This window comes from Monodelphis domestica, chromosome 2, assembly GCF_027887165.1.
Source record: "Monodelphis domestica isolate mMonDom1 chromosome 2, mMonDom1.pri, whole genome shotgun sequence".
Taxonomy (NCBI): Eukaryota; Metazoa; Chordata; class Mammalia; order Didelphimorphia; family Didelphidae; genus Monodelphis; species Monodelphis domestica.
Genome location: NC_077228.1, coordinates 481,280,199 through 481,350,399, shown reverse-complemented (window position 1 = coordinate 481,350,399; position 70,201 = coordinate 481,280,199). Strand labels below are relative to the sequence as shown.

The 70,201-nt window shown below is 40.9% G+C and overlaps 4 protein-coding genes and 1 long non-coding RNA gene across 7 annotated transcripts; 2 read left to right on the top strand and 3 right to left on the bottom strand.

Annotated features, from left to right (window-relative positions):
* Positions 1–457: 457 nt before the first annotated feature.
* Positions 458–11,847, top strand: LOC100033119 (acidic mammalian chitinase-like). Its single transcript, XM_001381962.4, has 11 exons — positions 458–482; positions 1,359–1,388; positions 2,693–2,894; positions 3,842–3,898; positions 4,651–4,816; positions 5,442–5,566; positions 6,820–6,943; positions 7,037–7,219; positions 8,457–8,573; positions 9,287–9,428; positions 11,657–11,847. The coding sequence occupies exons 1-11, from the start codon at positions 458–460 to the stop codon at positions 11,845–11,847; spliced, it is 1,362 nt and encodes a 453-aa protein (XP_001381999.2).
* On the bottom strand, positions 8,568–14,672 carry LOC130457507 (uncharacterized). Its single transcript, XR_008916768.1, has 3 exons — positions 14,606–14,672; positions 11,700–11,913; positions 8,568–9,077 (listed from the first exon to the last, which is right to left on the bottom strand). It is a non-coding gene; the product is annotated as an uncharacterized LOC130457507 (long non-coding RNA).
* Positions 14,673–25,331: 10,659 nt separating this feature from the next.
* On the top strand, positions 25,332–38,960 carry LOC100033117 (acidic mammalian chitinase-like). The gene is made up of 11 exons (XM_056814750.1): positions 25,332–25,338; positions 26,210–26,347; positions 27,965–28,169; positions 29,374–29,430; positions 30,373–30,538; positions 30,691–30,815; positions 33,122–33,245; positions 33,594–33,776; positions 35,639–35,755; positions 36,567–36,705; positions 38,635–38,960. Exons 1-11 carry the CDS (start codon positions 25,332–25,334, stop codon positions 38,958–38,960), a joined length of 1,587 nt encoding a protein of 528 aa, XP_056670728.1.
* Positions 38,961–41,485: 2,525 nt separating this feature from the next.
* On the bottom strand, positions 41,486–46,597 carry CIMAP3 (ciliary microtubule associated protein 3). 2 transcript variants are annotated; one of them, XM_007485130.3, is made up of 6 exons: positions 46,523–46,597; positions 46,121–46,263; positions 44,598–44,696; positions 43,719–43,855; positions 42,224–42,341; positions 41,486–41,724 (listed from the first exon to the last, which is right to left on the bottom strand). In XM_007485130.3, exons 1-6 carry the CDS (start codon positions 46,545–46,547, stop codon positions 41,656–41,658), a joined length of 591 nt encoding a protein of 196 aa, XP_007485192.1. In that variant the 5' UTR covers positions 46,548–46,597; the 3' UTR covers positions 41,486–41,655. The 2 variants fall into 2 exon arrangements, with proteins under 2 accessions (XP_007485192.1, XP_007485193.1); XM_007485131.3 differs by lacking the exon at positions 46,523–46,597 and adding an exon at positions 46,408–46,510.
* Positions 46,598–51,505: 4,908 nt separating this feature from the next.
* On the bottom strand, positions 51,506–66,235 carry LOC100030417 (acidic mammalian chitinase). 2 transcript variants are annotated; one of them, XM_001372844.3, is made up of 11 exons: positions 66,181–66,235; positions 63,222–63,251; positions 61,837–62,038; positions 61,142–61,198; positions 58,841–59,006; positions 57,228–57,352; positions 54,841–54,964; positions 53,728–53,913; positions 52,630–52,749; positions 52,378–52,519; positions 51,506–51,878 (listed from the first exon to the last, which is right to left on the bottom strand). In XM_001372844.3, the coding sequence occupies exons 1-11, from the start codon at positions 66,203–66,205 to the stop codon at positions 51,604–51,606; spliced, it is 1,452 nt and encodes a 483-aa protein (XP_001372881.2). In that variant the 5' UTR covers positions 66,206–66,235; the 3' UTR covers positions 51,506–51,603. The 2 variants fall into 2 exon arrangements, with proteins under 2 accessions (XP_001372881.2, XP_056675180.1); XM_056819202.1 differs by lacking the exons at positions 61,142–61,198; positions 61,837–62,038; positions 63,222–63,251; positions 66,181–66,235 and adding an exon at positions 60,169–60,272.
* Positions 66,236–70,201: the final 3,966 nt, after the last annotated feature.

Sequence of the window (70,201 nt, the reverse complement as noted above, 5' to 3'; positions counted from 1 at the left end):
CATAGGAGAATGGGAGCTTGTGGGGCATCTTGAATGGAATTACAACTATAGAACAGGCTGTGGGCAACTAAGTGGCTGGACCCAAAGGTGGGAAGACTTGAGTTTAAATCTGGTCTCAGACACTATTTAGCTTAGTGACCCAAAGCAAGTCACTTAACCCTGTTTGCCGCAGTTTCCTCCTCTGTAAAATGAGTCGGAGAGGGAAATATCACGCCATTCTAGTGTCTCTGCCAAGAAAACCCCAAATGAGATCACGAAGACTTGGACATGACTGAAACAACAGAATAACCACCCCCAAGAACAGGCTGAGTCCTAGCCTCTTGGGAACAGAACAAATGTGCGTTGTAGTTCCTGGGTGTCCACAGCTGTTGGCCTTCCACCGTGATAAGGTCCCCTTTCTCCACCTATATAGAAGGCTCCAGGAAACGTGGGACTATGGGCTGGGGCCAAAGAGCAAATGGGAAAGATGCTGCTCTGGTCTGGTAAGTCACTCAAGTCCCTAAATGATTCCTTTCCTCCCCTTTGACTGGAGCAAATAGAAGATGGCCCATTCTGCTGTTCTGCTCCATCGGTAAAGGAGAGTGGACTGCATTGGGCTGGAGACGAGTCTTCCACCCTTAGCTCCTGGCTCATGAGCTTTGGGGCTCCGTCTCTCACGCACGGCTTCAAGGCCAAGAAAGGGTTTGCTGTACCAACAGCAGTGTGTTAAGATCTGGCAGCGCCTTAACCTAAAAGCTTAAGGTGTTGATTCGAAGACTTAGGCTAGCTTGTTAATTAGCTAGTTAGAAGTGAGTAGAAGAGTTGGGCTAGTTGGGCTCCATGACTCTGGATGAGTTTTTTCATGCCTGGAGCCTTCAGATCTGTAAAAGGGAGGCAATTGTGGAGGGTCCTGCCTATAAGGGAAGTGCTTCGTAAACTGGGGAGCTCTCTCTAGTACTCCGTAAACCAAATCTAGGAGAGAGCTTGCCTACAAAGACTTATGGGTGCCCAGGATAGACAAACGTGAGAATAAATGGAAAATGTGGGGACACAGGCTGCCTCTGTGGCAGGGTATTTGAGGGTGGGAAAGGATTCCTAGTAACAAGTAGAGAGTCCAGAATGAGCATCATTTATGCAGGAGGAACTGACAGATGGACTTTTACACTGGGCTGAGTTGAAATGGAAAGAGAGTGGGTCTATTCCATGTATGAGGGGAAGCCCATGGCCACCCCAGACAGGACAGGTAGAAGACAATTTGGATCACATCACTTTGGAAAACTTATGTGGAAATTTTTTTTATGTGTAATTAGTAAAATAAAATATCTTCATAATAAAAAAGAAAGCAAGCAGACTGTCACGGTTTTCCCTTTATTCAGCAGGTCTGGTCTTGCTGCTGCAGCTGCAGCTTGGTAAGTAGGGTAACTTCCTTCCCACCTCCCATAGTCACCAGTCAGCTTGTGGGGGGATGGGCAAACCATGGGTGCTGGGCTCCCTGAGTTCCTGCTGGGGCTGCAGGAAGGGATAGTCTACATATTCCCGTTAATGCTCACCCAAGTCATTATGAACAACTCATCCATAATCCTGTCTCTGATGAGGGATGGATGGATGGGTTAGACGATCTCTATAAGGTCTTTTATAATTCCAATTTGTATGAGCTTCTTTCTTTGTCCCCTCCCCCCAGTCCCTATGGAGGGTAGTTTGGACGGTTAGAGGGGTTTCTTTAAGAAGGTACCCATTAAAAAAAGAAACCCCTTCTTGGTTACCACTTGTACCCTTAAGCCTGAATCGCCTTCTAATAAACATAGACTGTATCCTTAAAAAATAAAAAAAAGAAGGTACCCATTGGGAGAGATGCACCTGAGTGACTTATTCTGTCTCCATGGACTTAGTATATCTTCTTGAGGAAGGGGTAGATAATGAGAAGAATGCTAGTGAGGTTGGGGGTGGGGTCAGTCTCTTTAAAAATAAAACAACAAAAAAACCTTACCCTCTGTCTTAGAGTTCCAGGACAGAAGAGCATCAAAGGTTAGGCAATGGGGGTTAAGTGACTTGCCCAGGGTCACATAGCCAGGAAGTGTCTCTGAGGCCAGATTTAGGGGGGTCTGTCTTTATGATGACATGATAGTTGGATGTAGGGAGCAAAGGATCCAAGAAGGCAATGGCTATATCCTATACCTGTCACCCAATCCCACCCCACTCTTGGTCAACAGGAGATCAGGTCCAGGTCAAATCTCAGCTGTTACTCATTTGACTTGAGGAGGAGGACAATGTAAAGAGTTCTTGACTTAGACACCTAGGTCACGAACTCCACTCCCATCTCTGCCACCTGTGTGACTTTGGACAAGTTACTTAAACTCTGAACCTCAGTTTCCTCATCTGTAAAGTGAGAGGATTGGATTAAATAGCCTCCGAAGATCACCACAAAAGAGACCACTGAAAATTTCAGCAAGCTGTTGATTTTGGAGCTATACTTCACTAAATGTTGTTCTCTTGAGAGATGAACATTTCTGGACTAATGCCCAAAGCCTAAATCTGTGATTCTGTGTGTGATTGGGGAGAGATTAGGTGATTCCCAAATTTCCTTCCCATTCTAATTCCTATGTGCCTAAATCGGAGCCCTTCTTAAGCTGGGAATCTGGGGGTCTGCTTTCTAGAAAGTACTCCCTGAGAAGGAGGCCCTGGAGTCATGCTTTCTGCTCTTCCTCTTCACCAGGTGCAACCTTCAAGCTCGTGTGTTATTTTACTAACTGGTCCCAGTACCGACCAGACCCTGCCAAGTATATGCCCGAGAATGTGGACCCATGTATGTGCACCCACCTCATCTACGCCTTTGCCACCATGAGCAACAACAAGATTGCCCCCTATGAGTGGAATGATGACGTTCTCTACCCAAGATTCCAGGCCTTGAAACAGCAGTCAGTAGCCAGCTTCTAGATCAGATGGGGAAAGGACTGAGGAGTGGAGGAGGGTGGAGAGGGCACGCTGTGGGAAGTCTGAACCCCCAATCTGTTCTTTGAGGCTGTATCCTGGGTCGGTGTGGATGAAATGAAGAAGATTAATGTCAGAGAATGGGAGGCTGAAAGCATCAGGTCAGGGAACTCCAAAACCTGGGTGATGTGGGCTAAACAATCGTCTTTTTCTTCAATAACAGGTTGACCTTATCTGAATTATCTGAATCTTTTCTTCAGGCCACCATTTTGCTTATGTAGCCACACAGCACTGAAACCCCAGCTATGGATCATTGCAAATGTTGCTTCTCACCTAGGTCACCTCCAAGGCTGCTGGAGATTGTAATGACAGCAAAGTCCAACAAAACAGACAGGATAGAAGAGTCAATGACTCCTAATCTAGCCCTGTGGCTGGGCATTATCTTGAGAAGCCATCTGTATTGGTGGGCATAGAGAAGGAGGAGTCAAATCCATGTGGGAAGCCCCTTCCTCCTTTTCCTGATTTAAAAAAGGAACTAAATCCTGTTATAATTTGGATCCCCCCCAAAAAGAAAAAAAAGTGTTTCTGAGACATCTACTGATGTCTGATTGAGTCCCCCGAGTTTGTTCCTGGACTAGAAGAGTGTAAATGCTTTTATTAAGGTAGATGCACATTTGTGGTGGCAGAATCAGAAATATTCTCTCTCTACCCCCCAAATCCTTTCCCCACTCACTTTGGTAGTGTGATTTAGTGGGCTAAGAACTCCAGGAATGGATGTTCCAATCTGAGGTTTAGCCATTGATAGGGAAGGCTGGACATCTCTCTTGGATCCTTTCTCTTCCCACCAGAAGTCTGAGATGTGCTAGTAGGCAGCTTCCAGGACAATTTTCTGGGGATGACTGACTTCTGCTACCTCTCTGTTCTTTTTCCTCAGCAACGAGAACCTGGTCACGCTCCTGGCTATTGGTGGGTGGAACTTTGGCACTCAGAAGTGAGAACCTTTCCTGTTTCAGAATGGGAAAATGGGGAATGGGGAGGGAGGCAGGCTCAGCTTTGATGTTTCAAGATGATGAACCCAAGGATAATGAGGATCCAAAGAGGACAGTGAATGAGATAGAACAGAAGAGGGGAAATCAGGATGTTATTCCTGGAATGGCAAAAACAGTGGACTTATAAAAGGGATGGATAGCCATTATATTGGATGTTTTACTTGCTTAATTCCAAGGAACTCTATTGGTCCTTTCCATCTCTCTAAAAGGCAGTGTGGTGTAGTGGCAGGAGTCCTGGAGCTGGGATCAGGAGATGAGTTGAACTAGAGCTCAAATACTTACTAGCTGTGTGACTGTAGGCAACTTGCTTAACTTCTCTGATGAAATCTCTCAGTTTTCCAATGAGAAAAATATTGGGGAGTTATAATACTTGTGTTACCCCACAGGGCTTTGGGGAGGAAAGAACTTTGCTTATAGAAATGTGAATTAGTAGTATGATTTATGGTGCCTATTTAAGTAGTCTTCCCCTGAGCTTGGTCCAGATGAGAAAAAGAAGCATAATGACCATATCCTGGACTGAGAATTCTGGGAGATCTAGGTCCTGGTCTCAGCTTTGCCATTAACCATTAACCCCTGAGAAAATCTCTTTTCCTCCTGGACCTCAGGTTTCTCAGTCATATAAGAAGGGGGTTGGATGAGATGGTTTCTAAGATCCCTTCGAGCTCCATGATTCGATGACTCTCTTTCTTTCTAGGTTCACCACCATGGTGGCCACAGCTGGCAACCGTAAGATCTTCATTGACTCTGTGATTGAATATCTCCGGCAGTATGGTTTTGATGGAATTGACCTGGACTTTGAGTACCCAGGATCCCGGGGCAGTCCTCCTGAGGATAAGCAGCGCTTCACTATTCTGATTGAGGTAACAATTGTATGACCCCTTGCACGATTTGAGCCCCTTACATCCCCCTTTGCCCCTGAGCCCTATGGCCAAATGAAAGCAGAAACCTGGAGGCAATTATCCAGAAAATTCAGATCCTAAAGCTGAGCTTACATCATCAGGTCAAGAAGAGAACAAACATCCTGACCACCTAAATGTGTACATGAACCATCCATGCGCCCATGAATTACCCAGAAAGACATCACGTATGGAAAGTGTGTGTGAATCTTAAAATGCTATAAAAATATTGGCTCTTATTGTCATTGCCAAAGAGATGGACTTAAAAGTCAGGATAAAAACCCAGGTTTTAATCCAGTTACTGGTACTTAGTAGCTGTGTGTTCTTGGGCAAATTATTTATCCTCCCTGAGCTGTAGTTACCTCATGTAAAATGGAGTCCCTATTTTATCAAGTCGTTGTAAGGACCCAATGAGCTAATATGTATATTTTGAAATTTGAAAACCTTAGAATGCTTTGTAAATGTCAACTATTATTATTACCTAGAAGGCTGTTTTCTATAAAATAACACTCTACTTCAAATCCAACTTGGGGAAATCTCCATTTGTACAAGAATATCAATCATCACAATCATCATGTTTTCTCTCCAGGAAATGTTAGCAGCTTTTGAGGCTGAAGCCCAAGCCACAAACAGACCCCGACTGCTTATCTCAGCAGCTGTGTCTGCTGGCAAAGGGACCATTGATGCTGGCTACGAGATTGCCAAGATTGGAGCGTGAGTTGGGCATAGAAGAACAAATGGGGCATGAATTTGATCTCCTTGGCCTGTCCATCACAGGGCACTGACAAACTCAACCACACTAGTGCAATGAACATATCAACAACTAGGTCCTGATTTGTATAAACAATGCATCCTGTTTATTGGCCCCGTTATTTGAATTCACATTGCATATTTCAACTGGGCTAGAACCAGTGACCATATTTTACATTTATAGTTTTGACTAGCATTATTTTAAATACAAGTGATCACTTTCCAGGATTCATTAATTGCACTAATTAGTGCCTAGTTATACTTGTTTACTATGTGTAAGGCTTGGGGCCAAATATTTAGGACAAAAATTCTAGTTCTGTGTAAATCTTCCTTCCTTCCTTCCTTCCTTCCTTCCTTCCTTCCTTCCTTCCTTCCTTCCTTCCTTCCTTCCTTCCTTCCTTCCTTCCTTCCTTCCTTCCTTCCTTCCTTCCTTCCTTCCTTCCTTCCTTCCTTCTTCCTTCCTTCCTTCCTTCCTTCCTTCTTCCTTCCTTCCTTCCTTCCTTCCTTCCTTCCTTCCTTCCTTCCTTCCTTCCTTCCTTCCTTCCTTCCTTCCTTCCTTCCTTCCTTCCTTCCTTCCTTCCTTCCTTCCTTCCTTCCTTCCTTCCTTCCTTCCTTCCTTCCTTCCTTCCCTTCCTCCTTTTTAGATGTGGAGGCCTAGTGTTTTTCGTCACGCTCCATTTTAAACCCACCTTTAAAACATGCTTGAGCCTCGCTCCCCACTTTTACTATGTTGTTGAACTAGCTGAGAGGTATGACTTTCCAGCTGTTAATAGCTGTTCCCAATTCCATCAGCATCTGTGTTTCAATGACTACTTGAAAACACAAGAATTAGCTTGGACTCTCTCTAGACCATTCAGTCCAGAGGGTTAATAATGTAACAGAGGTATATGCTGTTATAAAAGGCAAATTTACACTAAATTTAGAAAGTGATTTCTAATGATTACAACTATCTTAGAATGGAATGGGCGTCTTCCTCTTCACTAAAGGTCTTCAGGGAAAGACTGAATGATCGTGTGTTAAGTGTTAGACTGGTTGATACCCATTATATTCATGTTTGGAAAAAGCAGAAACTGGGCATCTATGTGTCCTATATAGCCATGAGGAAACTTACATGGGAAGGGACAGAGAACTAGATAATCATTAAGGTCCTTTTTAGTGCCAAGATTTGATGCAATTATACAACCACAAGTAATATTTTCAGTACTCATGTTTGCCAGACTCCTGGACTTCATCAGTGTGATGACCTATGACTTCCATGGCGGCTGGGACACAGTCACAGGACATAACAGCCCCCTGTATCAGGGCTCTACTGACCACGGTGACTTTATCTACTTCAACAGTGTAAGACTTGAAGTTGACCATGTTTCTCCTTCCGGGAGGGAGGGGAAAGGTGAGGTAACTTATTCCTGAGCCTTAAACTGGATGTTCTTACAGGCATTTGCCATGAAATACTGGAGAGACAATGGGGTCCCTGCAGAAAAACTCATCATGGGGTTCCCCACCTATGGACGTACCATGAGGCTCACTTCCTCTGATGTGTCTGTGGGGGCCCCAGCCTCAGGAGCAGGCTCTGTGGGGCCCTATACCCGGGAAGCTGGATTCTGGGCCTATTATGAGGTAATTTCCCAAGGGAAAGTCTAGGTTAGATAATATAATGGATTCAAGTGACACAGATCTTATTTCCCTATATTCCTTCTGGTTCTACTGTCTTGACTCCCCAAAAATGGGAAGGGGAAGGTTCTAGATCATCTTTGGAAATGGAGGGATTGCACCAACCTGACTTGCCTTTAACAGGAGCTTGAGTTGAAATTCTAAGCCCTTATGGGAAAATAACTGAAAAATCTTCCAATAATTCTCTTTCTTTTTGTTAGTCACATCATCAAAGGGCCTCCAGGCAGAAGAACTCCCTCCTTTCCTCAGCTTCCCTTTGCTAAAACGATGAGGGAAAAATTATGTTCATTCAAGAACTGGTCAGAGTAGCAAAGTTAGTCTGGAATTTTTCTGTGTGAGAGGTGTAAAGGGGTAGATGATCACTGGCTGAACATATTTTTTAAAATTTAATTTTACTGATTAATTAAGAAAAATGTTCCATGGTTACATGATTGATGTTCTTTCCCTCCCCTCCTCACACCCCTGTCCCATAGCCAATGAGCAATTCCACTGGGTTTTACATATGTCATTGATCAAGACCTATTTTCATATTATTAATATTTGCGCTAGGGTGATCATTAGAATCTACATCCCCAATCATATCCCCATTAACTCATAGGATCAAGCAGTTGTTTTTCTTCTGTGTTTCTGCTCCCACAGTTCTTCCTCTGGATGTACACACATTTAAAAAAAATCTTTATCTTCTGTAGAATCAATACTCAGTATTGATTCCAAAACAGAAGAGCAGTAAGAACTAAGCAGTGGGCATTAAGTGTAACATAGGGTAACACAGCTGGTAAGTGTCTGAAAGTCACATTCAAACCCAGGATTTCCCATCTTCAGGCATAGCTGCACACATTTGGGGGGGGGGGAGAGAAAGAGAGAGAGAGTGAGAGAGACAGAGACAGAGACAGAGAGATATTGAGAGATGGAGAGAGAGATTGAGAGAGAGATTAGTGGGTTAGAGGTTAGTATTTTTTACTAACAGCTGCCCTTTAGCTGTTGATTTATAAATTGAGAGAATGTAAATTTGCCATTCTCTTACTTGGGTGCTTCATGTATCCATCTAGAATGACCTTTATCCTCTCATGGTGGTAAGAGAATCCAAAATAGCCACTGATTGCCCATGCGTTTCCCCTGGATTCAAGGGACTCCATGGCTCTAGGCTAACTGCAGGAATTGCTAACTTGGACTCTCTGGTTAGATCTGCACCTTCTTACCTGAAGCGACCACAGCATGGATTGAAGACCAGAAGGTTCCTTATGCTTACAAGGGAAATGAGTGGGTTGGATATGACAACATTGAGAGCTATAAGCACAAGGTAAGTCATCAAGTTATGAAATTGAGTGGGGGCACTATGGGACTTAAATAATAAGGAAAAGATACAGATATAGAATCTTAGAAATGGAAAGGACACAAAAGACCATCTAGTCAAGTCTACTGTCTAGTTCATGGAATACTTGGAAAGATTTCCAGTGCAAGCAGGGATCAAAGTTAGCAGAATAATAGCACTGATTTCTTCTCTTCATTGCTTGTCCAAGTCATGTTGGTGCTAGGAATGACTTATCCTTGAATGAGTTCATTTTAAGAGAGAAAGCAGGAGCAGGAGAACGTTTCTAATAAATACACAAGTACCTGCATTGGTCATTGGTGGCTACTGTTCACAGGTGTTGTGGAAGCTTATATGGCGGTGAAAGTCAGCATATTTACTCATGCAATCACTTGCCTCAAGTCTTCCTAGGTATGCATCACAGGTTGACAGTCATTGTAGTAGTAAGCCATCAAAAGCTAGTTCTGCTTAAATAGGGAATAATTCCTGGGAGATCTGGTAGAAATAAAAAATATAGCATGGATAGTTCTATCTTTTAATATTCCCTTATTAAGTCAAGATCCTCTTGAATAGACTGTATTTATTCCCCTGAATTGACATTAAGGAGTCTCTCTTCTTGTACACCAAGATAGTTCTGGCTACATAAAGTAGTAGGTACCTTTTAAATATTGTGTTAATGGATTGATTATATGCTTGTCTTATAGGTAGAATTTCTGAAAGAAAATGGGTTTGGTGGTGCCATGGTTTGGGCCCTGGACCTTGATGATTTCTTGGGTACTTTTTGTGGTGAGGGATCCTATCCCCTCCTCTCCAACCTCAAGTCTCTGCTTGGGCTAGAAACACCAGGTAAATATGTGAAACATTCACAGGATCCCAGAATTGGAAGGGATCCTAGAGATCATCCAGTATAACTTCTCCCCACATGCATGAATTTCTCTCTGTAATAGCCCTAACAAGTGGTCCTTCCATATCTGTGGGAACAATTTAAGGAGAGTTCATTACCCCAAAAGGTGACGATACTGGTTTTGGACAACTCTATTTGTTAGCAACTGAACTGAACCCCAGATTCCAGATGGAATCTGACCTTGTGAAGACTACAGTAGGATATCTCCTTCCTTGATCTAAGCATAAAACTCATTTTGAAATAGTGTGGTGTTTCATTCCTCTTCTTAACCCCTTACTTTCTGTCTTAGTGACAACTCTAAGACAGAAGGACAAGGGCTAGGCAAATGGAGTTTAAGTGACTTGTCCATGGTCACACAGCTAGGAAGTGTCTGAGGCCAGATTTGAACCAAAGTCCTCCCAACATCATTCTTAGTTCTCTATCTAATGAGCCACCTACCTGTACCTTCTTTATTCGTTTTTTAATATCTATTTTATTTATTTATTTATTTATTTATTAAATTTTTAATTAAATTAAAATTAAAATTTAATTAAATTAATTTAAATTAAATATTTATTAAATACCATATGGATATGAGGGCAGCTAAATGGTACCATAGTGTGTAGAGCACCAGGCCTCAAATCAAGAAGACTCATTTTCCTGAGGGGGTCTGTGAAGTCAAAACTATTTTCCTAATAATACTAATGCATTTTAATTTCTAATATAGCAATATAGTTTTAACTCAGACAAATAAAAGCTCTTAGAGAAGGGATCTTTAATAATTTTTAAGAATGTAAAAGGATCAGATAGTTCTTTCTTTAAAAGAGCTCACATTCTAATAGATATGGAAATGCCCATTCAGGCATGCTTATATGTGCAAGGCACTGTGCAAGGTGCTGGGAAAACAAGGGGGAAAAGTCCCCATGAAGAAAGAAGTCCCACCAAACCAAAGTCATCAGTGCTGTCATGGAACCTTCATTCTGTTGGAATGCAGTTTATGGATACTTCTCTTTGCTAGTTAAGAACAGTCACTGCTTACCTAACTCACCTTTGCAATTAAAAAAAAATCTGACCTTTGGGAGCTCCCAGTGAGGAAACCACCTCTTCCAAAGCAGAGAAGCGTCTATACTGTCATCTAGTTTTAGAGAGCTGCTTAGATCACAGAGAAATTCATTGGCTTTTCCAGTGTCATCCAACCAGTGCGTCAGAAGTAGAATTTGATCTCAGATCTTTTTGACTTGGAGCCAACTTTCTATCCATCAAATCAGGTTATAACAAATACTAAATAATAATAATAATTGGGGCAGCTAGATGGTTCAGTGTATTGAGAGCCAAGCCTAGAGATGGGAGGTTCTGGATTAAAATTTGACCTCAGACACCTCCTAGCTGTGTAACCCTGGACAAGTCACAACTTCCATTGCCTAACCTTTACTGCTCTTCTGTCTTGGAATCAATAGACAGTTAAAAAAATAATTAAAACAACAGACATTTATGTCATTTTAAGATTGATAAAGTATTTTACAAATGTTATTTCATTTGAGCCTCATATTAATGCTGCAAGGTAGGAATGATTATTATTTCTATCTTACAGATGAAAGGACTAAGGCTCAGAGAGTTTCCTTGCCCAGTGTCACACAATAAGTCTGTCTAAGAAGACACTTGAACCCAAAGCTTGCTGGCTTTAAGTTTGGTGACCAGTCCACTATCCCTATAGTTCTTAAATTTTTTTTTTATCTCAAGACTCTTTAAATTCTTTTTTTAAAAGTTAATTTATCTAGTCAAGGACTCAGGACCCACTGCCAAAGAACTTTTAGTTCTGTGGACTATATCTATATTTGCCATATTAGAAATTAAAATGCATCAGTGTTATTATGAGAACAGTTTTGATTTCACTGACCCTCTAAAAGCCTTATGGACCACACTTAGATAACTATTATACCATGCAATATTGCCTCTACAAATCCATAATGTGTGTGTGTGTCTCCTTCCCAGAGAGTAAAATGAATGAAATAAACATGTTACTCCACTTAGAAAAAGGACTAAGTGGTTATCTGCAAGGCTGGTCATTTCCCCCAGAGTAGGATCCTGTCCAGCAGCAACACTGAGATGACTCTCCAGCGCTATGTCAGTGATGGTCTCCTAAAGGACTTCTTGGATGGTCCCTAAGGGTTTCTCCTTTTTTGCTGTCTAGGCTGTGTTACGCCAGACCCTCCTAAGCCAACACCGCCCAGTACCTTCTGTGAGGGCAAAGCTGATGGAATCTATGCTGATCCAGATGATCCATCTAGGTTTTTTGAGTGTGCCCATGGTAATACGGTGGCCAAAAGATGTGCCGATGGCCTTGTATTTAATGAGAGCTGCAAATGCTGCGATTGGCCTTGAAAGAGACGGACAAGACACCAAGGCTATATTGGGTCTTTGTGGGAATTGTGCCTCTTCAATAAATACCTGAAACAAACACATGGTATATATTTTTTAATTACATAGAATTAAACCTGAGTTCCCAGACCCATTTTCTCTCTAGGGAAATATTTTAGGTAATAGCAGAAGCAACAACCACTCCCACCTCTATAGCATATTAAGATATCAAAACACTTTCTTCATAAAAAAATCTGTGTTAAGTAGTAAGTGTATTAGCACACTTTTTACAGATGATCAAATTAGGACTCAAAAAAACCCAGAGCCCTAATTCTAGCACCTCGGGAAAATTCAGTTGTGGGAGACAGACCTATGGGATAGAAAAATATTCATTAAAGCACCTACTAAGCACGCTGACCTCAAATCGAAAAAGGAGTTAGTTACTATGAAAGTGCTCACATTCTCATGATGGGAGATGACATATGAGAGGAAGGTACAGTCATCCTGAGAGTGGATGGAAAAGCTAGATGGTCCTTAGTATTGGGAATACATGGGAGTGGGTGGTCTTGAGGAGCAGTGGCAAGGTAGATGGACCTTGTCCAGTAAGTATTGGGAAGGAGGCAGGAGGTCTGAAAGTCTAAGCAGAATGGAATTCTGAACTACTTTAGGTAGATAAGGGGAGGTGGGTCCAGCATTTAGTAGAAACTGGGCAGTGTGGTTTGGGGAAGGGTAGGGGAAGAGTTCTCCAGAACTATACCTTCTGGGCCCTAAAGATACTTGCTGGCACACCTAGGGAGCCACGTTGGGACTTAAGGCCCTGTGGGAGAACAAACATTGTCCTGTAGTGGCAGAGAGGAGGTGGACAGAGAAATCAGGTTGCACAACCCTTGGACAAAGAGTTGAGGTCATTAAGACAACATTGCAGTTTTTCAAAGGTTAAACAGTCTTCTTTCTTCTTCCTAATGAGGCAGCATGGGTTCAAATGCTTTCTCTGATGCACTTACTACATTTTGGGCAAATGATGTTGAACAAGTCAATATGGGGGCTCAGTTTCCTCATTGGTAGAATGAGTGATTGGAGTACGTGACTGGGAGATCTTGAGGTGCTAGGTCTGTGATACTGTTCAATTCTAGGCTCATATATACCTCTTTTTTACATAAATTGATGTGTTCTTATTCAGGCTTTATAATGATTAAGCCTATTTATACATCCAACTATATACCATATAAGTATTCTGGACAATAGACATTCTTCATCCACTTGTTTTTTTTCTGTGCAGTGAGATATACCAAAGTCTTTAGATATGTTGGATCTAAGTGTTTCAGGCTTAAAGTAGTCATCACAGTATCATCCACAAAGAGGAACACATAGGATCACCCCATTATCAATAGGAATTCCTCTTCAACCTTAAACTCTGTTCTGGATTTCCTACAATCCAATGACATTAACATCTTTTGTTATACTACACCTACCTATTCTATGCCATTCCTTCTTTTAATAATCAAAGAATCATTGAACAAACTTATCTCTGTTACATCTTTCAAATAATATATGATTTTGACATATGTATGAACGATCCTGGTTGAAGGAGAGCCTTTAAAAAGGTGTTTTGATTTGATAAATCAACTCTTTTTTCATAATTAAACAAATAACCATTGTTTGGGGGTATTGTATTCTTTACATCTTTCATTTCATTTATGTAATAGTAAATGTGGTCTTGCAAGAAACTTTGCTTGAGGAAATCTAATCTATCCTTTCTAATATCTTTTTCTCCTAAAAATTTCCCTTGACTGTATAGATTATTTTTCATAAAAGTTTTATAGAGCAGAGAAAGTAGGTTAGTGGGTTGGGCATTAGTGGTGTCCTTTCAATTGCTTTAGGTGAGGAGCAAAAAAACCAGAAGAGATTTCCCTCCCTCATCTTAACAACTACTGTTCTGCAACTTATAATGTTAAAGAATTGCCTGTAACATTGAGAAGTTAAGTGACTTTTAGGGTTAAGCAGACAATTCTTGTCAGAGGGGAGACTTGAACACTTACAACTTCAAGGTCAGATCTCTAGCTATCATTAACCACTGCCCTTTATGAGGCAATACTACTGTAAGGGTTAGTTGGTAGGAGTTTGACAGAAGTGAGGAGAGCAACTTGATAAAACACTTAGTTTAATTTGAGAAGTACTGATAGAAAATAGAAAGGAGGAAAGAGAGATTATTACTCTAATACCTTGTGACTATACCTAAATTCCTAATCCTAACTAAAATTTCTAAAAAACCCTATTCTGCCCTCAAGGATAGGTTCTTCTGCCTGGGCAGATCAGACCTAAACTACCTACACTGCCTAAATTGATTCACTACCTACCTATCTATACTAATAACTAAATAACAAATAACTTATGACCTCCTTAAATTAATTTCTCTATCCCATCTGTCAGCATTTACTATGTGTATAATGTGGATCAAATTTTTTATTCTCTTAGGAGAGAGGGAAGGAAGGAAGGAAGAGGAGTGAATGTGGAGGTCAAAATTTTAGAAAATGAATATTAGAAATTATTTTTGCATATAATTAGAAGAAAATAGAATATTATTGGGAAAAAATTAAAAAGGGTGTGGGGGGGAAGAAAATGAGAAGGATTCTTAAACTTTATTTTGTATCACAGGCCCCTTTGGTACTTTGGTGAAACTGATGGACCTCTTCTCAGAATAATGTTTTAAACTGTATAAAATAAAATACATAGGATTGCAAAGGAAATCAATGATATTTTTAATTGAGAAACCCAAACTGACCTCCTGCTTCCTCCAGGTCCAGAAGTAAAAGCCCCTCAACTGTTAACTGATCCCTTCCTTATATATATTGTCTCCTAGGTAACGGAATCTTCAGCTCTGGCTAACTCTCACAGAAGCCTGTCCTTCTGCTCTCTTCCCCACCTCTTAAAGAGACAGAGGGAGAGATTAAGAAACTCCTTTTAACACTACCCATAATCTCCCACCATTCTTATACTGAACTTTATGGTCAACTTATATTGAGTTTATGTTCTGTCACTGTTGCTCTTAATGTCATATCTTTCCACTTGACAAATTGTTCAAAACCAGGGTAGTTTTTAGGCTCTTTGAGTCCTCTTGTTTTATTAAGTGACTTACACCAGGTAAATTTCTGTAGAAAATTATTATATTCTATTTCATTCACATACAATAATTTGTTCAGTCACTCCCCCAAATGATGGTTATCCCTTAATTTCCAATTGCTTTTTTGTCACCATAAAACCTTCTGCTATAACTATTTTTGATATTTAGAATCTTTTCTTTTTTCTTTGATTTCTTCAGGGTATAGGATTGGGTTAAAGGTCAAATATAGTTTAGTAATTTGGGGGGCATAGTTCCAAATTCCTTTCCAGAGTGATTGGATAAATTCATATCTCTATCAACAGTGCATTAATATGCCTGGTCCCTCCTAGCCCTCCAATAATTATCATTTCCCTTTTTTTGTTAGCTTTGTTAATCTGACTGGTAGGGGGGTAAAGTTGCTTTAGTTTGCATTTTTCTAGTTAGTGATTTGGAGAATTTTTTCCAATAAACTTTGTATTAATTTTTTAAAAAAATATTATTTAAGTAGTCAATTTAGAACATTATTCCTTGGTTACAAGAATAATATTCTTGTCCTCCCCCTTCCCCTTCCTGTAGCTGATGTGCAATTCTACTGGGTTTTACATGTGTCCTTGATCAAAACCCATTTTCATGTTGTTGATGTTTGCATTAGGATGATCATTTAGAGTCTATATCCCCAGTCTTATCCCCTCAACCCATGTAATCAAGCAGTTGTTTTTCTTCTGTGCTTCTGCTCCCACAGTTTTTCCTCTGAATGTGGATAGTGTCCTTTCTCATAGATACCTCTGAGTTGTTCAGGATCACTGAATTGCCACTAATGGAGAAATCCATTACATTCGATTGTACCAGTGTAGCAGTCTCTGTGTGCAATGTTCTCCTGGTTCTGCTCCTTTCACTCTGCATCACTTCCTGGAGGTTGTTCCAGTTCACATGGAATTCCTCCAGTTAATTATTCCTTTGAGCACAATAGTATTCCATCACAAACAGATACCACAATTTGTTCAGCCATTCCCCAATTGGAGGGCATCCCCTCATTTTCCAATTTTTTGCCACCACAAAGAACACAGCTATGAATATTTTTGTATAAGTTTTTTTCCTTATTATCTCTTTGGAGTACAAACCCAGCAGTGCTATGGCTGGATCAAAGGGCAGACAGTCTTTTAGCACCCTTTGGGCATAGTTCCAAATTGCCCTCCAGAATGGCTGGGTCAATTCACAACTCCACCAGCAATGCATTAATGTCCCAACTTTGCCACATCCCCTCCAACATTCATTACTTTCCTTTGCTGTCATGTTAGTCAATCTGCTAGTTGTGAGGTGATACCTCAGAATTGTTTTGATTTGCATCTCTCTGATTATAAGAGATTTAGAATACTTTTTCATGTGCTTATTAATGGTTTTGATTTTTTTGTCTGAAAATTGCCTATTCATGTCCCTTGTCCATTTATCAATGGAGGAATGGCTTGATTTTTTGTACAATTGATTTAGCTCTTTATAAATATGAGTAATTAGACCTTTGTCAGAGTTTTTTATTATGAAGATTTTTTCCCAATTTGTTGCTTCCCTTCTAATTTTGGTTGCACTGGTTTTGTTTGTACAAACCCTTTTTAATTTAATGTAATCAAAATTATTTATTTTACATTTTGTGATTTTTTCTAACTCTTGCTTGGTCTTAAAATATTTCCTTTCTCAAAGTTCTAACATGTATACTATTCTGTGTTCACCTAATTTACTTATAGGTTCCTTCTTTATGTTCAAGTCATTCACCCATTCTGAGTTTATCTTGGTGTAGGGTGTGAGATGTTGATCCAAACCCAATCTCTCCCATACTGTCTTCCAATTTTCCCAGCAGTTTTTATCAAATAGTGGATTTTTGTCCCAAAAGCTGGGATTTTTGGGCTTATCACAGACTGTCTTGTTGAGTTCACTTACCCCAAGTCTATTCCACTGATTCTCCCTTCTGTCTCTTAGCCATATTGTTTTGATGACCACTGCCTTATAGAATAGTTTGAGATCTGGGACTGCAAGGCCACCTTCCTTCACATTTTTTTCATTATTTCCGTGGATATCCTTGATCTTTTGTTCTTCCAAATGAACTTTGCTATGTTTTTTTTTTCTAATTCAGTAAAAAAGTTTTTTGGTAGTTCAATGGTTATGGCACTAAATAAGTAAATTAATTTGCGTAGGACTGTCATTTTTATTATGCTACCTCATCCTACCCATGATCAGTTAATGTTTTTCCAGTTGTTTAGATCTATTTTTAATTGTGTGGAGAGTGTTTTGTAGTTGTGTTCATATAGTTCCTGTGTTTGTCTCAGCAGATAGATTCCTAAATATTTTATATTGTCTAGGGTGATTTTAAATGGAATTTCTCTTTCTAATTCTTGCTGCTGAAATGGGTTGGAGATATATAGAAATGCTGATGACTTATGTGGGTTTATTTTATATCCTGCTACTTTACTAAAGTTGTTGATTATTTCGATTAGCTTTTTAGTTGATTCTCTTGGTCTCTTTAAGTAGACCATCATATCATCTGCAAAGAGTGATAGCTTGGTCTCCTCATTGCCTATTTTAATACCTTTAATTTCTTTTTCTTCTCTAATTGCTACTGCTAGTATTTCTAGTACAATGTTAGATAATAGAGGTGATAATTACATGTAAAAACAATTTCTAATATTTACTTTCTAAAATTTTGACTTCTACATTCTCTCCTTCTCTTCCTTCCCCCTTTCTTGAGAGAATAAGCAATTTGATCCACAGTATACACGTATGCATAGATTTTCAATACCTCTTAATTTCCTACAATGGATGCTGACACATAGGCTAGAATTATTTTCATGGTATTGTAACCCTTTAGGGTGGAAATAGGGCCAGGTAGCCAAGGAAGTATGTGCCAGCTTCTATGACTGGGTTAAGCATTTCAGTTTTTGATTCCCATGTTATATAATTTAGTAATTCTATCCTCTATAAGTTTATTTTTCCTTAATTTATTATTAATAGAGGATTTGAAGTCAGAAGATCTAAGTTAAAATTCTTTCTCTGTCTTTTATCATCTATGTGACCTTGGAAAAGTCATTTAACATCTCTAGGTCTCTGTTTCCTGATTTGTAAAATGAGATGGTAGAATAAGATGACTTTTAAGTTCTCTTCCAGGCAAAAATTGGAATCCTGTGTTTGCTTAGTTACTAATAAAAAACTTTTTTGAGGAATACAAACAAAAACGACTTCTCCCTTAAATTCACAAAGAGGGTTAGAAATGGAAGTACATTGAAGAGAGCAAAAGAAGGCACTGCCACTCGCTTTTGGGGACTAACTACTGTTGCAATGGAAGTGCATAAGCATGATTGACAAGTCCTCAAGACAGAATCTTCAGAGCTTCAGGGGAAGATTCCAGAGATGTTGGAGAGACAGCTTGTCCCAGCTGGATTGGGAGCTGACAGGGAAACCTGATAGTGGAAAATCTTATCTCTCTCCTGGACTTCACTGGACCTTGGACAAGCAGACCTTCAATCAAGAGTAAACAGAAGTTTCCCAATACTCTTAGGTGGACTAAGGGGAAGATTGAGGAAGACTTCTGCCATCTCTGGACCTCAGCAGACCTCCATCTGGATATCAACAATTGCCTGTCAAGGACTCTATATGTAAGATCTCTGTTGGACTGGCCTTTAGGATTTTAGTGTAGGAAGATAGGATTATTAGTTATGATTTTACATTAAGAGTTTAAGGTTTAAGATTTCCTTCCCCCCTCTCCCTCCTTTCCCTAACCTCTCCTCTCTATTAAATAAAACCAAGTATTTGTTTATTAATCCTTCTGTGTTGCTTCCCTATAAAACTCTCCTAATTTATACTGGTATATCACTACCAAGGAAGGTGTGGAATATAAAGATCCAACAGGAATTGCCAATTTTTCTCTTCGATGCATAGACCTATCAAGGAGTACTTGACAATTCCTGGCTTAAACCATGTGTCAACAAGATTTATTAATGCCTACTATGTGCCAAGTGCTGGGAATACAAGGAAAACACAGGCAGTAATGCTGGGTAATTTGAATAACCCCACTCATTTGGTCCTAAATGGACTAGAGGAAAAACTGAGGTAAAATCAGGGGTGGGAAGGCATTTAATTGAAATTTCTTGGTCCACAGCAAATGCTGATGTGAAAACATGCCACCATGGGTGAGAAGAGGATGTTAGACTGTGATTTCAATTAAAACCTTTTGGGGAAATAAATTTTGATTCAATGCGTCATGTAGACACCCAAGTGAATCCATCAAAATGTGGAGTGCCGGTAAACAGGGAAGTGAAACCACCTAAGGGCATGAGTGTAAGAGATTATACCCATAATCTTATAGTTTAGTAACATTCAGGTTTAGACTATGATTTCGCCCTGACCCAACCTAGTGTCAATGAAGGTCTACATGAAGATGCAAAGGAAATGAGATGTTACTGGTTGCTGAGTGAACCCTTACAGAACCCAGAGTTTGGAGGAATTGAATTGCAAAGGAGAGGCTTGATTTTTATTTTATTTTTTTCAACTTTGAAAAACTTAGTTTTTTATTTCTATTTCTTTCTTTGAAGGGGAACCATGTCAAATGTGTGAATTTGGTTGCATGATTAAACATATTTGTAATGAGTTTTGTTTTTATCACCTTCCAAAAGGATGTGGAAGTTGTTTTATTTTTATTTTTTATTTTTTTAAATTTTAATTAATTTATTTAGTCAATTTAGAACAATATCCCTTGGTTACAATAATCACATTATTTCCCTCCCTCCCCTCCACCTACCCTTCCCACAGCTGACATGTAATTTCATTTGGGTATTACTTGAGTTCTTGATCAGAACCTATTTCCATGTTGTTGGTGTTTGCATTAGGATGTTCATTTAGAGTCTACCTAAAGGAGAGGCTTTGGAGTAGAGGTTCTACATTTCATCACAAATGGTATGACCCAGGACTCTGAAGCACCCCAGAAACCCACCATGATTCCCAGCTGGGCAGAGATGCCATGACTGGTGCTGATCCTTTGGAGATCTGCACTAGGGAACAAGCTCTAAGGAATCATGAGAGATACCACCCAGAGAACCCAACTTCATGCATGACTGACTGCAAGAGTCAAAGTCTTCAGAGAAAGGTTCCTTATTGGAGGGCATCGGTATTTTCCATGAGCTCTGATAAGAGTCCTTTTTGTTTCATTCAACTTGTAAATAAAGCTTTTTTTCTTCTTTGAATTTTGGAAACTATTTTTTACTTTCATGGGAACTTGGTGACAACCCTATGGGTAGTGCCAGATAGGGAAGTCCCCAGATTTTCTGGGTAGGGGCAGTGAGCCAGGGGTGTGAGAATTCTTTTGAGGCGCACCTGCGTCTTTTGGACAGGTGAGAACACCTGACACAGGATTACTGAACAAATCAAGAAAATCCCAGATAGATTCTTTCTGGATGGTCATCTTCCTGCCTGGGGTCCGTGAGAGGAGTGTAGTCAAAGAGATGGGACTCCTGAAAGATCAAGAGGAGAGAAGACCAGTTTTTACATTATTTAAAGAAGATGATTAGAAAATCTATTACTTTGGAGAACAGTTATGGAGACGGAGCCCCCAAATGAGTTCATCCTTGGGTTTCTGTAATTACTTGGCTCCCCACTCATTGCCTTAGTAGTTGATAACTTTGGTAGACACATTTCCAAATGTCTCCTGGATGAGGCTCCCAGATGCAAATCCACATGAAATGACTGAGCCCAGGAGAAAAGCCATTGTTAATAAGAGGAGACACGCGCCTATAAGGAAGGTGGTCCCTGCTTCTTCCAGGAGTCGCTATTACTGCTATGACATGGTGAGTGGGTGAGCAGAGGAAATTCAGAAGAAGGGATAGGGCACTGGGTGGCTGCTAGATGACCGGGCAGAAGTTGGCATAATGTCTAGATTTATGTAATTGAAAGGCTGGGGGAAGGGAGGTCAAGAAACATTGAGGAAAATTCTCAGATCCAAGGTTGGCAACTGCCCCAAGCACCTGTGCCCACTTCTATCAGCCTGGCAGAGCACCAGCCCTTAAGAGTTGGCGGCTACAGATCTTTAGCCTTGATCAAGTCAGTGTTAGATAAACAGACCTTGGAGGGGGCAAATTAAAAGAGAAAACATATTGCCCCTCCCCACTTCCCTCCCTTCTCTTTCAGATAGCCTTTCCTTGGAGAGCTAAACCTTAGAAAAATGGGACAAATTGTTCCTTCTCCCTCCCCCCTTCCTCCCCTTCCCAGCCCCATGATTTCTATCCAGCCACTGCCAGGAGTGGAGGGAGGGAGGGCAGAGGAGAGAGCCCAGGCTATCGCCTCTGCCAGAAAAGGCATGGTGCCACTTGACCCTCTTGCCCCATTTTGTGGGCCAGTAGCAGCTGGGATGGTGAAATCAAGGCAAAGGGGAATGGGATAATAAAAGCTATTTCAATTGAATTTTACACTGATCATTGTTTCAAAGAAAGTGCTTTACACACTTTAAAGCTCCTCTATTACAGGTTTCATGTTTTTGTTGGCATGGACCCTTCTGACAGGCTGGAGGACCCCTTCTCAGAATCATGTCTTTAAATACATTCAGTAAGATCCACAGGATTACAAAGGAAGCCAATTATATTGAAATATAGTTATCAAAATATTTTTTTAAATGTTCGCAGAGCCTACATTAAGAACTTTGAAATGACCTCCAGAGTTATTGTTTTTAAAACAATTTCCAGGGAAAGTTGGCACAGTGGCTAGAGTGCCAATGCCTGGAATCAGGAGGTTCAAATTTGGCCTCAGACACTTCTTAGTTGTGTGACCCAGGGCAAGTCACTCAGCCTTGTTTGCCTAGCCCTTGCTCATCTGTCTTGGAATTGTTACTAAGACAGAAGGTCAAGGTTCCCAAAGAAAACCAAACATAATAAAATCATTTTCTAGACAAAAACTCACGTAAGGCAAGTAATATACTTATTGTTGTGATTGTTCAGTCATTTCAATTGCGAATGACTCTTTGTGACTCCATTTGGGATTTTCTTGGAAGAGATACTGGAGTGGTTTACCATTTCCTTCTCCAGTTCATTGTCTAGATGAAGAAACTGAGGCAGACAGGGTTAAGTGACTTGCTCAGAGTCCCACAGCTAGTAAGTGTCTGAGGCCATATTTGAACTTGGGAAGCTGAGTCTTTCTAACTCCAGGCTTGGCACTCCATCTAGCCACCTAATACGGTTATCATTATCCCCATTAAACCGATGATAAAATTGAGGCTCTCAGAGAAATGAAATTACTTGCCTATGGTCACAAAGCTCTTGGCTAAGACTCAAACCCGGGTCTTCTGGGTCCAAGGCCAGCATGTTTCCCATCACCTGGTGGTCCATATATGGTATGATACTGAACCATTAATTTTGAATCCTTGCTCTGACACCAACTGAACAAATCACTTTGATCCTGAAGGTCCTCATCCATTGAATGGGAGTGATAAGACTTGCAGTTGTATAATTAAAAATGGCCTTTACTTTGTATCCTCTTTATTTCTTGATTTATAATGATCGTTAATAAATCTCCTAAAATATAATATTTTATATTTGAGATCTAATTTTAATTTTTACACAGTATATATCTCAAGGTTATTATGAAGGAGGAATGAATGAATCTGTTATTATTGTTCAGTTGTCTTGGACTTTTTGTGTCTGACTTGACCCCTATTTGATGTTTTCTTGGCCAAGACACTGGAATGGTTTGCCATTTTCCTTCTCCAGCTCATTTTACAGAGGAGGAAAGTGAAGCAAACAAGTGAAGTGACTTGCCTAGGGTCACACAATTAGCAAGTATCTGAGGTTAGACTTGAATTCAGGAAGATGAGTCTTTCTGACTCCAGGATTGATGCTCTATCCATTATGCCACCTAGCTGCCCAATGAATGAATTAAGAATAATTTATTTGCCACCTAGTGCTTTCAGCTGGAAATATAAAAGGAAAAGTCCAATATTCTTTGTTCCAAATGACCTCCCATTCTAATGGGGGAGACAACACACATGAAAGTATGTCATATGGAGGGACTTCATTCTTTAGGGTACCGCTGTAGAGTAGATGGTAATGCCTCTTCTTTAATGTCGTTTCCACTGGTAATATCATACCTAGTTTTGATGATGAACCATTGAATGGTGACAAGGACTTTGGAGGCAAAAAATTTCCTTTCTGGGACTTCAGTAGATAGAGCTGTCATACCTGTAGGAGTAATTGCCAGGATGCATCCCCTCAGCTTGCTTCTCAGAATGATGGCTGAGGATGCTGGGCTAGAAGCATTGCTATTTCCAAGGGTCTTAGACTCAGAGTTCTGGTCTGTCTCCATTGGAATCTTAGAGGAGATGGTACTCAGATTGGTGGTAGTGGTCTGACTTACTTGGTACATGCTACCTCCCATTTCTCCTTCAAGAAAGCACTTTACCTGTCTTTTTTTTTTTAATATATTTTATTTGATCATTTCCAAGCATTATTCGTTAAAGACATAGATCATTTTCTTTTCCTCCCCCCCCACCCCCCATAGCCGACGCATAAGTCCACTGGGCATTAGATGTTTTCTTGATTTGAACCCATTGCTTTGTTGATAGTATTTGCATTAGAGTGTTCATTTAGAGTCCATCCTCTGTCATGTCCCCTCAACTGCTGTATTCAGCACTTTACCTGTCTTAAAACATTAGAAAACATGAGTTATTATTATGCCACTTAGCAGCAATTTAATTTAATAAGCATTTATTTTACATTTAAAAATTAATTTTTAGTTAAATTTTTTTAAATTTAAATTTTAAAATTTTAAGTTATTTAAATTTTTTTGAATTCCAAATTCTCTCCCTCTTCTCCACTCCTCCCCTCAAAAAGGAAAGCAATTTGATATCAATTATACATGTGAAGTCATGTAAAACATATTCCCATATAGCCATGTTGCAAAAGAAAACATGAACCAAAAAGAACCCCCAAGAAAAATAAAATGAATTCAATATTCAGCAAGCATTTATTTATTATCCACTTGCTATCTATAGCTCTAGTGAAGGATTCCAAGACAAAAATAAAAACAACCCCTGTCTTCAAGGAGCTTCCAATCTACTGAGGAATAAACCATTTAAACTGATAATTATAGACATATGAGTTTGAAGAGGGAGACAACGCTAATAAAGAAATAAGTGACTTCTCAGAGAAAGTTGCAGGTGATCTCTAAAGGTTTAAAGACATAATAAGGACTACTACTAACAGCTAACATTTATACCCCACCTACAATTATTTCCTCATTTTATCCTCACAACAACCCTGCGAGGTAGGTGCTATTATCATCTCCATTGTAATAGATGAGGAAACTGAGGTAATCAGAGGTTACTGATTTGTCTTGAGTTACTCAGGGAGTAAATTCCTGAGGCTGGATTTGAACTCAAGTTTTCCCAACTCCTGGCTCTGGGCCACTTGACTATAAATTCCAGTTTATTTTTATTTTTTGATAATAATATATTATAATAATAAAATAAATATGATCTTATTAATTCTTACTAATTCTAATGTACTTTGATTCTCCTTATAAGACATAAGCTTGTTTTTAATAGTCAAACAAGCATCTTTCTAAAACCTTGATGGCTGTGTTATTGACAAAATTATATTTTGCCTATGGGGACAAAATTATATTTCATGAATGAGCGGTTCCCATCATCCCTTCTGGTCTCCTTAAATCTTTCCTAACCCTGAGCCCCAGGGCGAGATAGGACCCTTTGAAGAAACAGTATCTCAGGCAGGAAAGAGACCTGGTATTCCAAGCCACTGGCTTTCAAAGTATTGTCCATGGACCTTTGGGAGTCCCTGAGACCCTTTTAGGGGTTCTAAAAGACCAAAACTACTTTTACAATAATACTATACAATACATAGAATAATTATATATAATACTATTTATATATAATAACTATTTATAATAATATAATATAATAATATTAATACAAAATAAATATATAATATAAATAAAATATAGATATAAATAAATATAAATAATATAAAAAATGGATTAGATGGGCTTGGAGTCAGGAAGACCTGAGTTCAAATGTGGTCTCAGAGACACACTTACTAGTGATGTAACCTGGGCAAATCACTTAATCCTGTTTGCCTCTTTTTTCTCATCTGTAAAATGAGCTGGAGAAAGAAATGGAAAACCACTCCATTATCTTTGCCAAGAAAACCCCAAATAGGGGCACAAAGCATTTCATGTGACCGAAACAACCGAACAAGTTGAATGTAATCAGCAGTGTGGTTAGCCAAAAGCCCAGGAGAAGAAGCTTAGGTTGCATTCATAGATGCCTAAAATCTATAAAAAGGAAAACGAGTCCCACTGAATTCTGCTCGGCATAGCAAACATCAGGAACAGTTTCTGTAGTTCTCGATGCCACACTTTAAGGATAATGGAAGGTATTTGATATTAGCCTGGAGAAGAGAAAAAGAGAAGCCCTTCCAGGACTTGAAAGACTCTTTTGTGGAAGACTTAATTGACTTGAGCCTGGAGGACACCCCTGACCTCAATGGATGGCAACAGTAGAGCATCATGTAAAGGAGAAAATGCTGTTAAAAACCAGAGGTGCAGGGCAGTGTGGTTACTGCTACTCTGAATTGTTGTAGGAATGTGGAGGTGCTGAGTTCAAAACTTAGAGGTGCCTCAAAGTTAAACAGACAGGTAGCAAGTTCTGCATCACTTGTGAGAGACAAATTTATAACAGGGATTCCTCTCAAGGGAATAATTAGATTAGATGAACCCTTGGGTCCTGCCCAGCTCAGAAATCCTGTGATTCTCTTAGATGAATCTTACAAGGAGGAGAGACCTACATGCTCCTGGTCTGCTGTGCCCGAGATTCTGTCCCTTTTTCTACCCAGGATCCTTCTCCTTCTTAATTCTTAGCTGAAGGAAGTAGGCATCTTTCTAGAACTCTAGGGGGTAACAGCCCTTGTCCGTGACTGCATCCTGATTTGCTTGTCCCCCATCAGGAATCTCCTGTAGGAACAATTTGCTGACTTTTCCTCCCCTCTCGAGAGGCTTTGGTCTCCTGATCTTGGGGTGAAGGGAGGGGACAGCGGTGACACTTGAGAAAGGGGAGTGTGTTGGCCTTGAGAAGTCACTGGGGCCGGGTGGGCAGCTGCACTGCTCCCACACTGATAAGAGGGGTCTCCTCTCCTTATATAGCGGTGTCAAGGGCTTAGGACCAGGCTGGTGTGTAGGCACAATGGGGAGGATGCTGCTCTGGGCTTGTGAGTCTTCCCCAATGCCTTTCCCCTCTTTTCCTCCCAGGAGCAGGTGGGGAACAGAAGCAGCCCAGTTACCCTGGGGTTGGGTCTGGCTGGTGGAAGAGGGGGGCTCCACACCGATCCAGTGCTATCCTGGTTCAGGGCTTAGAGGCAGGAAGAGGTGTGCAGGAAGGGGCTGATGGCCGGTGGGCAGGATCCTTGCCAGCTAGTCTCCTCACAGGACCTTGGTCTGGGGATCCCCAAAGGGGAGTGGGCAGCACTTGATCGTGGGACCCATCTAAGAGGCTCTTATTTTGCTTTCAGGCTTGGCTCTCCTGCTGCAAGTGCAACTGGGTAAGGGACGCATCGTTCTCTAATCTAGACTGAATTCCAGCCAACCAATATCCTCTAATGCTGTGCTAGGGATGCCATTCCGTTTAATTGGATTCCACTCAATTAAATTGAATGAACATTTATGAAGAGGCACAGAGTTCAGTGGGAGAGACACAAGGCCAAAGACAGTCCAATGGCTACTCTCAAGGAGTTTATCTTCTGTGTAGGGGAAACAGCCTGGTCACAGAGAAATGAAGACAAAAGAGAAGCCAATTAAGACAGAAGGGTTTTGTAGCAATAGGGAAGCCACAAAAGGCTTCTTGGAGGGGGTGGTCCTTGTGGTGGGCATTGAAGGGATTGAGGAATACCAAGGGGCAAGGGGAAGAGGGAAAGTATTTCAGGTTTAGCAGAGAGCCTCTGTAAGGGCATGGAGTTGAGAGGGAAGAGCAATAGGCTCTTCTTTAATGGAAGGGCAGCTAGTTGGTACAGTGGACAGAACACCTTGGCTGGGGTCAGGAAGATCTGAGTTCAAATGTGATCTCTGATACTTACTAACTATATGACCCTGGGAAAGCCATTCAACCCAGTTTGCCTCAGTTTCTCATCCGTAAAATGAAATGGAGAAGGAAATGGCAAACACCAAAACTAAACCAAATGGGGTCACAAAGAGTGAGACACAACTAATTGACTAAATGAGATCTGGATGGAAAGTATGATGTGTGTTGTATGTGGCAGCTGGGTGGCTCAGGGGATGGAGAGCCAGGACTAGAGATGGGAAGTCCTGGGTTTAAATCTGGCCTCAGATACTTCCCAGCTGTGTGACCCTGGGCAAGTCACTTGACTCCCATTGCCTAGCCCTTACTGCTCTTCTGCCTTGGACCAATACATAGTATTGATTCAAAGACAGAAGGTAAGGGTTTAATTAAAAAAAATTTTTTTTTAAAGTGTGGTGTGTCATGTCAGGTTTTGTCAACACATTAGTCACACTGAACTGATTTTCCTCCCACTGTTTCTAAGGAATAGCTCCCTTTTGAGGGGCAATGGGGTGAAATGCATTGATAAATAGAGCTGATGCAGAATAATAAAAATGCATTTAAAAATAAAAAAATAAAGAATGGTGTGTGAGTGCCCCATCACTTGTTGGAGATATTGCAAAGGGAATATCTCTCAATGAACTCGGGGGTCTTAGACATTCTGTGACCCTTTATGGTTGATTTTTAAAAGGGGAACTCCAGGAAATAGCAATCTGAATGGAAGGTAATCAACCCGGAAAGATATGTTTAAGCCATATTTATTGTAAAGAGCATTAAATGCCAAACAGGAGTTGACACTTAATTCTAGGGATGATAGGAAAGTAAAAAAGAAAAAGAAAAAATGGGAAGAGTAAAAATAAAAGGGAAGTTTAAAAAGTCTGCTTTGGGTAGATGGGTCCAGGGGCTGGGTGAGATCTCTTAGAGGAGCTCTGACAACTGCTTTATCTTCTCAGGTTCTGGCTACAAGCTGGTATGCTACTTTACTAACTGGTCCCAGTATCGGCCAGAACCAGCCAAGTATTTCCCCAAGAATGTGGACCCGTGCTTGTGCACTCACCTGGTGTACGCCTTCGCCACCATGAATGAAAACAAGATTGCCCCCTATGAGTGGAATGACATCGACGTCCTGTACCCACAGTTCCGAGCCCTGAAAGAACAGTCAGTAACAAGGGGTGTGGAGAGGACTAGAAGGGGAGGCTGGGGGTGGGATGATGTCTTTGGACTCTAATTCACCACCGGAAATCATGTGTAAGACTTACAGATTATCAATACTTTATTATTATTATATTATAATTATAATTCATACTTTAGTGCTTATTAAGTGCCAACTGTGTGCCAGGCAGGATGCTAAGTTCTCAGGGTGAAAATAAAGGCAAAATGACAGTCCTAGCCATCAAGGAGCTCACATTCTTATCGGAAACACGTCATGCGAACAACGACATACAAGCAAGATATATACAGGATAAATTGGAGAGAATCAACTGACTAGCATTAAGGAGCAATTGGGAAAGTCTTCCTATAGAAGCTGAGATTTTAGGTGGGATTTGAAGGAAGCCATTGAAGGTAGGAGGAAGAGAAGAGGAAGGAAAGAATTTCAGGCATGGCAGAGAATCAGTGAAAATGCCCAAAGACAGGAGATGTAGTGTCCTGTGTGAGGAAGACCAAGGAGGTCAATGTTACTGGACCACAGAAACTATGGAAGGAAGGAAGATGTAAGAAGACCTGAAAAGTAGGAAGGGATTAGTTTGTATATGACTTTAAAAACCAAAGCGAGTGGGCAGGTAGGTAGCTCAGTAGATTGAGAGTCAGGCCCAGAGATGGGAGGTCTTGGGTTCAAATCTGGCCTCAGGCACTTCCTAGCTGGGTGACCCTGGGCAAGTCACTTGACCCCCATTGCCTAGCCCTTACCACTCTTCTGCCTTGGAAGCAGTATTGTTTCTAAAATAGAAGATAAGGGTTTTTGTTTTTTAAACAAAACAAAATGGAGGACTTTATATTTGGTCCTGGTAATAGCCACTGGAGTTTATTGATTGTGAGGTAAGGCAGGGCCAGATCTGACTGAGAAAAAAAAATCTGATGATGAAGAGATCACTGGTCACTTTGGAGATACTCTCAGATGCAGGATCATTCAAAGGTGATTTTTCCCTCAAAGACTACGCAGATAGTCTGACATATATTATAGGGAGGGCAGTAAGAAGGGTAATATATATATATATATATATATATATATTTTTTTTTTTTTTGCCAGGGAACTATGAGGCTGCACCTTTCCCAGGTAGTTAAGTAGAAGACAGTGAGTGTTGGGTCATGATTCTGTCTGTGATCCTTTTTTAAAAATAGGCTGGTTTGTGTCTCTTTACAGGAATAAAGATCTTGTCAATCTGCTTGCCATTGGAGGCTGGAACTTTGGCACACAGAAGTAAGAGTCCTTCCAAGTCCTAGAAAGGAAGAGGGATGATGGGTAGGGTGAAGGAAAGAAGCAACAATAGGATTACTCAAGAGTAGAGAGGGGAGCTCAAAATGCTAAAGCAATGCTAGAGATAACAATGGATGGAAAATGATTCCTTCAGGAAAGAATGATGGTGGCTTTGGTTTAAGGTTGCAGTTCTCAAATTTTCTGGGCTCAAAAAAAAAAAAAAGGACTGCTTGAGACTCTCTCTTCTTCCCTCCCCCTTTCTCCTCTTTTCTGTTTCTCTCTCTATCCTCCTTCCCTCCCTTCCATATTTACTACCCTCTTCTTTCCTTTCTTCCCCCCTCCCTTCCTCCTTCCTTCCTTCCTTCCTTCCTTCCTTCCTTCCTTCCTTCCTTCCTTCCTTCCTTCCTTCCTACCTTCCATATTTCCTACCCTCTTCCTTTTTTCCTCCCTCCCTCCCTACTTCCTTCCTTCCTTCCTTCCTTCCTGCTTGCCCTCCTTCCTTCCTTCCTCCTTCCCTCCCTCCCATATTTCTTACCCTCTTCCTTTCTTCCTCTCTCCCTCCCTTCCATATTTCCTACCCTCTTCCTTCCTTCCTCCCTCCCTTCCTTCCTACTTCCTTCATTCCTTCCTGGAGTCAAGAAGAAAATCCAACTTCAGACACTTAACGAGTTGTAGGAGTCTGGGCAAGTCTCTTAACCTTGATTGCCTAGACCTTGCCACTCTTCTTTCTTAGAATTAATACTAAGACAACCTGTAAGGGTTAAACAACAACAATAACTTCTCAGGGTCCCTTTCAGTCTCAGTAACAAAAAAAGAAATGCCAATAAATTCAGTTGAAAATCGTGTAGGAAAACCCTTGGCATGAGCATGCCTGAGTTTGGAGGCTGCTACTGCCGCCATCACCACCGCAGCTAACATTGCTAAAACAGGCATCTCTCCTCCTAGATTCACCACCATGGTTTCCTCTGAAGCCAACCGCAAGACCTTCATCTGTTCAGTCATCGATTTCCTCCGGCTCCATGGATTCGATGGCATTGACTTGGACTTTGAATACCCGGGTTCTCGAGGCAGTCCCCCGGAAGACAAACAGCGTTTTACCATTCTCATTAAGGTGGGAATGAAACCTGGCAATCCAGAAGTCCCTTAGGGGTGCCAATGCTGCCCTGTGCCCTCTGTTCTCCTGGGCATAAGCCGGAGTACTGGGCCCAGTTGGAGAGCAGGAATGAGGACAGTTTCTCAGCAAGTCTTCTCCTCTCTCTCTAGGAAATGTTAGAGCTTTTTGAACAAGAGGCCAAAGAAACAGGATTCCCAAGGCTGCTCATCACCGCAGCTGTGTCTGCTGGGAAAGGCACCATCGATGCAGGATATGAGATTGCAGAGATTGGAAAGTGAGTAGAACGGTTCTCCTGGAGATCTCAAGTCTGAGAAAAGAGGTTTCCAAACTTTTGGAGGGTGGTAGATTGGCTCCCATTGGAGAGTAGGTGTAGAGGGCTATGCCCCTTTAAAATTCCTCTCTGGAAAAAGGGGCACAATAAAGAAACTCTCAAGGTCAGTTGTTCTGGGACTGGTTGGTGGCTTCTTTCAATTTCTATTGTATTTGGGTGGGCTCTGGAAAGAGAATAAGCTGACTCCAAGATCTGGGGGATTAGTTCTTTAATTTCTTTAAAAATTTTTCTTCAATTAAAAGCGTTAATTTTCTTTCTCCTCTCCCTCCCCTTACTGAAAAAAAAACCCAAACAAAACATTTGAAAACAAATAAGCATAGCTTAATACAAACAAATTCCCATGTCTAAAAATATGTCTCATTTTATAACCTTCTCTGCCAAGAGGACAGAATGGTTCTTTTTTTTTTTTATTTTCTGGAACTGTGGTTCCAGAATTGATCAGTGTTCTCAAGACTTTCAAAGTTGCCTGTTTTTCACGATGGCCATAGAAGTTCTTAAGAAACATCTCTGATACCCTCTTTGGGAATAGAGTTTTTATTTATTGTCTTATTTTATTTATGGGCATAGTGTTGGCCAAGCTCAATCTCTGGCTGCTGTGGTCCTCAGGGAGTTTGCTTCTGAGATACTAGTTCCAAAAAACTTGCACATGACAGACATCTCACTGCTGTGCGATGTTCTTTATGCCAAAGATGGTGCCTGAGCTATATCTTAAAAAGAGAAAGCATTGTGGATGCTTAAGAAAAGACAGAGGCAGGTTCACCTTCATACTGTTGTAGGTGACTAGTCATGATTCCTAACAGATATGGGTCAGATATTCTCATAGTTCTGTCCTTGTTCATCCATTTTGGAACCATAGAATAGAAACCGCTCCTCAACTACCTATAGAAAGAGAGGATAGGGAGGTAGCTGGGTTGCTCAGTGGTTAGAGAACCAGGCCTAGAGATGGGAGGTCCTGGGTTCAAATCTTGATTCAGACACTTCCTAGCTGTGTGACCCAGGGCAAATCACTTAATTCCCATTGCCTAGTTACAGACCTTTTGCCTTGGAACCAATACTTAGCATTAACTCTAAGATAGAAGGTAAGAGTTTTTAAAAAGAAGAAAAAGAGGACAATATTTGGTGGGTGGATCAATGAAAGTTTATCTCCATTAAAGACTTTTTAAAGCTCTACAGAACTTGGCCCAAGTCTCCTTCAAACATTTTTGGATATTACTTTTCCTCCCCTATTCTGCAATCCAGCCAAACTAACCTCTCTTTTCCTTACTACATTCTATTTCCTACCTTCATACTTTCTCCCAGCTTCCCCATTCCTGAAATGCACTCCCTCCTTCCATTCATCTCATAGAGTTTCTTTCTCTCTTTAAGATATAGCTCTGGTACCATCTTTTACATGAACCCTTTCCCGATTGATGTAACTGCTAGTGTTCTGTCTCTTCCTTCTCTCTCTCTCTCTCTCTCTCTCTCTCTCTCTCTCTCTCTCTCTCTCTCTCTCTCTCTCTCTCTCTCTCTCCCTTCTCTCTTTCTCTCTCTCTATTCTCTCTCTTCCTCTCACCTCTCTCTATTCTCTCTCTTCCTTCTTTCTCTCTCTTTCTCTCTCTCTTTTACTATCTCCCTATTTAACTACTTTCTGTGTGCACATGTATGTGACTTATTCACTTTATCTATCTATATTGATTATATTTTTATGTGTACATGTTGTCTTTTACATTGGAATGTAAGTTTATTGGGAACAGGCATCTCTTCATTCTTTGTACCTGAAATCCTGCTCCTAGCACTGTGCCTAGCACATACTAGAGCCTTAAGAAATACTTGTTGATTGGTTAAATCCATCCTTCATCTCTTGGAGGTGACCTCAAATCTTCAAAGGCCATGCCAACAGAATCCACATCTTTATGGGTCCTGTGCCAACTGGAAAGACTTGGCTTTGGGACTGGTGATTACAAGCTCTTTGAGGGCAGGAGGGTGTTTTTTTTTTCATCCTTGTTGCTTAGCATGGCACCTTGCACGTGATAGGTACTTGATAAATATTTGTTGCCTTGAAGGTGATATTTGTGCAACCTGGGGTCAATCTTAGATAAGCTTGTTAGGAAAGGATCCTGGCCTCTGACTAATTGGTTGGCCTCTAGAAAATGAATGTTTTGGGTCTCAACAAACCACTAAATCTGCCACTTTCAGGTTTCCCACCAGAGTTTTTCCCGAGACACACAAACTTCTTGGACTTCCTATTTGATGAATGCCTCTCATTTCAGGCTCCTGGACTTCATCAGTGTGATGACTTATGACTTCCATGGTGGTTGGGACTCATGTACAGGACATAACAGCCCCCTTCATGTGGGATCCAAAGACCAAGGAGATAACCGCTATTTCAACTGTGTAAGAAAGTGGCCTGAGGGGCAGCTCAACAGTGTAGCTAGAATGCTAGCCTTGGAGTCAAGAAGGCCTGGGTTCAAATCCTGTCTTTGACACATATTAATTATGTCCCTTAACCTCTTAGTGCCCCAGATAATTCCATAAAATATTGAGTTATGGAGAGCTGCTGATGTGAACTCCCAAGAGTTTCTTCTACCAATAAAATCACAGACCTCTACTTCCCTCCCCCTGAAATGGGCCCATTAGTCCCATGGGAATTCTACAGGTCTGAAGGCCTTTGCTTTTGGGGGTTGGGCAATTAAACCTAGGCATTTGGTCAATAGGAAATGGTATTGGTTTTGTCTTCTGTAGGAATATGCCATGAAGTATTGGGAAGACAATGGGGTTCCAGCTGAGAAGCTTATCATGGGATTCCCCACCTATGGGCGAACTTTCCGGCTCACCACCTCTGACACTTCTGTCTGTGCCCCAGCCTCTGGGGCAGGCTCATCTGGTCCTTACACGCGTGAGGCTGGCTTCTGGGCTTACTATGAGGTAGAATATTTAACTCCTCAAACTTACAAATGGGTTTAAAAACAATTCCCATTCTCAACTATCGCTCTAGCGCCTAACTCACTCCATGACATTCTTTGCTTGGGTCCTGGAAATCTACCATCTTGAGCAGTAGAAAGCCTGGAGAAGAGTAGAACTGGGGTTCCAATGATCTTCACATTGGGCTTTCCTTTTGGTTGCTCCCAGAAGTATTTCTATATTGGGGATGATGTATCTAGCCCCAGTGACATGAAAACTAGGAGGGCTTCCCTTAGAAGGCTAATAACAATCCAATCTCTTGTTATGGGAAATGAGTTGAGCCTCACTTGCCTGTAGCCTGGTTTTTACCAAATTTGAAACCTTTTTGTGGCCAATTTGTGACTTGAAGCCTCATTTTTCAGAGGCAGGTGGTAGAATGGATAGAGCTTCAGATTTGAGTCAAGAAGACCTGAAGTTAAATCCTGCATCAGATACTTACTAGCTGTGTGACCCTGGGAAAGTCACTTGATCTTTTTATACCTTTGTTTCCTCCAATGCAAGATGAGGATGATAATAATTTCACCTATTTCCTAGGGGTGACCTAAGAACTAAATAGGATAACTTGTGTAAAGTACTTTATAAAATTTAAAGCACCACATAAATGACAATGTATTAATTCAACAAATAGTGTTTAAGCAATGAATATGGACAAGCCAAGCTAGGGATACAAAGACAAAAATGTCCCAGTTCTCTCAGGGAATTTGCATTTTGTAAGTGGGAGGGTAAGATATGAACATAGAAGTATCATACAAGGTAGGGTGAGAGTGCAGAGTTTAAACTGTGCTAGGAAAAATTGAAGAGGGATAATGTTCTTCCATTTCAGGGGGATTGTAGGGTCATAGACTTAGAGCTCGACGTAGAGGCTATCTAGTCCAACCCTTTTGTCTTATAGATGAAAAAACTGAAGCCAGGAGAGATTAAGTGACTCAGGAAAGGCTTTATGGAAAGGTTCACAGTTGAGATGAATATTAAAAAGATAAAAAAGTATTCTAAAATATGAAGACGAAGAGTGAACACATTGCAGGAAGAGGGATTGTTTATGTGAATTCAGGAGAGATTCCCCTATAGTATAGATAGTATTTTGAGTTTTGATGAAATCTAGAAAGATATGACAAAGCCAGATTATGGCAGACCTTATTTGCTAAGCTAAGGACTTTGTATTTTATTTTAAAAGCAATAGAGAATCACTAAAGATTTTTGAGGAAGGGAGTAACATAATCATATCTAAGTTTGGGAAGATAATTTTGGCAGCTTCATAAAAGTTGGATCAAAGAGAGGAAGAACTAGAGGTGAGGAGACTGGTTGGGAGGTTACTGCAATCCAGATAGTGGCCAGAACAAGGAAGATGATGATAGGAATAAAGAGAGGCAGGAGAATTGAGAAGGTATTCTGGGGTAGAATTGTTAGTACTTGGTTAGTTATTGGATGGACAAAGAAATATTAATTAAAACAACCAGCATTTATTATGCACCTACTATGTTTCAGGTACTATGCTAGGCACTGGGGATATAAAGATAAAAATGAATCAGTCCCTGCCCTCAAGAAACATACATTTTACTGGAGGAGACAACATGTGCATAAATATATTCAAAATATGTACAAAGGAAATTCAAGTGAATTTAAAAATCATTTGGAGGAGGAGGGTACTAATAACTGTGGGGATCAGAAATAGCTTGATCGAGAGGGTGCTATTAGAGCTGAGCCTTGAAAGAAACCAGGGATCCCAAGAAATCAGAGGGTTCATTATTGTCCCCTACTTAATCCTCTTCCTTGGTCATGCAGCACAGATGGTGATTGGCTCCCTGTTATCCTCATTTCTCCCCCAGATCTGCACCTTTTTAAAAGATGCAACAACTGTCTGGATCGAGGACCAGAAAGTCCCCTATGCCTACAAAGGCAATGAATGGATTGGTTTTGACAACGTGGAAAGCTATGAGCATAAGGTAAGAACTGAAGGACAAAGATGGATGCCTGCCTCCAAACCCGAGGAAAGCAGTGTCTTTTCCAACACTGGAATTCCCCCAACACCCATCAGTGAGCTCCTGCTGATGCTTGGGACCATCAGACTGTTAACGTGTAGGAAAGGCAAGAGCATCTCAAACCTATGATGCATCTTTTCTTTAAGCCAAGCACAGGAGTCGCATCTTAGTTCAATGCAATTAAATCCCATAGACATGAATTAAATAATTAACGTATGCAAGACACTGTTCTAAAGACTGGGAGCACAGAGACAAAAAGGGAAACACTTCTTGCACTTAGAAGAGCTCATATTCTTATGCCCTTAAGAGCTGACCTTGTCTGAATTTCCACTGAATGTAGCTCTGTGTGGGACATAGTTGGCCACCTTTATCATCATAGAATCCTAGTCAGGAAGAGAAACTGTCCTTACATCAGAAACTGGTACCAAGGCTGCTGGGAATCAAGCTTAGCCAAGTGGGTCAGTTGATAAGGTTGACTGAACATATTGGAGAATTCCCTATATTCATTCATTGGGTTGCATGGTACAGAAAACAAATAGTCTTTGCCCCATCTGTGGAGCTTCTCTCTTCAACATTCTCCACTCAACAACAGAACTTGCCTGAGTTTTGGATGAGAATATTTTAACTAGGAATTTCATAATTATTAAAATCAATAATTTTATTATCATTAAAATTAATAACTTTATTATTAAAATCAATAATTTTATTATTAATATGTTTAATTAGGAAAGAACCTAGGGACTAATTGCTAAGTTTTTTTCTTCTTTCCTCATAGGTGGATTTTGTCAAGCAGAACAAGTTTGGGGGTGCTATGGTTTGGGCCATTGATCTCGATGATTTCTCTGGGACTTTCTGCAACGAGGGCAAACATCCACTCATAAGTAAACTACGGTCTCTCTTGGGGCTGTCAGCAGGTAACTCACTGATGGATAGCTCCACCTGTAGTGTCAGAGCAGACTGGGGTGCATTAGGGGTGCACTGGGGCAGCAGCCAGAGGAGACAAGCCTATGAGGACATCTCCTGAGAAATCTCTCTTAGTAAGGGCTAAGTTCACCAGGCAAAAGGCTGAGAAAAAGGAAGCCACCTGGTTGTGAACCTTCCTTCCCTAGGAGGATTTAGGCTGGGACTTAGTTCTGAAGATAGCTATAATCTAAGGATACCCAGTCCAAACCCCCCATTTTACAGATGAGGGAGTTTAAGCACAGAGAGATTGATAGATTTGACCAAAGTCACATAAAGAATAAGAGACCTCGGTAAGGATCCAAATCCAGGACTTCTTGACTCCTAATCCAGTATTCTTCCCATGGTACCGATTTCTTCTTGCCAGAAGTACTTGATTTATGGGTCTACAAATAAATGGGTTCATTAGTTTATCACTACAGATTTGGAGATGGGGAACAGTAAAGGAACAGAGCAGAAAAACCATTTCCTTAGTTGGGAAGAAAGTAGCAATAAGAGTCCTTTATATTTAAGAAGGATAGCTCAATTTACAATTACTCTATGTTCCCTGGACTATGCAGCTCAAGGGCAGGGATAATAAACATAGGACCTACCATGTGTGATTTGGCACTTGATATTTTACAAAATGTTTTTTTTTCCAATCCAAGTCTTTGAGAAAGGGAGAGCAAATATTATATTGTACAAATAAGGAAACAATCCCAGAGATGATTTGTCCAGGGTCATTGAACTGGTGTCAGAACCAGAACCCAAGACTACTGTCTTTTGACTTCAAGCCCTTCAAGTGTTCCTTCCATTACACCACTGAACCAGGTTTTGTTGCAGTTCTCAGAAGTTAGTTTTATTTCCTTGCCTATTTTATAGGGTCATATGTTATATGGGGTGGGGTACTGGAAATTTCCATACATTATATGGGGTAAATTCTTACCTTCTGTCTTTGAATCAATACTGTGCATTAGGCAGTGGGAGTTGTGACTTGCTCACACAAGGGTCACAAAACTAGGAAGTGTCTGAGGTCAGACTTGAAGCCAGGATTTTCTGTCTCTAAGCCTGGTTCTCAATCTACTGAGCCACCTAGCTGCTCCCATGGGGGATCTCTTGAGAATCATTTGCTCTAGGACCCTGCCCTCAGACAGGTAATGTGTTATTATGCCAGTTTTATATAGGAAGCAACGGAGTCCCTTAAAGATTTTCCCAGAGGCACATGGCTGGTAAAGGGGCAGGCAAAGGAACTCTTAGAGCAAGGTACTTTCTACCTTGTTTCATTGTTGAAAAGGTGGTCAGAAGGGACCTTGCATGGTGCATGATGGAGGTTGTGACTGCTATGAGTTCTGGATGATCTTTTGACAGTTTCTAGTTGAGTCTGGACCATCCAAGATGGCATCTCTTCACTATAAGAACAGGAACAGAAGGGATAGCTCGCTAAACCAATGTGAATTTTCAGATTGTTTGCAGAAACTCATGTAATTATTGTCAGTAAAAATGTTATGTGCCTTCTCTCCTTCATCCAGCTTTTTTCATGCTTTCCTAAGAGCTTCTTTTGCCCAGTGGCATATACCTTATTGGGCTCCTTTTAGGTACTACTTTCCCTATAACCTTCTGCTAACTACATTCAAGGTCTGTCTGGAGGGAAAATGCCAGCAGACACCCCGCTTGGCTACATCTGACCCTATCATTGGTCTTCGTGACAGCTTCCAGTTGGCTTTTGCCAGTGTAGTAGCATCTGTTCAGGATTGGAGTCCGAATCTCAGGTTCATCTCCCAGCTATTTGGATCCTTGAAGAGGAAGGCCAGGATGGGGTTCTATTGGCTTTTGAACCCATATGTCAATGAAAAGAAGTCCCCCTCTCGGAGCAATTCATCTGACTTGCTTTTTTTTTCTTGTAGCGTGTACACCAGCCAGTAAATCCCTGCAAGACCTATTTCCAGCACCTAGAGGTCCAAGCTTCTGCTCCAACACTGGAGGAGGGTCAGGGGGTGATGGAGGCAGTGGTGGAGAAGGAGGTGGCAGTGGGGGCAGTGGTGGTGATGGGGGCAGTGGTGGAGGAACTGGTGGGGATAGTGGTTTTTGTGCTGGTAAAGCAGATGGCATGTATATTGATCCTGAAAACAACACCAAGTTCTACCAGTGCGCTGGAGGCAAGACATTTCATTTCCAGTGTGCCAATGGCCTGGTCTTTAAGGAGAATTGCATGTGTTGTGACTGGCCTTAAAACAAAGAGTAAATACTCTGTTAAAAAGCCTTCTGGTTATATCCCAATCTCCACTAAGTGGGCAGCTCCTTGAAGGCAGATTGGCTTTCTATTGGTCCGTGAATTCTCCCCAAAGTGTGTAGTCCAATGCCTGGCACATAAGCACCCCATAAATGTTCTTCAAAACACTCATGTATCTATAATCTAATTAGTATGAGATCCTAGTCTATCCATGGATGCTCACCTTGTGTTAACTCCATCCCTGTCTTCCCATGATCACAGAGGCTCACCCAACATCCCAGATGCCTTTCTCAACTTCTCCTAATAGCATGAGGATACCACTGGGAAAAACATCACTGGAATATTTTAAAAAACAGCACCCCTACTATATGTATCTAGTAATGGTATCAAAATTGCAGCTTTCTCCCTAGGGTCAGGAAACTTTTAAAAGGTATTATTAGTTCAATCTCTTTACTATTGTAGCTCAAGGTCTTACTGTTGTAACAGCTGGAAAATGTTAACCTTGAAGCAGTGCAGAGACTGGTATTTTGTGTTGAATGAAGATTTGCAATAAATTTAGCCCAGCATGGTGGTGTGCTCTTTTTCTGCTTCATGGGTCCCTAATAAGTTTTCTTTAAACCTTTATTTTCTGTCTTAGAATCAATACAAGTATCAGTTCCAAGGCAGAGGAGAGATAAGGGATTAAATGACTTGCCCAGGGTCATATAGCTAGGAAGTCTGAGGCCAGATTTGAACCCAGGTCCTTCTGGAGGAAAAGAGTCAGGAAAACTCACCCAAATCAAACTTGGATCCCAGAGTACAAACTATTGTTATATAGAATGTCATGTTTACTTTGGCTAACACTCTAAAAAGGCTAGTTTAAACTGTAGATTAGGGGCTAGATTTCACTTCACATCATCCCTCCAGGCACACATATATATGTACTTACAGGCAGGTGAAAGATATTCTTACTTCAATGAGAAAAAATGTTAGTCTGGCCAATTTCTGGCCAAGGTCGTAGGCGTTATATCATTGGTCAAAAGAGACCACTTTGATAGAGCAGACTTGTATGGGAAGAGAGGAAGGGGGAAATGGGAGGTGCTGAATTATCCTGAGGAGTATTTTAATTCTCTGATTTAATTTACCATCAAAGACATTTCCAATTGCATTCAGCTGCTTCTAATCTCACCATTCTCTCCCAGGTCCTAAGCCAATAGGGCTGTTTCTCTGTTTGTCCTGCAGCAGTCTCAGTAGCAGAGTTTCCCACCATTTCTGGTTCCCTCACATATTCATTCAGCTCTGGGAGGATAGTTCATTAGAACTATTTCTATCCCAGGAACCTATAGCTGTGAATACACTTAGGAGGAACAAGCTAAAAGCTTTCCTATGACCACTGGTGGGTCCTCAGATCCTTCTCTGGCATAGCTACCTATATATAAGGTTACAAACTTTAAAAAATCATTTTAGAAGCCTAAATATTGTGATGCAGGATCTTTGCTTTTATAAGTAAGAAAGGACACATGGACCATGCATTCTGAAGGAACCATACCATAGGATAGAGAACTATGAGGAGCTTCTGAGCCTATCTAGTTAAACTTCTCAGTTTCACAGGTGAGGAAACTAAGGTCCAGAGAAAGTGATTGGTTCAATGTCAATAGATGGTGGAAGAGAAGGGATTTGAAGGGACTTTCTTATTTCATATCTAGTTCTCTTGTCACTAGATCACAGCTGCCTTCCTGGGCTAAGGGGGTTTGATGAAGAGTTTGGCAAGTTTCACTTGACTGAGGAGAGATTCCCAATAATTCTGGGAGCAAAAAAAATCTCCAGTAGCTTTGCTCAGCTTTATTTGGTTAATTGCCCTAAATATGGCTGCTGAGAACTTTGGGATATCTTCCTTGATGAAATATGGGGGGCTCCTCATGGTTCTAGTCCTTAGCAGTATTGGGCTCTGGTCTTCAGACACAGACTAGTACTAAAAGATGTGTAAGGAGAGGATTCTGGTTGATTTGGGGGCTTGAGTCACTATCAGTGAAATTTCATCTCTGAATCCCCTACACCTAGAGAGATCTGGACCTAAGATAAGACATGCTTCAGGCTTTCCAGATATACCCAGGCCCTGACCCTACCTTCTAGGGGTAAGTAGGACAAAAAGACAGACTCTATATTCATTTCCTATTGCTCATACTACTTGGTGACAAAATGGCGCATGAGAAACCACTATAGTGGAGCATAAAGACTACATTTGGGAAGTAAAGAACCTGGATTCGAATCTGGACTTTGTCACTTGCTACCTGGGTGACCTTAAGTCACTGAACCTTGTTTTTATCATCTGTAAAATAAGGAGGTTAGACTTAATGACCTTTATGACTCCTAAATCTAGGATCCTATTGACCTTAAGGCAGCAGAAAAAAATGGGAGTCTCTAGGGTGGGGAACTGAGTGGCTATTATTCTGTACTCCCCCAAAATAAAGCCTTCCCATGGGTCTTACAACAGAGATCACCAGGCCCATATACTTGAGTATATATATAACAAACTGGCACATGAAGATGGTATGCTCTAAGTCTTTAAGGAGTACTATTTTGGGACTTAGAACGAACCACTCTCTCCACTGAGGGCTCAACCCTGGCAGCCAAGAGGGTTACAGGGCCATCTTGCCTTATGGTTTAAAGGCTAGATTTGGTTCAGGGGGTGAACAGGATGTGAGAAAGATCCCTCTCAGCTGTAATACAGGCTCAGGTAGGCTACTCGGTTCCGATGTATCCTGAATTCTTTGTCTGTTATCAGCTGTAATGAAAAAGATGTTGGTGAGTATAGCATGTTCAAAGGTAACCTTCCCCTCCCTGGTGATCCAGGGAAATTATATTCCATCTCCCCCGTTCTTACAGCTATCTTGCTTGTGACTGTTCCTGAGTAATAGCTAATCTCTCAAGTGAAAAATGACTACATAATTTTACATTTACATTGTCCATAATAATATTTCCCTCACTCTAAATTCCCTTAACACTTAGGGATAGAGACTATCCTTCACCAAATAACATTCATGTATATTTTGGATTAGAATTATTCTCTAATTGCCTGATAATTATACCCAGATCATAAATTCACAGATTTTTCTGTGGGTTTGGAGATTGTCTAACTCCCTTGACATTTTCTTCCAGCAATTGGACTTTAAACTGCTTGAGGATATGCAAGTATTCACATTTTACTTCCAGGTATAACTTAGCACCATGATACTCACACTTAAAAAGGCTATTGAATGAATGAACATCTCTCTAATTCATACCTCAGTTTTTAGGGTCCTTCTCTTTAAGACCGGCACTTGATCCCAATCTGGAGACCCAAATTTCATTGGCCAAGTGACTTTCCGGGAAAACAAGGTCTTTGGATTATAGGTTCCAGGTCTAGGGAGGCAAATTCATAGCATGTCTAATATTTTTGTTACCACTTATGAAAATCCATCCATTATTATAGGATTCCCAAGATTCTGACCGCTGGGGAAAGCTTGACTAATTAATTTCCTGTTTGGGTGGGAAAGAATGCGGAATCTTTAGCTAGATGTTTCACTTAAGATTTAAAGTGTTCAACCTTCCCTTTCCCTAGTACTAGGATGTCCAGCACAAAATATCTCTGTGACTGAGTCATTCCATACCAAGTGGTAGATGGAGGAAAAAAAAATGCAAATTTCATGGCTAATGACTAATGGCAGATAGAGTCAGGCAGTTCTGCCTGGAAATCTACCAGGATGCAACAGGGGTTCTTAAATGTGGGGTCAGTAAACTTGGCTTTTATTTTTATAGAACCCTTACCTTCCATCTTGAAATCAATACTGTATATTGGTTCCAAGGCAGAAGAGTGGTAATGGCTAGGCAATGGGGGTTAAGTGACTTGCCCAGGGCCACATAGCTGGGAAGTAAGTGTCTGAGGCCAGATTTGAACCTAGGACCTCCCATCTCTAGGCCTGGCTCTCAATCCACTGAGCTACCTAGCTGTCCCTAACCTTGGCTTTTTAAAAAAAAATTAACATGTCTGTTTCAAAATAATTGTTTTTATTGAAACCCTATGTATTTTATTTTTTACATTTAAAAATTTATTCTAAAAAGAGGTCCAGAGGCCTCGCCAAACACACACACACACACACACACACACACACACACACACACACACACACACAAGAATCCTTGGGTTTGGAACTCCATTAATGATTAGCCATAGTGTAAAAATTAAAATTAAATCTCAATAATAAAAATATATTAAAAGGAGATTTGTTAATGATCTTTAGAAGTAAAGGAATAAAAAGGATACAAAATAAAAACCAGGTGCCTATGGCTAATTAGCCTGTTCAAAATCCCCACACTTACCACCACCATCCTTGCCAGCAAGCCAAAAAGAGAGCAAGCAGGACCGCCCACTCATTTTATTACCTGTCTACAGAAAGTACACAATGACAGGAAGTCAGTGGGCTCTTGGGAAATATAGTTCTTTTTTAGGGTAACAGATTTTCAATTATACAATAGCACTAAGTCCCAGAGGAACAGATTTTAGGAATACCCAAGCTAGCTCTTCCACAAAAACTATGGATGCAGTCTATGGGTCCTTTTTTCATCTCTCATTCTTTGTTAGTTATGTCTGGATATTCTAGGGAGGGTGATATTTTATGTATTTTCTGGGGGGGTTTAAATATTGATGGATGATTAACTTTCTGGCATGGTTTGGCATCCCCTAGCTAGGTCATTTACCTTACTGCTATAGTGTGAAAGAAAATCAAAGATGTTATGTACCCAGGGAAATATGATGAATCAGTGATCTTCTCATCAAATCGAGATGAAATGCTGTTAAATGGTGCATAATGAGGAAGAGAACATCCACGCTTAAAAGCCAATGATGTCTGATATGAAGTTGGACTGGTTTTTGTCTCCTATTTACAAGAAAATATAGTCATTTAATAGATTTTACTTCTACAAAGATAGGCTACACAGGCTTTTTCAGGGGTAGTAGTTGTGGGGTGGGGATGGCAATGGACTTGGAGGGCAGTCAACCTCAAACTAAATATGAATCAATTGTAGAGAACTCCTTGTAGTAACAAATGCCTCAACCAAGCTGGGATGCTGAAATAACAATAGAGTCAGGAGCAAATCATGGTTCTCTTCCCTTCTCCATTCAGGATTGCTTAGGTCAGAAGAAACTATGAAGAGTTTGGACCCCATTTAAGCAGAGGAGGTTTGGGAGAATTTGGAAGAGCACAACCTAAAGTGTCAGAAAGTTTGGGAAGCAAATTCCTATTGAAAAAGCTAAAGGAGTGAGCCCATGGGAGACAGCTGGTGTTGGAGTTAGAGAAGACAAGAATTCAGGTTCCTACTATATTTCTTTTAGCTGCATAACCTTAGAAAACCCCTTTCTCTGAAGATACAGTTCCATGGAAGAGTTTGGAGCAATCTCTCTGCACTTCTTTCTTTATCTCTCACACATATATGAATGCAGTCAAATCAAGAATAAGTGCTAAACATTTAATTCGGTATCCCTTGTGTGTTGGGCATTATTCCAAGTACTGGGGAGACCCCCCAAAAGGCTCAAATAATCCCTGACTCTTAAGGAACTCACAGTGTAATGGAGATGCGTGGATGATCTTTAAAGTCAAAGGATATGAAATCATCACTCACCTTGTGGTCTGCTCGAAACCTCTGACTTGTCCTGGATCCAATGACATATCCCTTTTTGCTCATAGGGGTCTTAGTAAGGCTGTACGCCAGGCTAGTAGGCTACGACATTATACATGTAAAAAGACAATGTCAGGGAGCAATCCTAACAAGTTACTTAAACCAATATCAGTGAACTTGGGATCTTCTTTCAATCTGACCTCCCTATACCAAAGAGACCTTCCTATCTCACCCACTCATTACCGTTCTATTCTTTGCACACAGATGTGGAGCAATAGAAAATTTGGAATTTACTGATGAAGATTGAAGTAAATGATTTCCAAGAGACATTTCAGCTCCAAATTTATGGTTCTAAACTTACCTTCTAAGTCCATATCCAAGGATACTTCTATACGTGGCACAAACAAATTTTAAACAATTTTCAGAAATTATTGAGGTAGAAAGATACTATTCAGGACACAAAATAACAAATTCCTATTTCCTGGACCCCCAAAGCTTTAGCATTTTGGAACCCCTTCCCCAGGAGCCTTTCTGATGAAAACTGGTCCAGTCTGTTAAAAAGTGGTTATCTAACTGCCTATAATTCTGAGATTTTTCATAAACTGGATGCTTGAGAAAGCATTACATTTCCCCTAAAGACTTATTGGGGAAATTGTGGCTTGATGGCTTTTCCTATGGTCACTGGGGTAGGGTGTGAGGGGTTATAAACAGGGTTATAAACAGGAGGAAGCAATGGAATAACATGGTTTCAGGTAGACGTGTGTAGGTTTGTCATTCAATTACATTGGAGGGAGGAAGGGGCTTAGCCTTCAGTATCATTGGAATGAGTGTTGTCTTTTGTCAAAGGCTTTTTCTACATCTATTGGGATAATTGTGTGTTTCTGTTGGTTTGCTTGTTGATTTGGTCAGTTATGTGGATGGTTTTCCTAATATTAAACCATCCTTGCATTCCTGGTATAAATCCACCTGATCCTAGTGAATAATGCTCGTGATCACTTGCTGGAGTCTTTTTGCTAGTATTCTAGTTAAGATTTTTGCATCTATGTTCATTAGGGAGATTGGTCTGTAGTTTTCTTTCTCTGTTTTTGGTCTGCCTGCTTCAATATCAGTGGAAGGAAAAAGGTGAGGAGACAGCAGCATTTAGGTAATAGGAGTGTTCTGGAAACTCTCAAGGGAAGCGCTATCACTGGCTATAGGGAATGAGAACAGTGAGGGAGTTTGAGAACACTTGATTAAAGAAGGGGAGTGGAAAGTGGGAGCCATTGACTACGAAATATCAGGGAGGACTGGGTCAGCACACAAGAGCAGCGAGGAAACTGGGGGAACAAGGGTGGGTTTGAGAGAGTCTCCCCATACACTATTGTTGCAAGGCAGAGGGAATTCATTCATGATCCCCTGTGGGAATGATAGCAGATTGGTCAGGATCAGGTAGGGAGCAGTCATTCTCCTGTCACGCACTGGATTCTGGAGAAGAGAAATGGGGACCGCTAAACCCAAGAAAGCAGAATGAGGGATGGAATACTCACATCTTCCTTGAGGTAGCATCCTGGTCCTCTATTAGGTGCCCCCACAAGGGGCACATTCTTATTACCTAGTCTGTTTGGAGGGTGGGAGAAGGGGAAGATTTTCCTCGATTGGCATGATCCAAAACAATATCTCAGCGTTGCTTCTACAAGTCAAGAAAGAACAGAAATGCCCGATGCAGAGCGTGTAAGTCCCCGAGGGACCTCGGAGTTGGCTTTAGGGTGGGTGGGCGGAGGGGAAGGGAGAGTGGACGCGGGGGCGAATAGTGGTGTCCTCACTATGATAGTACCATTGCGAGCCAACATGCGAATGGTCCCTCCGTCCCCGACCCCTCCCCCCAACTTTCTCACCCCCACTCCCACCCCTCCCCAGCCCAAAAGTCAGTCGGAGGCATCACCACTAACCCGGGAGCTCCCATTCCCAGTTCATTTCGCAAGCTGTGTGTACAGGGGGTTGTCAGGGCAACAGAGGGGGAGGGCGGAGAGAACTAAGACTGACCGACTGTGGTGCGGGGGAGCCCAGGAGCGGCCGCATGGGGAAGCGCAGAAGGGTCAGAAATGAAATGACGAGCAGGTTACTTGTGGAAAACCGCGAAAAAACCCACGTGAAATTATGAAGAGTGAAACGAGCAAAACCAAGAGAAGGTTCCGCACACAGTAACAGAAATATTGTTTGAAGGATGACTTGTGTAGGTCCAGCTCCAGAGAAGGAAATGCTAGGTAGAAAGAAGTAAAACATAATTTTATATGTCCGTACGTCTTGTTGGCAAATAATGCTGTCTCTGATGGGGGAGGGGAGGAAGGGAGGGGGTTAGCAGGACACAGTAATGTGACAAACAAACGAACAAGCACGTAAATAAAGAAAAGAAGGGAAGAGATGTGCGCAAAGACCATCCCCCAACCGCGCTGCTTTAGCGCATTCTTCTACCTCTTCTCCTCTAGTCATAGGGAGAATTCGGCACGAAACTGTGTTAAATTCAGCTCCGTTGTGGAAAATCACCCATCAGACTTCAGGTTTGTAGAAGGAGAATGCGATTCGATTTTTTTTATTTAATCTAAAAACGCTTAACACACACGTGCTTTTGGTATATATATATATATATATATATATATATATATAACCCAATATATATAATATATACTTATATATTATAGGTATATATTATCTAAAAATAGAAATATCTAATAAATATCTATATATATTATAATATACACAATAAATATATAAATAAAATTTTTATATAAATAAATAAAAAGATATGTTCATTTAATTTCTTTCTTCCTGGAATTATCATTCATTCTTCTGTAAAGTAATGAGATTCGATTTTCCAGACTCCTGGGAAATAGTAACTTTGGTGTTTTCTATAGAAGAGGAAGGCAAAGAGGTCCTGGTGGAAAGAAATCATAACAGAGACCTCCAGTTTCATGTAGTTTTTTTCTTCTCCTGTGTATGTGGAAATGCCTATTTTATTTAATTTTTATAAAGTAAAACAATCATTTATAAGGAAGGAAAACAAAACAAAACAAAACAAATCAGAAACTTAGGGGAACCTCATTCTACTTCAACTGCCTTTGGAAAGTAGATATCTGATTCCTTGCTTGCTTGATGTTTAAAATCAGAAAGTGATTATATAATTTTATAAACAGGGTTCGTTCTTTCTTTTTAAAAACACTATTTTCTTTAAAACAACAAACAAACAAACAACCCTTATTTTCCATCTCAGAATTAATATTGGGTATCGGTTCCAAGGCAAAAGAGAGGCAAGGGCTAGACAGTGTGGGAGTTGTGACCTGCCCAGTGTCTCATAGATTGGAAGTGCCAGTGGGCAGATTTCAATACAGGGCCTCTTGTCTCTGGGCCTGGCTTTCAATCTACTGGGTCACTTAGTTGCTCCCAAACCATTACCTTCTGACTTAGAATCAGTATCCATTCTGAGTCAGAAGACTGGGGCTGGGCAATTGGGGTCAAGTGACTTGCCCAGGATCACACAGCTAGGTCTGAGCAGATTTGAACCTAGACCCTCTTATCTCTAGGTGTGGCTCTCTATCCAGTTAGCCATCCAGTTGTCCCAGTAGGGTTATTTCTGTTACATCTTTGGAAGAATCTTTAGTGATTTTAATGTATGGAAGACACCTTATTGGAAAAGAACAGAGTCTTGCTCTAATAAACAACATTTCCTAAAAAATTAAAATTCCCTTTTTTTGGACACTGTTCTTTCCTGCTTTGCCTGACCATTCCTCCTTAGTTTCTTTTTCTGGCTAAGCATCCACATCAAGTCCCCTAACTGTGACTTTTCCCTTTAATTTTGTCCTAGGCCTCTTTCTCCCTCTATACTCTCTCTCTGTGAACTCTTCACCTATGTATGGTTTAGCTATCATCTCCAAGTAGATGAGGACAGGTAGGTGTTTCAGTGGAGATTGAAGACCTGAGTTCAAATTTGACCTTAGACACAACAGATCCCTTACTCTACCAACTCCAGTGGCTTCCTATTGCTTCTAGAATTAAATATGAACTCTTCTATTTATTTTTGAAAGCCTTAAACAACCAGATCACAACCTATCTTCATCTTCATCTGGAAAATGAACTGGAGAAGGAAATGGCAAACTACTCAATCTCTCTGTCAAGAAAATGGGGTCATGAAGAGTCAGTCGGTCATGACTGAGAAACAACTAAATAACAACTACTAAGTAGATGATTCCCAGACCTGTATATACAGTTCCTTTCTACCTCTTGGGCTTCAGTCCTTTATTACCAGTTGCCTATTGGACATTTTGAATTGAATGTCCTAGAGATATCTTAAACTCATGCCTAAAACTAAACTCATTATCTCTTTTCCTAAACTCAGGCTGCCTTCCAGACTTTCCTATTGTTACTGCAAGTATTACCATGTTCAAGTTTCCTCAGCATTATCCTTGATTTGTCACCCACTTTCACTTGACATAAACAGCTACCAAATCTTGCACCTATTTCCACATCTCTCGCATCTGACTCCTTTTTTCCATTCATACAACCTGTCACCTTAATTCAGGTTCTTGTCACCTCTTGCCTAGCTTATTACAAAAACAAACTAATTGATCTCTCTGCCTCAAGTCTCTTATCTCTCCAGTCTATCTTCCACACTGCTGCCAAGGTTAAAACTACTTAAATTACAGATATTCCCCCTAAATCCTGTACTTCAACAACTCCAGTGGCAACAGTTTCCATTGTTTCTAGAAAAAAATGAATGTTTCTGTTTATCTTTGAAAGCATCTGTACATCCTGACCACAACCTATTTTTCTTTTTTTAATTTAAATTAATTTTTTTTTGGTTACAATACTCACTTTATTTCCCTCCCTACCCTCTACCCACCCTTCCCGAACAACCTATCTTCCCAACCTCATTGGACATTATTCTCCTCCCTGTCGAACTGGCTGTTCTTCACACCTTAACATATTTAGCATCCTCTTCTTCTAGTATCATTTTTGTGCTTTTGCAGTAGCTACACCTATGCCTGGCATTTATTCCTGTCTCTCCTCTACCTCATATAGTCTCTCTCTTCCATTATGAGAGAGTTGAAGGATTATTTTTTGCAAGAAGCTTTTCTCAATCTTCTACACCTGTTTGTGCTCTTATTTCCAAACTACCTTGTATTTAACTACTTTGGATATATTTTAATTTATTCACTTGATATTAATGTAACAATAATACTCATTTTTTATTGTTTAGTCATTTTCAGCTTTGCCTGACTCTTCATGACACTATTTAGGGTTTTCCTGGCAGAGATACTGGAGTGGTTTTCCATTTCCTTCTCCAGCTCATTTTGCAGATGAGGAAACTGAGATATAGTGAAGTGACTTGCCCAGGGTCACATAGCTAGCAAGCCTCTAAGGCCAGGTTTAAAATTGTTTCTTCATTTATTACCTTATGAGTTTGAGTGATAAGAGAAAGATTTCAGATGATTAGGAAGAAAGGATGAATGATGGAATATGGGATTTCTGGGTGCCTTGAAATGATTGTGTGAGAGAAATTTACCTTCCCCCCTTTCTGGTGTCTGGAAGGTCACCTGTATACATTGATTACCTGCATACAGAGCTTGAACTTGACCCAGAGTCAAGGACAGGGCAAAGAGAGCCCCTCAGGAGGTTATAAAAAGGGCTAACCAGAAAGTCCATGCTCTCTGTCTCTGGCATTCTGCCAAGGAACTTCAGTGCTGGGAGAAAGTTAGATTAGGGCCCCTTTCTCTCCTTCCCTCCCTCCCTCTCTCTCTCTCTCTCTCTCTCTCTCTCTCTCTCTCTCTCTCTCTCTCTCTCTCTCTCTCTCTCTCTGTCTCTGTGTCTCTGTCTCTCTCTCCCCCATCCCTCTCTTGCTCTCTCGCTCTCCCTCTCTCCCTCTCTCTCTCCCCTTCCCCTCTCTCTGTCTCTGTCTATTTCTGTCTCTGTCTCTCTGTCTCTCTCTCTGTGTCTCTGTCTGTCTCTGTCTCTATCTCTCTCAGTCTCTGTCTGTCTGTCTGTCTGTCTCTGTCTGTCTGTCTGTCTGTCTGTCTGTGTCTGTCTGTCTGTCTGTCTGTCTGTCTGTCTCTCTCTCTCTCTCATCTTTTACTTATCCAAGTAGTCCTAATAAATTTTACTAATATCTAAGAACCTGAGTCCTAATTTTATTCGAGTATACCACAGGGCTGAACAAGTACTGGCTTGGCATAGAACTTGTGAAGAAAAAGGGGTCTTTGAAATATTGCACCATAGGCAGCATGGCGAAATAGTGCTTAACTCAAACGGAAAAACCAGGTTTTGAGAAGGAATGTGCTATTTACTAATTCTGAGGCAAGACACCGAGCCTCTGACAGGTTCCAGGGTCTTCTTTGTAAAATGGGGATAACAGTCCTGTTGTTCAGTGACTCAGGCAGTCAGTCGTCAACTGAGCATTTATATAGTGCCAACAATGTGTCAGATACAACAGTGTGTTAGGAGCTGGGGATACAAAGAAGGCAAAAGACAAATCTCTTCTCACGAGATCACAGTCTAATGCTTTGAAGCCGAGGCGCACCGCACCGCCCGCCCTCCGGGGCTGCTCCGTTCTGCCTCCTCCTAGCGCCGGAGGACATTTTTGGCATGCCCGCCCAAAGCAAGCACTTTCTCCCTTTCTCCCTCAGCTCTCTCCCGAAATCCCGGGGCTCACAGACAGCTTGAATTTGCCCTCCGGGCACTCGACCCCGGAAAAAGTTCGCCAACCCTAGGCTAATGGATGGATTCCCACAAGACCGTCGTGAGGTTATGTTAAGCCCCATATAAATATAAGCTATCGTTACTTAGTGGCTTCAGGGTCTGCCCAAGGAATCTTTAACGTCTTGCTTGACCATTCCGCCGTGCCCACCTAAAATATGTCTGTATCGGTCACACGAGGCTAAAACTGTATTTTTCACTGCTGACTTTTATTGTAGAATTGTTAATACATTATAAGCAAAGAGTATTGAGTCGGGGGCAAGGGCAAGGACCAGGAAGGTCCAGTTTATGCCCAGTTGCAACACTCGCAGCTGGGGTCGAAGACAAGACCAGCCTGGCAGTACTGCTCGTAGGTGTTGCCGTTCAAACAGTGCCAGAAAGCATTCCTGTTGTTGGCCACGGGGTAGAGACCGTCAGCTTTGCCAGCACAGAATCCGCTGCCCCCAGCGCTGCCCCCGGAGCTGCTGCCGCTGCCGCTGCTGCTGCCACCTGCACTACCACTTCCGCCGCTACTGGGAGCTGATGTGATTGGAGCAATAGGTTGGGCTGGGGCGGTACAGCCTGGAACGTAAAGGAGAGAATTACTGGGAATGTAATGGCTCGTGGCACCTGGGAAGGAGAGGTTTGAGCTTTGGATGGACAGTGTTCTTTTCTTTCTTCTAGACTCTTTTCCCCCCCATCTATAACAGGAGAGGGTTGGATTAGATGACACTAGAGGTCCCTTCCAGGTCTAGGTCTTGTGACCATATAAATCGAAGCCATTTTGGTTTAGCTTTCTGCCTTAAAATTGTCCAAAGTCAACAAATCTGCCCATTTTTACATTTATTTTTCTTTTCTTTTCTTTTTTACTATTCCAATCCTGAATCCCATTTTTACCAGGAGTGTTGCTTTTGAAATTGCAATGCCAGGACAAGGACAGACATGAGCATCTGATTCTCAGAAGAATAAGGATAGGTATTTAAAATTTGATTATTTAAGTTATTGTTCTCATTTTGTAGAATGTGGAAAGTGAAGAAGGTGGTATTTTGGGACCCTGGGCACATTCACAGGTTTTGCTTACTTGCGCTCTCCAGACCCAGAGTTTTCTTCAGGGTGTTGATCAGGGGGAATTTTCCCTGGTTACAGAAAGTCCCAGTGAAGTCATCCAGATCAATGGCCCAGACCATGGCACCTCCAAAGTTATTCTTCTTCAGCCACTCAGCCTGTGGGGACAGGACAGATGTTTGCTCCAGGCACATTCTTGGGCTCTCCCAAGGCTTTGGGCTACAAACAGTGATGAACTGACTCAGGGGAGCCCAGAGAAATATTCTACCTTGATCTGGAAGCTCTTGGGGTTGTCATAGCCAACCCACTCATTGCTTTTGTAGGCATAGGGGACATCCTCGGAAGCCTCCCACACTTCAGTGGCACCATTTTTCAGGAAGGGGCAGATCTGAGAAAAGAAAACGAGGAAGTCAAGTGAGCAAAGTTTTCACGAAAGGAGTTGAGTGAAAAGTACTCTTATTAAGGGGAAAGTATGTAATCCTATCTGTGGATACCTCACACTGGGATTCTAATTCATTATAAATATCATTTATTTTTAGGAATCATAAGGATATTGAGAGGTGTAGAGAAGGGAATTAATCTGGGTCAGGGGTTCTTAATATGGGATATTTCCAGTATTCCATGGATTTGGGATGGGAAAAATACTACATTTTAATTTTCATTAACTTCTAACTAGAACTTGGACATTTCCTTAAATTATTAAAAAATACTATTCTGAGAAGAGGCTCACAGACTTCACCAGATTGCTACAGTATATTTATGGCATAAAAAGATTAAGAATCCCTAGTCTATGTAGATGGACTTCCAAGATTCTTTCCAGTTGTTACGTTCTACAATTCTATAACAATAACAACTGGGATGTAAGGTTTGGCAGTTTTTAGGATTCTATAGGTTGAAAAAGATTCCACGATAAATGTTTGGTCTCCCATGGTATCCAGTAGAACTTCAGACATTCTCTGTGGTCTAGAGGAGGGTCCATCTAAAACAATCAGATTTTTCTAGTCTTCCATTGCCCTCCTGAGGTGCAAGAGAACAACAATAGGAGGAAAGGCAATATGGTGCAAAGAGAGTTGGCTCTGGAGAAAGAGGAGCAAGATTCAAATGCAACATCTCATACTTACTATCAGTGTGACATGAAGATTTCACCTGGTTCTTCATTTCCTTATCTCTAAAATGAAGAGGTTGGTCTAAATGACCTCTGGAGTCCTTTCTAGTTATCTATGATTTTTCCTACCTACTTTCTGCTTTGAACTATAGGAAATTGGGGCAGAGGAAGAAGGCTATGCATTGTGGGATTAGGCATTTCTGTTCATGAGTAGGTCAACAATAGTCTTTTTGCTATCTTATAAGACTTCTAGATACTTACCTCATAGTAAGCCCAGAAACCAGATTGCCTGGTGTAGGGTCCAGCAGGGCCAGGGCCAGAGGTGGGTGCACCGATGCCAGTTTCAGAAGGATTGCTCAAGATGAAAGTGTGTCCATAAGATGGGAATCCAACAATGAGCTTCTCAGCTGGGGCCCCATGGTCTTTCCAGTAGTTCATAGCGTAATCCTGTAATGGAAGAACATCTCAATTTGGCCCATCCTTCAAAGCCCAGTTCAAATCCCACTTCTTTCTTGAAGCATTTCCTGGTTACTCTCAATTAATAGCAACTGGGATATTAGGTACAGCCTAGCAACTTTTAAGACTATAATTTTAGAAAGATTCTACAATGAATAGTTTCCAAATGAGAATTTCAGACATTCTCTGTGGCCAAAGCAAAGGTCTAATATCAGAAAGAGCAGTTTGTGCTTCTCTTAGGCATGACATATTATGAAGTTAATTATATTTAATTATAATGAATAACCAGAACTGCATTATAATAAACTGAGTAGTTAATTGTGTTGTAATTAATAGAGAAATGTTTTTCTTTTCTTTTGGGGTTGCTCTTTGAGATTCTGCCCTCAAAGATTTTGTCTTATTTATTTTTTCTGCCTTTCTGTGTTCAACACTTCTCCCACATAATAGATGTTTAATGAGTGATTGTTGAATAAATGAATGAATGAATCAGCTGATTCCATCTTGCAGGCAGAATCCTAATGACTAGTTTGCTATCCTACTTGACCCAAATTACCAAAATAATTGATATTATGTGATTAATTACTAATGAATTGATCATTTTCCCTAAAAATAGCAATTTTTAAAATCCTTTCTGTCTTTAGTAACAATTCTTAAGACAAAAGGCCAAGGGCTATGCAAACAGGGTAAAGTGATTTGCCAAGGATCACACAGCTAGGAAGTATCTGAGACCAGATTTGAACCCAAATTCTCCCAACTCCAGACCTGGCACTTTATCCAATGTGCTACCTACTTGCCCCTGCCACCAGAGCAATTTTATTCCTTTATTGTGTATTAGAAATGATCAGCACTGATCAAGTAGCTGAATTACTGCATTTTGTGCCCTAAATTGGTGATCTCCTATACAGGAGCCTCACTCACCACATTGAGGTAGGCATTGCTGCCGGTGTCACTGGGGTTTTTGTACAGGGGGCTGTTCTCTCCGGTGTAGCCCTCCCAGGAACCATGGAGGTCATAGGTCATGACATGGATGAAGTCCAGATACCTAGAATGGAGAATAAAAATAATTGTGATTTCTGCTGATTATTTCGTGGGACAGCCCAATTCAATACAATTCCATTAGATAAATAATGCTACTTTGTACTTTAAGCTGGGGAAATCAGGGAAGGTTTCAGAGGGGGAGTGATGGTGCCAGGGATAAGCCCTGAAGGATGAGAAAAATTTCAACAGATAAGAGATATAGAGGCATTCCAGGTGTGGAATAAAGACTGTGTAGATTCATAGTAACAGGAAAGTGGGGAATGGTTGGTCAGTCATATGGTTTGGTTAGAATACAGAGTAGAAAAAGAGAATTAGAGTGAAATTAACCTGGAAAGGTAAATTGGACCCAAGTTCTAGAGCCATGATGGTGAACCCATGGCATGTGTGCCTCCACATTGAGGGTGCAGTTTGGGTATGCCATCTCTAAAAGGTTTGTCATCATTGTAGAGTGTCTTAAATCACAGGCAGAGACTTTGATCTCTTTCTTTTTCTTTTTTTATTTTTAAGGAACTTATTTTCTTAACTATCCCTTGTAATTCATGACTAATAAACACTTCATTACTTTCTAGATATTAGGAATTTAGATGTAATAAGGAGCCCTTTTCAGCTCCTTGACAGACCAATAAATTTAGGAAAAGAGAGAAGCAAGAGGCCAACTGACTGTCCCAAGGAGACAGCTTTCCATTCACAGGGTTAGACCTAAAGGATCCTAGTTTTATGAATCCTGTATAAATCAACAGAACCCTTCAACCCATCACATGTGTCATATTCTTGGAATGTAGAAGGTGCTCTTAAACTCAGACTGTAAGCTGAATAAGAGGAAAGGCAATTATGTCATTACAAGAGGACAAGGAATGGTCAGGATGTTGATGAAAGACCTGTTCTCTTACTTTTGTTTTTCTCTCTCTTATTAGAGAGCACTGTATCTTGGAGAGTGGCCAGAGAAGCCAGGTGTAACCAGACTCTACCTGTTCTGGGAGGTTGGGTGGCTTTGTAACAAGCAGACCAAGAAGACCTAGGTCATTCTATACTTTTCACAGGAATGTGTATTAGAATGACTTTAGAGCTATTGCTAAAAATTATATTTTCAATCTGTGAGTCATTTGGGGTTATATTTGTACATCTGTTTTGAGCTGAGAATTCATGGGTTTGAAAATCCTTATGAAGTACTCTTCACCCCCCCTCCCTTCTCTCTCTGTCTTTGGTTACTGATGGGGGTTTAACTAAGTAGGGTCTCTTGTTGGTCATTTGTTTGAAAAGTCCAAAGATTTGCTTACCAGAAAGGGGATCAGAATACAGAATACAGAACCAGCTGTATTCCTGACTCTCATCCAAGATATATATATATATACATATATATATATATATATATAATATGAGGAAGAGATAAATGGTTTCTAAGCAGGGAGGTTGGTTAGAAAGCTGTTCTCATAGTCTAGGTAAGGGGTAATAAAGGCATGGACTAGGGTAGAAGCTGATTAAGTAGAAAGAGCAGATTAGAGATTGCTGAGATAAGAATGACAAGACTTAAAAAGCAATTACATGTGAGCGATAAGGGAGAAAGGAGAGTCAGAGATGACACCATGGTTTATGGGCCTGAGTGACTTGGAGATAATGGTGGAGATAATGGCTAGGTAGAAAAAAGGAAGTTGGGATTTTTGGGAAAAGATTATGAGTTTAGTTTTGTTGTTGAAGGAATATCCAGAAGACAGTTGGAAGACTGAAAATCAAAGGAGATATTGGGGTTGGATAGATGAGCTGAAGAAATATGTGTGCAGAGGTGATAATTCAACATTTGGGAGTGGATGCGGTGGGAAGTATAAAGAAAGATGAGCTAGCAAACAAGACAAAGGGATGGACAATGAGATAGCAGGAGAACCAGGAGAGTGAAAAGAACAAAAAAGGGAAGAGTAATAGGAAGCAGGGAGTAGTTAACGACATCAAATATTTAAGAAATGCTAAAGATCAATCAATAAGGATTGTTAAATGACTTCGTGTCAGCACAGTACTAGGCAAAGGGGGCACTGAAGACTATAAAAAGACTTTCGGAGTTATCAATCAAGAGGCCATTGTTAATTTTGAAGAAAAATTTCACTGGAAGGTTAGAGGCAAAGACGAGATTAGGAGTTGTGGAATAAATAGGACCCTGGAAACCTTTCTTGGAGCCTTCTGAGAAAGAAGTAAGACAAATCTGAGAATGGGTTGTCCCAACACAAATGACAACTGGCCCCCAAGGAGACACTTGAAGGACAAACTGCAATACTCACTGAGAGAGCTGGGGGATGTCATAGCCAGACTCGATGTTGGAGATGCCGGCAGCCACAGCAGCAGTGACCATCAGCCTGGGTTTGTTGATCTGCTTGGCTTCCTGCTCAAAGGCTTCACGCATTTCCTGTGGGTGAGCAAAAAAGTACAAGTGGACAGGAGCCCAAAGTTGAATTTCTATAGCTGGATCTGCCATTGATGACCTTCAGTGTGCATCACCAATTCAATTTACTTCACAGGATTATGGGAACATGGATCTTTTCTTGGTTCCCACCATGATGCTAGACATAGCAATCACTTCATAAATGTTTCTTTCTTGATTGATTGCAAGGGACCTCAGAGTTCATCAAGCATTTATTAAATCTTAGACCCCTATATTCTAATGTGGGGTGGGATGGAGGGAAGAATATATATACACAAATAAATACAAAATGCAAACCAGATAAATGTAAGGTAAAGTGGGGTGGGTGAGAAGCACCAACAACCAAGGAAATAATAAAAAGCCTCTTAGAAATATTGGTACTTAAGCTGAACCTTTAAGAGAGCCAGGGATTCTGTGATGTTGAGATGAGGAGGGAGAGTGTTCTAGGTATGGGGGACAGCCTGTGCTAGGGCACAGAGACTGGAGATGGAATATCAAGTCTGTGGGTGAGTGGAATAGTGAATTAACTAAGGAGACATAAGAAGATTGTCTAGCAGAAGTGAGGGCTTGGTTGAGATTGTATAACAAAAAGTTATAGTGGACTTGGTCATAAGGATTGTACAATTTTCTCTACCTTTGTTCAATGGCATATATAGTGACAAAGGTGAGAGTGATCTAAGCTGAGACTTGGCAAGGCACAATTGGCAATATGTTTCAGGGTCAAGGGACTCAAGAGAAGAGGGCAATAGTTGAACTGATTCCCAAAAGGCAAGATGAAGAAAAGAGGAGAGAATGGTTAATGCTGGGGTAAAGGCCTTGAAGAAAGCTGAGAAGTCAAGGGATTGGAGGCACAGATAAAGAGCAGAGTTTGGTATTGGAAGACATAGGAAGAGGATAGAAAGCTAATAGACTATGTTTGAATGAGGGCATTTCAGACTGAATGATCATGGAAGTGGTACATTTTGGGTGATAGTAAGATCAAGGGTAGGGTAACCTTTGTGTGTGGCTGAGTTGGGGTGTAGGAATAGGTCCATAGGAAATTAGCAAATTGAGGAATTTTGGGATATTTGAGGGAGTTGAAGTGTGGATATTGAAGGTCCCTAGTATGGAAGGACAGAATTGGAGAGGAGAAAAAGAATGTGTTAAGCATTTCATTTATTTAGGGAAAAAAGTGTCTGGAAGTTGGTAGACAACAGCCACCAGAGTCTTGATTGGGTGATAAAGAAGGATAGGATGAATCTCAAAGGACTGGAAAGGTTACTGAATGCTCATGGTAGAGGGAGAATCTGGATGTAACAATGGGTGCAACATGTATTCCAATTCACACCAGTGAAATTGTGGGTAATGAGTGAAGGTACAGTCAGTGCTGGAAAGGTGGACAAGGAGGCTGGGACATCAGAAGAGAGTCAGGTCTCAGTGTGAGTCAGATGGTGGAAGAAATAGGAAAGGAAATCGCAATTTGATCCACCTCACCTTGACCAGGACGGTGAAGAGGTTCTTGTCTTGAGGAGGGCTGCCACGAGACCCAGGGTACTCCCAGTCAAAGTCCAGCCCATCAAACTCATACTGACGCAGGAATTTGATGACTGAGTTGATGAAAGTCTGGCGGTTTTCAGGAGTAGAAACCATGGTAGTGAATCTGAAAGAGAAAGAAAGAAGATGGAATAAGGAAATCCACATTCAGATTGTACAATCTCTGTACTTCACTTTTTTTTTTACTTTTACCTTCCATTTTAGAATCAATACTGTGTAATGGGGCTTAAGTGACTTGCCCAGGGTCACACAGTTAGGCAATGTCTGAGGTCAAATTTGAATCCAAAACCTCTTGTCCCTAAAACTGGCTCTCAATCTACTGAGCCACTTAGCTGCCACCACTTCTTCACCTTTTTGAGTGACCTGTATTGATAAGACATCTCAAATTATGCCCATCTCTAGCTCACACTTTGAAACCAGAGAGCATGATTCTTTCTTGTGTCATCACAGTAAAACGATGTGATTATCCATGACCCTCAAGCTGGAAACATAGTTTTGATAATTGCCATATCTTCAACGTCCTTCACTCCTTTCATCTTCTCTATTCCTAAAGCCTATTGTTTTTACCTTCCCAACATTTCTAGAATTCTACACTATTTTTTTCTCTCTCTCTTTAGGCACTCTTCCTGTTTAGATCCTGATCTCCCTCCAGATTCACTGTCCTCTTCTGCTCTGTAGTTGGGCCAGTCCAAATTCTTCACTATTGCTTCAAAACTCTAAGTGCATTCCAGTCATGACCAGTTCCCTTCTCTTGTTTTCCATTGTCCTTAACTCTGTCTAACCATATGAACATATTCCTCCCTTCCCACTTCTAATCTTTCTTCCAAGATGAATTTGATCTTAATAACTCCCTCCTTGTCCTAATTCATCACTCTCTATTATCATTCAGACAGTTTCTGAGTTCCAAAGCCTCCCTAACTAATTGGGAAAATGCTAACCTCTCAAATAGGGAGCCTCTATTAACTTGCTTATCACTCACCTCTTTATCCAATACATTGACTCCATTAGGTAAATACAATTATACCACGTCTTTAGGGTTCAGACTGTGAAATCATGTTATAATCAGAATTGTATAGAGTTTCAGAATTGGAAGAGACCTCAGAAGTTCTCTTTGCCACCTCTATATAAGCAAGAATCTTTTTTTATAACATCCCAAGCAAGTTATCTTTTACCTTCCAGTGTCAGAGAACTCAGTAACCTTTGAGTAACCCATTTTACTTCTGGATAGTTCTATTCTTTAGGCAGTTTATATTGAGTAAAAACTCTACCTTTTTGATACTTCCATTCATTGTTCCTTGATCTGCCATCCAAAATCAAGTAGACTAAATATACTCCCTTCACATGTTAAATAACCCTTTACATTTGAGAAGATGGCTAGTATGGCTCCTCTAAGTAGCTACTTCTCTGGGATGAGTCTCTTTAGCAGATCCTTGCATGTCATGGTCCAAAAGCCCCTCCTCATCCTGGTTGCCCTCCTTTGGATGTACTCCAGGGTGTCTTGTTCATCTCTAAATGGGATATTTAGAGCTAAACACAGAGTTCTAGCTGTGGTCTAAGCTGGGCAGAGCCCCTTTTGTACTTCCATCACTATGGGATATTAGAACTGGCAGAGATCTTAGATTTCAGTGAATTAAACATTGTTACTTTTCAGAAAAAGAAATACATTTAGAAAGGGTGAGATTTTCAAGGTCGGTTTTCTGGTTAGTATCAAAATTGAGATAAGAACCCAGTTTCCCATATCCCAGGCTAGTAAAAATCTCCTGGGATGAAACCCAAGGAAGAATGTCCTTGGTTCAGATGATTTCTGCTCTAGCTTTGTTCATTTATTTCAGTAGTATCAGATTCTTTGTGATCTCATTTTGGATTTTCTTGGCAGAGACACTGGAGTGATTTGCTATTTTCTTCTCCAGCTCATTTGACAGATAAGGAAATTGAGGCAAATGAGATTAAGTGACTTGTTTAGGATCATGCAACCAATTAGTGTCTGAGGACAGATTTGAACTTGAACTGACTCCAGAGCTGGCACTCTATGTACTATGGCTCCCCCTAGCTGTCCCAAGTTATTTACTTATTTAGTTATACGTGTGTTTAATCTTGGCTTTTGTATCTCAGTTATGGTGTCAGTCTCATACTGTAAGTTTCCTTAGGGTAGAGGAACATTTGACATAACCTTTGGGCACAGATGCATCTCTCCGCTTACAAAAAGGCACTAAAATCTTTTTGATGGCATTTCTCACTTACGGGGCAGTTCCAAAGTTCCAGCCTCCAATTGCCAGGAGAGTCTTCAGCTCACTGTTCCTGTAGAGAAAATAAAGAGGGAATGTTGAGCCCCCACGCATTTATTAATTTACAATAACTTCTCATAGTGAGAGAGAGTGGACTGGGGAGCTCAACAAGGTGGCCTTTGAAATCCATCTGATGGACCTTTGCGAATTGTTGTCTTCTAGTTTTCTACCTATTCCTTGTGAAATTAACATGGTCAGTGAGTGTCCTCTGGCCTTTAGGGTTCAAGACTACTATGTGTTCATTCTTGAAAACAGAAAGTACTGTCAAGGTCTTCTTGCTTACCAGCCATACATTTAATTTACAAATAAAGCTGTCCCATTAGGAGAGAGAAGGTGTATAACTTCTGTTCCATCAGAGAAAATTACAAATCCAAGTGTGGGAAGGAATTTCTGTTGTCAATGGGGGATTTCTAGGTCCATTGAAGAATGGAAAGGAAGGGAAGGGAATAAGTATTTATTAAGTATCTACTATGTGTCTACTAAGCGCTTCATAGTTACCTTGCAGAGTAGGTTCTATTATTATCCTCATTTTACATTTGAGGAAACTGAGGCTCGCCTAAGGACACACAGCCATTAAGTGTCTGAGGATAAATTTGAACTCAAGTCTCTGGGGCCACTAGCTGCCTCCCCCCATCTCCCCAAACTTCTTACTTGTTTTTCAGACCATTGAAGGATTTGTAGAGGGTGACATCGTTCCATTCGATGGTGGTGATCTCATTGTTACTCATCCCAGCAAAAGCATAGATCAAGTGAGTACAGAGGCAGGGGTCGATGTTCTCTGGCTTGAAGCGCCCCAGCCCTGGTCTGTACTGGGCCCAGTTGGTGAAGTAGCATGTCAGGTGGTAGGCAGAGCCTGTTGGCAGCAAGGAGCAAGTGTCATGGTGAGTGACACCAGCAGAGCCTCCTCATTCATTCGTTCAAGAAACATTTGTTAAGTACCTACTATGTGCCAGACACTGGCAATACAAGACAAAAATGAAATTGTCCCTGCCCTTGGGAAGCTTGCATTCTACTGGGAAAAATAATATGCATGCGGGTAAATATAAATTGTATATACAAACTAGATATAAGGTAATTTGTAGGGCAGAGAAATGGGGGTAAGAGAGCAGAGGTGATCAGCATAAGTTGATATAATATGTAGGATGTGGCACTTGAGGGGAGTTCATAATAAAAACAATAATAATAATAACTAGCACTTATAGGAGATTTTAAGGTTTATGAAGCATTTAACCAACATTCTTTCATTTGATCTTAACAACTCTGTGAAAGTAAATACCATTATTATCACTATTTGCAGATGGAGAAACTGAGGCTAAGAAAGTTTAAGTGACTTGTCCAAGGTCATACACTTAGGATGTGTCTCAGGCAGGTGTTGAATTCAGTCCTTCCTAACTCAAGCTCAGTGTTTCATACACTCAGTGGAATTAAAAGTGGTCATTCTCAGTGAGCTGATAGATCTGATATTTCAGGAGCAGCAGGGTTGCTCAGTGGATAGAGCATTAGACCTGGAGTTGGGAGGACCTGGGTTCAAATTTGGTCTTAGACACTTCCTAGCTGTGTGACCCCAGGTAAGTCACTTAACCCCGTTTGCCTCAGTTTCCTTGTCTGTCAAATGAGCTGGAGAAGAAAATGACAAACCACTCCAGTAAACTTTGCCAAGAAAACCCCAAATGGCATCACAAAAGTCAGATGTGATTGAAACAACTGAAAAATAATAACAGTTAACAATTGTAGAATGCCTACTGGGTGCCTGGCATTATATAAATAGTATCTCATTGATAACCACCCTGGGATGTAGGTGCTTTATCACACTTTTGTTACATTTTACACTTAAATAAACTGAAAGATTACACAGGTAATAAGTGTCTGAAATAGTATTTGAACTCAGGTCTTCCTGAATCCAGGTCAGTACCATATCCACCTTGCCAAGTAGCTGCCCATTGTATATGTGAAGATTGTCCAGTCTATGAGGATCAGGTAGAAACAAGTGTGTATGTGTAGGCTGGGGAGTGGGGAAGCAGGAGTCTGAGACTTACCCAGCTGAGCAAGCAGCACCAGGGCCAGACCTGGAGAAGGAAAAAAAAAGAAAAATCAGCAAACATTTATCAAGTACTATGCACTCTCCTGGGTTCTGGAGATACAAAAGAAATTGAATAGTTCTTGTCTTCAAGATACTTATGTTCTATCAGAGAATATTCTATTTGGTCCCAACAGTTTTCATGTTCTGTGTTATGAATACTTACCTCGTAGTATTTTTTAAAACCTTTGCCTTCTTTCTTAGAATTAATATTATGTATTGGTCCAAAGGCTAGGCAATGGGGGTTAAGTGAATTGCCCAGGGTCACATGGCTAGGAAGTATCTGAGAGAAGACTTGAACCCAGAACATTCCCCTCTCTATACCTGGCTATCAATCCACCTATCCATCTCCTTAAGTCATAATATTTTAGTTAGTTTTCAGGAAAGTTAAGAATATTGTGTGTCAAGGGTGGAACCAAAATTTATGCATAAAAAATCAAGATGGTGGACTCATTCATATGAACATTCACTCTCTTTCCCATAGGATCAAGAACTCCAAAGTTGGAAAGGACCTCAGGAACTGTCGGGGCTCACCCAGACATGAACAGGAATTCCTTCTATAAGATCTCTGACAAGGTCATCCTCTAGTAGACACCCAGGGAAGTTGAGAGCCCAGTGTTTCAGCTAGATGGAGCAATGGATAGAGTGTTGGACTTGGAGTCAGAAAGTCCTGAGTTTGAATTCTACCTCAGAAGTGTATGGATTCTATAACCCAAGGCAAGTCACTTACCCTCTTAGTTTGCTCATTTGTAAAATGGGAATGATAGTAACTACAAGATTGTTGTGAAGATCAAAGGAGATAACCTCTAAGTAAAGTGCTTTACACCCTCTAAAATACTATCCGAAGTGCTAACTATTATTATGTTCCCAAGGCAGGCTTTTCCACTTTTGGACAGCTCTAAATGTAAAGAAGACTCTCCTTAAATGGAACCAAAATCTACCTCCCTGACATTTCTACCCACAGCCCCTAATTCTGCCCTCTGAGGTCAAGCTGAACAAGATTCAATCCTTCATCTACAAAACATTGACATAACTGAAGACTGCTCTCATGTTTCCTTCCTAGGGCAGAGTATAGCAGGAACATCCTCTACAAGCTTTTGGATTCTATGCCTCATTTAATGAAGCTTTAGATTCTGTCTTCCAAGATCATAGACAGACTCTTTAGGAGCCAAGAGGTCAGACCAAGAAGGGCAAGAAGCTTGTTATCTATGAAAGAGCTGTGGTACAGGCTTCCCCAGGATATTGTTTAGAGTTTTCAGACCACCCAGAGGGTTTTTCTGCAGAGTGGTCCCTCCCCTCTGCTCCTCATCTACTCTGGGCTGGGACCAATCATTCCGGTGATTAGTGTCATCCTATTTATCAGAGGACAATGGATTGAATGGGGTCTTTCAAGTGAATGCTGGGACAGTGCAAATTCCATGGTGTATGCAACCAAATAAGTCAGAATAGTGTGTAAAAGAGAAGTTAGTCTGAAAAAAAAGTGGAGTGTGAGTGTGAGTGTGTGTGTGTGTATGTGTGTCTGTGTGTGTGTGTGTGTGTGTGTGTGTACAATTGTTCTGTCTGTCCTGCTTTCATTTCCACAAAGGATGGTGCAGAGCTGAACAATTCAATTATTCTGGAACCTTCTCCATTGTACCTGCTTTTATGTTTTCAGATTTCTTTTTCTTCTCCTTGCTATTCTAACTGATCTGATAAATAAAATTAATAGGAATCAAATGGATATACCAAATATGGCAACTGGAGAAACAGGAAAAAACCTAATAGGGTGGTAAAGGAGGTAAAGGTGAGGGCGAGGCCAATAAGTGACCCCAGGATATAGCCATGCCAACCCCAGGAGCAAACAGAAAAGAGGTCCAGAAGTCATTTGTGGGAGCGAGAAAACCAGGATTTGGATGAGTAGGACATTACAGGACCCTCAGCTGTCATTCATTTCCATTCCACAAGCTTTTATTAATTGCCTACAATAGCGACTTGAGAACGGGGATCTTTTCATGGCTGTTTCTGTTCCCATTATCTAGCACCATCCCTGGTACAACAGTTTATGCTTGGGAAATGCTTTCTTTTGGACTGAATGCAAGATACTGGGAACCCAAAGACAAAAATGAAGCAGACGCTGCCTTTGGGGAGCTTATATTCTAGAACCTTCTTGTGTCATGGACTCCTTGGCTGGTCTGGTGATAGTCATGGGTTCTTTCCCAAAATAATGTTTTTAAATACAAAAATTTCATAAGATTACAATGGAAATAAATTATATTGAAATGTAACACAGGGCACATATTTGCATATATATGTACATATGCCATTATCAATAATATTTAAATAAATCATATTGAAATAGTTATATAGGACACATATATAACATATTTACATATAGATTATAAATTATATTGAAATCATATTGAAATATAATTTGTGTGACACCTAAGACATCATACATATGTATATCTGTGTATATATGTATGAATCTATGTATATATAATAACACAAGTTTTTGGACTCTAGGTTAAAAATCCCCTACGTCTTCCATTTTGCAGATGAGTAAACTGAGGCAAAGGGAAGGTTATATTAGACAGGTTGTGAAAGCACTGGAGGTGGAATGGAAAAAATAAAGTATATTGAGGTTAAAAGAAACAGGAATGGAGGATCTTGGGTTTGAACACATAAAGAATTGGGTTTGGATCCCACCTCAGACGTTTACTAGATGTGTGACTCTTGGGCAAGTCACCTAACCAACCTGCTCTTCAGTTTTCTCATTTGTAAAAAGAAGCTGAACCTGATGAGCTTTAAGGTCTCCTTCTGACTCTAAACCTCTAAGTCTATTATCATACCTAGTGATTTTTTTTTATAAAGGACCCAGAAAGAAAAGGGAAGGAAGAAAATCACCAGGGACTAAGTTTCCCCATAGAGCATTGACTCACCAGTGAGGAGGATGAGCTTTGCCATGGCTGCAGTCTGTACTGATCTAGCAGGGGCTGAGGTCCTACTTTTATAGTCCCTGACCCACATCTTATCAGGAGAGGTCATAAGTATGGGGGCATCTAACCAGGAAGTTGGCAGGGCTAATCGGTAAATCAATAGATGCCCCCCCCCCCATTCCACACACTAAAGGGAATATAATGAAGTGACCTCATTCAAAGGACAGTGATGATGGTGCCATGGAAGAGCCAACTTAATAGCTCTTTGGGTGGTTTCCAGAGCTGATAAGCCATTGGAGAGGGAGGCTAGTTGGGTTTTGGGTTGTGGACATTATGTGCCTGGAACCAAAGCATGTTTGCTTCAGCCTAGAAGCAACCACCACCTTGGAAAAAAGTCATTAGATTAACAAATGATTTCTCTATGTGTAATTATTTAGCCTCAGTTGGTCTAGCTGAAGGTCAAGAAAGTCCTCTCTGCTCTAGAGGCTGACTCCATTAATTTCTAAGCACTGTACACACATCAGTTCTTTGGAACAACCTCGAGTCATGATTTGGTGATAAAGCTATCTAGAGATCGCTGCTTCTCAAAGTGTGGGTCATGAGGGTCCCTGAATGTTCTACATTCTAGCACACAACCTACTTTCAGCAAATGTTGGTGAATAATGATGAAAACAAGCTCTTATTCTGTTAATATTTACAGTATAATGAACTTATTTTAATGCCTGGTAAGAATTTCAGGCCAACTCTCCAAACTGATCTTTGTTTCTTCCCTTATGGCAGGCCGGCCAGGACTTTGCCCCAAGACACTGAAATTTAGAGGTAACTTATATTCTTTCAGTAGATAGAAACAATCCTAGCATTTACTTGGCAAAAATAATGAGTTAAAATAGGAAGTTAATAGATAATGCTACTTCTTACCTTCTCCCAAAGCTATATCCCAGGGAAGTCCTTATCAAATAACATAAAGCCTGGTATTGCTTTTGGGGTTCCTTGCCCCAAGTTCATTTTGTGGTCTTTGCCCTAGATGCTAGAATTTCTGGTTAAACTTCTATCCTCTGCTCTAGTAAAGACAATCCCCCCAAAACATTTTGTACTTTACCACCTCTATACTTTTGCTCTTTCCCCCTTGCCTCAAATACCCTCTTACTTCTCTCAAATGCCAACCATTTGCATTGATTGATAAAAGGAATGCTTTAAGGGACCTTAGAGCCTCTTGAAGTCTGGGTTTCTGTAAGCTTAGGGGGAGACTGCCCTTCCAGGAACAGCAATATTCACAAGACCCAAGCTACTTGTTAAAGAGTAATCATTCACATGAATACTCCACTGGAAAGTGTTTTCCTCCTTGAATATTTATCCATTTCTTTTGCCATCCTTCTCCACTCAAGCTCAAGGCATTAGTGACACAGCTAGTTGCCTCAGAAAAGGACATGAAGGACTTAGTCCTTAGTCATATTAACCTAATAGTGCCAGACAGTAGTAGGGAACCTATAAGATGTCCCAAAAGTCTTGGTACAGTTTTAACTTTAAAACTTTTCCAAGACTTTTGGAATATCTCATAGCTATCTTTGAGGGTCAGCTAGGTGGCACAGAGGATAGAGTGCCAGGCTTGGAGAGAGGAAGACTCCTTTTCTTGAGTTCAAATCTGACTCTGGACACTTCCTTGGGCAAGTCATTGAAACCTGTTTGCCTCAGTTTCCTCATCTGTTCAATGACCTAGAGAAGGAAACCACAACCATTTTAGTGAGGATTTTTTGCCAAGAAAACCTCAAATGGGTTCATGAAGTACTGTAGGACATGACTTAAAAATGTTTGAATAACAACTTTGAAGAGACAGATTGAGTCGAACAAAGGATCAGCTTTTTAATACTACCTTTTACTTGTCTCTTTCTTAGGTACTGAGTTTCTGACCTGGATTTCCCCTTCTGCAAATAGTTTCTAATTTTCATATCAATTCCTTGGATTTTGCTGCTCCAAAGAAAAAACTAGAATTGACCGACTGGTCTTGGTTTAAACTCAGTTGGATTTGGATTTGGACACAGTCTTCCTAACTTCAATAAAATTCTCAGGAGGGAAACAGTCCTAGAACTTAATCAACAGCTTTCTGTACTGGAGGGATATTGCAGAGTTAGCTGATATGATTGATTGATAATGACTAAACTGCTTGTTTTACAGAAAACTGACTAGTAGATGGATTCAGAGACAGAGGATCTATGAGATGGACCATCTGGAACAACCCTGAGGGAAGACTGGGTGGTGGTGTGAATTGCATGTCCTATGCCGAGGCAAGGTGGTTGGAGCTATGTCCCTGCCTTAGGATGGCCCCTAAAATCCCCTAAATGCTTTCACCAAGGCTTCCTGGCCTCTTGTAACTCATCTATAGACCTCTTTCCCCCTGAAAATTCACCACAAACCAGGCTAAAATGTTTTTTTAGCAGATGTCCATTGGATTACCACCTTTCTCCCAGACACACAATATGCAGGGATTCCTTTGGGAATTCAAGGGCACTTTAAATTAATATTTGTATTTGAGTATATCTGATTTCCTGAGAAATCTTTCCCCATATTCCTTAATGCTGATGCCTTCCCTCTGTTGATTATCTCCAATTTGTCCCAAATATAGCTCGTTTGTACATAGTTGCTGGCAAGTTGTTGCCCCCGTTAGATTGTGAGCACCTAGAGGGCAGGGACTGTTTGCCTTTCTATGTATCTTGGGTACTCATTAGTGTGGGGCATGTAGGGGACATTAACTAATTAACTCATTAATTGGCAAACTGAGATCGGTTCCCCAGGCTTCATCAGACTGCCAAAGGTGGGTTCATGACCCAAAGAAAGGTTAGGAATCCCTAAATTACAATGATCAAACAGTCATGTCAAGGAGTTGTTTCTTCATTAATATCATATGGATTTTAGATGGCTCTTATAATTATAAAATCACTGCCTATCAACTACCATCTATCTTTTAAAGCCTACCAGAGAAAAGGTTGAAGCAAGGAAACATAACCTTGGCATGGTGCCCCATGAACTGCACCAGCCAAGACAATCTATGACTCATTGTTAGTTAAAATTGGGATAAGAAAGCTGCACTCTGTAAACATTTATTTCAGTGCTTTAGTATTTACTTTTGATTACATTTGGAGCTAATTTTTTTTTTTAAGTTTGAACGATTCTCATCTTGCCTAATTTGAACTAAAGGGAAAACATGGCCCCCACCCCCCAAGAGATGTTTCTACATCTGAGTCAGGATAGGCAGGGAAATCAATGAATCCCTAGAGGTCAGGAGTGGTGACACTTGTAGCCATACTCAAGGAAATTTTTGAGGTCCCCTTAACCCCGACTTAAAAGCTGAGATCACTAACCAGAAGACCTTCCAGTTTCAGTAGAAGCCAGAGACCATGGTGTAATACACTACCTCCTCCTGCTTTCTAAATCAGAATATGACTTATAACACCCCTACAGGAGAGCAGGGTCTTCAGTATACCGTATTGCCTGTATTACTGTCATTGTCCTCATATCTAACGTTTGCCTATCTCCCTGCATTCCCCCTCCAGAATCCTTGGATTCTGCCCATAGTGAGCAGACTCTGAGAGGTGAACTTTTTTGCTTTCTATCCTAGAAACTGGCGTCCAAGTCACTTTGCAGCCATTATCCACACCATGCCGTTAGCGTATCTCCCCTCATACTTCATTATAGCCTTCTCTTATTCCCTTTTTTAAATCTTGAGGCAAAGACTATCCTGCTTGCTTGTAGTATATGCCGAGGGGCATGGGGGATGTTCTGGAAGGACTAGCACTTCTGGAGGGCTTGCTGAGCCCCTTTCAGAGCTGCTTATCCACCTTTGGGGTCCACCTTTCTCTCAACTCTCACCCGTGACTCCAAGAAGCTGTAGCATGCACAATGACCACACTCTGGTAAAACTGTTTCTGCAGATGGGCTGAACCAGGTTAAGGGTTATTGGCAAGCCTCAAACCCATTGGTGAGGTAGGGGATGTCTATCCCAAGTATGTGAAGACTTCCCCCAGTGGAA

What these genes read in the sequence shown, in the direction of transcription:
- LOC100030417 (XM_001372844.3), bottom strand. Translation starts at nt 66,205, where the DNA reads ATGGCAAAGCTCATCCTCCTCACTG. An exon ending in TCTTCACCGTCCTGGTCAAG is followed by an intron (nt 57,353 to 58,840) that starts GTGAGGTGGATC and finishes GCTCACCCACAG; the next exon opens with GAAATGCGTGAAGCCTTTGA. An exon ending in GACATCCCCCAGCTCTCTCA is followed by an intron (nt 54,965 to 57,227) that starts GTGAGTATTGCA and finishes TCTCCATTCTAG; the next exon opens with GTATCTGGACTTCATCCATG.
- LOC100033117 (XM_056814750.1), top strand. An exon ending in TTCCGAGCCCTGAAAGAACA is followed by an intron (nt 28,170 to 29,373) that starts GTCAGTAACAAG and finishes GTCTCTTTACAG; the next exon opens with GAATAAAGATCTTGTCAATC. An exon ending in GAGATTGCAGAGATTGGAAA is followed by an intron (nt 30,816 to 33,121) that starts GTGAGTAGAACG and finishes CTCTCATTTCAG; the next exon opens with GCTCCTGGACTTCATCAGTG.
- LOC100033119 (XM_001381962.4), top strand. Translation starts at nt 458, where the DNA reads ATGGGAAAGATGCTGCTCTGGTCTG. An exon ending in AAAGATGCTGCTCTGGTCTG is followed by an intron (nt 483 to 1,358) that starts GTAAGTCACTCA and finishes TTTATTCAGCAG; the next exon opens with GTCTGGTCTTGCTGCTGCAG. An exon ending in TTCCAGGCCTTGAAACAGCA is followed by an intron (nt 2,895 to 3,841) that starts GTCAGTAGCCAG and finishes CTTTTTCCTCAG; the next exon opens with CAACGAGAACCTGGTCACGC.
- CIMAP3 (XM_007485130.3), bottom strand. Translation starts at nt 46,547, where the DNA reads ATGAACTGGGAATGGGAGCTCCCGG. An exon ending in CTGGGAATGGGAGCTCCCGG is followed by an intron (nt 46,264 to 46,522) that starts GTTAGTGGTGAT and finishes CTTGACTTGTAG; the next exon opens with AAGCAACGCTGAGATATTGT. An exon ending in GATTCATCATATTTCCCTGG is followed by an intron (nt 42,342 to 43,718) that starts GTACATAACATC and finishes TTGCCTCCCTAG; the next exon opens with ACCTGGAACCTATAATCCAA.